Genomic DNA, 71,672 nt, shown 5'->3' on the forward strand with positions numbered 1-71,672 from the left:
TTGGCACACCGCATCCTATTTAAACAGAATGCCCTGTCAATTCATGGATATCAAGTCAAAGGCAAGTTGAGAGACAAATTCAGTGACTCCAGTCGACATGATTCCAAGTCATGTGACTCCGTTCTCCCATCTCTGCTGGCCATCACAGAGGGATGTCCATCAGGCTGTGACTATTTCCTTTACAGCAAATCGATCAAGGCCATACAAATAGCCCCTCTGGGATACATTTTCCACTCCGCTCCCTTGGAGGAACCTCTCACTGAGCGGGGAGAAACGACCATCACTCATAGCCTTAGCAAAGGCCACTACCAATATGTGTGACGTGAGCTACCTGGTTGTTTTTCAACATTTTAAATCCTCTATGGTGCTAATCGCCTCAGACAGTTGAGACGCTTCTTGGGATTATTTGTCTTGGGAGGTGTGAATAAGCCTCCGACTGTTTGAATAAACAGGACTGCAGGGGTTGTGGGAGGTTGGCTTTTGTTCGCAATGAATGAAAATTTTGTAACCTGCTGTGTGAAGTCATCATCTTCAAAGTGACTGTTGCAGTCAAATATGTGCAGTAGAGATAAAACTCAAGTGACTTGGACATGAATCACATCGAGAGGCTTTTGTTTCCACTTTCCACCATCAATGGTCTTATTCCTGCTCGGGTGACTTTTCTGGAAATGTACGTTTCTGTGCGTGTGCTAAGGAGAGCCACGTGCGAGCGTGCCCTCCCTCAGACCAGCTGATAATGGCTCACTGGCTCCTTCGGGCTCCGCATGGATCGATCACATGGCTAATGCTCATGAAGAGGGTCTTTGTAGGCACTAACTCACAGATCGAGTCTAAAGTTGTGCTGAAGAGCGACTAAAACTGTCTTAGAGCGACATCAAGTGGTGTTCTTTCAATAATGCTCACAACAGAGCAGATGAGAAACAGCTGTTCGGCTTTGTGACTCCTCCCTTAACATTACTGCACAGAGCCATGGCAGCAGTTCCACTGACCCATATTTCGATTGCCAGTCTCCTTGTTGTGACCCATTGTTTATCATCTTTTTTGGGCTTTGCTATTAAAGGGACCCTAAACTCACTTAGCAAATTTTAACAGGAGAACGTTCATGAGACTTTATTTGCATCCCTAATTTCATAGCTAATTATTTTCATGTAAAACAGCTTTAAAATACATCTTCCACTTGCTGTCAACTGAATGACACGTTCTTGAAGTTTAGGTAACCTCCTTTCTGAGTTTTCATCATGTTACTTTCACAGGGTGATTGATTGGTAGTTAACTGAGCTTTACGTTGTCAGTTTCAGTCAACAGAATGTGGAAAAAAATTTAATTATCATTTGATATGGACAAAATATTATCTTTTAATGCAGAAAATTGCTCAAGTTTAGTAATCTAACGAGGACACAAGATTGGTAACATAATACAAGTAGATTAAAGGGACATTTTTCTTATGACCTAGATTACATCTTTGATATTTAAAAAAAAACAAAAAAAAAACAGAAATCCCCTTTTTCATTTTTGTGTTCCTTTTGGTGATGGTCTGTAATCAAACTATAGCATAGTCACTTACTGCCATTTCTCAGTTTGATTTGCGTACACACGGGTGGATTTTGGCGCTCAAATCATATTCCACAAATGTGATCATGCTTGGACTAATTCGGCCGCGTAAAACGTATTATTGCAGGGAAACTGTTTGACTTGCCTTTGCCTTTAAGAGCCAAACAACAGCTGTTTATGGCAAGAGCTGGTCCCCAGAGACTGGACAGGAAGTGCCGGGGGCACCAAAGGTCAGAGGAAATTTGATGCAATGCGATGTGTGGGAGTGTCTCTGGAGGTAAGCGTGGAAAGAGGGAAGTGGGACAACAGGAGGAAAACCAGGTTGAGTCTGAAGGCCAGGAAGAGGCTGTGGGAGTGTTGTTGTGCATTGCCTGAGGCCCTCCACAGTTGGGAAGCTCTCCCGTGTATAGCGTCCATGTGGGAGTCCTCGAGCTACTTCTTGACACAGCTACTTTGGTTAACTCTGCAAATGCTGCTGTGGAGGAGCTACTGTATATACATGTACAAGCACGCACGCAAACACACACACAGAAAAAAAAAAAAAAAACACAGACACACACTGCGACTTAAGTCACATTTATTGATTTTAGCCAGCATGACTACCTTTACACAGTTTCAACCACATCCCAGCTGGAAAACAAACCAAACACTTTAACAGGGTTAGTTCAGCAGTAACACATCAGATAGATTCACAATCTTACTTAATTTATATCCTAATTTTTCTGCACCCTAAAAAGATTACCTGTTTGTTTTCGCCGCTGTGTAAAGGTCCCATAACTGTTAAACATGCATATGACATTGAGTTGTAATCAAGACCACTAATCATAATGCACATTATTGATAAGTATACAGTACTGCATGACAAGTCAAATAAATATGAAAAAAACAGGTGAAGTCATTATTTCATATAAGGATATCAAACTCTTAATATGAATCAATACTGAAAACACAATGTGACAATGTAAAGTTTGCACAGCTAGTTATCACAATGCCGAAGCTTCCAGCAAACAGAAAACTTTTGTTTTGTTTAAATCTTCAACAGAGTCAGAATTGCACTTTTTTTCTCATTAGTTTCTACGTTCATATTTTTAACTTTACGCCTCAACAAACGAGCACTGGCAATCATGGCACGATTCACGCTTGTTGATGCCAATTTAGTTTTCTGTTTCCTGAAAACAAATTGCTTAACGATATAGAAAAAAAAAGGGAAAGAAAAAAGACAAAAGTAAGATAAAATGCGCTCCCTGCACATTTTTTTTCCCCAATAATACTAGCCATACCCAATGACCTTCACCAAACAAAGCTTGTAGTTTCCAATAATACATTCAGCTACACAAACACACTAAGGATGCTTGGAGCCGTTTGTTCAACAACAGGAGGCCAAAGGGGAGTTTTGGTTCTCAAAAGTTTGATTTGAAAACAAAACAATGTTTATATACCCCTGAATTTATTGAGAGGATCACTGATCTGCAGAATTCAATACAATCTTGGAATTATTGAGCTAATTCTACAACTATCTTCTTCGTCATGCAGAAAAGGGCACAGTTCCCATTGCGCTTATTGCTGCTCATAGTCACTTTTGAGTCTCAAGCCTTTATAGTGAGACAAACACAAAACACTCGTCTAAATTCTCCCTTGAAACAATGAAAGGCACTACTGGTCAGAAAGAAATAACTAAACAAAGCAAACGTAACCTCAGCCCAACTGACACCATTTGCAGTTAGTGCTCATCTGTCAGACCTTAAACGGTGTACCAAGATTTGGCACGATAAACCAAGAGAGAATCAAACAATTCCAATTTGGAATTTAATGGTCGCTATCGTAAAGAATTCTGTAGGTCAGCGGTCCCCTTTCAGTGATACGCCCTCGGTAAGACGCTTGGAAAAGTCTGATCGCCAAAATCTTCCTCCTTACCGATTCAAATGAGAGCGTTGTCAAGTTTCATCGAGTTATTTTGAACTATTCCTAGGAATAATAAATACACAAAAAACCCCAGAATTAGATCACCCTGGATTTTTGTGGCGAATATGGCAGTAGAACGAACATAACAGATAAATAACAGCACAACATATGATGAAACAAAAAAATGTCTAACTGATGTGTAACTCCTTTAGGATTAGGCAAAAGTTGTAGCCCTGTGGTTTGTGGAGTAAACTTTAGTTGAGTACATATTTTGTGGGACACACATACAGTATTAACTTGAGCTTATAATATCCTATACTGAATATCTCACAAACCATAGCACTACCACACTTTCCTAAAGGTTGATCATAATCGGTAAAAATTCTATAATTATGAAAAGTGCACAGATTAAAAACAAACCAAAAAAAAAAAAGGAAAACAAAGCATCTGCCCCTGTCTTCTTACTGCTGGATGGCATTGGTCAATAATCAATTAACAGGACTTATCAAAGCCACAAGCAGCAGCCCAGACAAAAAGTGATGTTTTCTTGTACATAAATACACGAGTAATGCTTTTGACATGCAGGATGCTTGATATAGAATTACTGTATGTTAAGAGTAACAGAAAGATGAAGAGGTAGGAGCCGATGAGGTTACATGCTCTGATGACACCGTAAAATATGGATGCAAATTTAGGCAGGTACGAATCCGTAAGTAAAGATCACACATCCCGCAGTCTATTTAACGCTGAGCTTTTATCTGAGCCATGCGGGCGAACGAGCCCTCAAGTTTATTTGTTTTTTTTTTTTCTCTCCTTCAAAAATTAAATGAGCCTTTCCTTCGGGAAACCCCGTGGACTAGCTCTACGCTCTTGACTTTTCTCCATCATGTCATATATGTGAGATATGCGAACGGTCATCAGAAGTGTGCGACTTCCGAGGGGGTTGCTCATCTTCTCCCCCGTCTCCATAATGTGAGCGGTAACTTTAATGCTGCTCACTCAAGCAGGGTTGACGCGACGCTGACCATTGTGGCGCTCTCTCTACATACTTGAGAGGAACAAATACTGCAGCAGGATCCTGCAAGATCATTCACCTGACCAAGAAATGTGTTAGAAGAATATAGAATTTGTTATACTGTATATATAGGTAGAAAAAAATTGCAAAATTTGCTCAATCTTGCAGGAATCCTTTGCATCAACCCTGCTTTTAGAATCGTAAAGCTAATGTTTCTATGATCCACAAGCAATACATTGAGTATTAAACATAAGCCCCACTCGTTTTTGTTTTACTATTTGCGCAACACAAGTTCAGCAAGGAGTTAAAGCTTTTGTGGCTACTACGACAGTACTTTGCTTTGTCCTCCCATACCAAAGTAAAATCAGGAGGATAAGGTTCCATTTGAACACAAATCGGTAACACGCCCACACACAAGTTCTAAGGGGTTAAAAAAAGAAGGGAGGACGATACTTACTGACCTGACACAAATCCTCTATTGTACTTCAGTGACCTTGGGAGTGATGCTGGCAATCTACTGCTCCTCATGGCAAAATGGAGACAGGAGAAGCACATAGACAGAGTAAGGGAGAGTAGGACACAACCAGATAAAAATATCAAGCGTTTGTTTTCTCAGGCACTTTTGCCGCATCTGTTCGGAAACATTTCATCCAATTTGTGCTCTTTCAGGATTGAAAATAATCACTTTCTTCAATACGATATTGTGACTGTTCACAGTAATCAACGAATCCATTTTTGCCAAAAGGTTGAACCTGAGGCACCTATGCTGAAGCGCACTTGTTTCATTTTCGGAGATCGATTTGTCGGATATCCTGTCTCCCTCCTCGTATGGCTTTGAAAAAAATCCATCGCGACATGAAAAGGTCACAGTGGAATGACCCTTCCGCCTACAATTCACTGACTATGCAGTAAGTCAAGTTAATCTTGTACCTCAACAACAGAAGAAAGCACTTAAAAAGCTTATACAGCTGCAAAGCCATGCCTTTCTATTGTGCATGAGTCGTTTTGCTGCAAAAGCATCACAGTTTAAAACGTGGAAGCAATCCCGAAATAATAAACAGCCACGGTAACAGGTGCTCCTTTACTGCCCATCCGAAAAAGTTCCTGATTTTTATGTCTTGATTCAAACGGCACACCCCTGGTCACACTGCAGGGTGAGATTGCATATTTTTTTTTTCAATCGTCTCGTAAACATCTAACAGTGGTTGAGCTTTTACTGTTGCAAGGAGCACCCGTGTCACCGGATGTCGTCTTTAGACATCCTCCTCATCAACTCGCCTCCATGATGTACTGCTGCCGGGCAACAAGCACACTCAGGAGGCGGAAGACTGAAGCACAAAGCGCCAAACCCACTTTGTACTTCCTATGTACAGCACAAAGACTATGGAAAGAATAGACACGCCAGTATATCCACAAAGACCCCCGAACACGATCGGGGCCGAACATCCTACATGCCTTGTTTGTCTACCACAGTCCAAACGTCTAGTGCACGCTGTACATACACCTGCGCATCGCCAAGACTTTACACAAGCACACACAAGCAGATGGTTAGTCACACAGTCGTCCCGAGAGAAGCGCGGGTCGGCCGGGGAGCAAAGCGAGCGAGTGGGGCTCTTTAACACTATGGCAGGCAGGCCCTCGGGCCCCCCGCCCTTTGTACACAGCAGTCCATTGCAGACTCGGCAGCCTCAGCTTCAGTCGCAGTAGATCTTGTACTTCTCGCTACAGAAGACCGCCGGGCCTCCCAGGAGGCCGCTGGGCACGGCAACGCCATGCTCGACTTGCCCGGAGCCGACGCAGGTGAGAGCCTGACTTCCGTTGGGGTTGCCGGCAGTGCCTGCGGAGGCCCTGCCGCGGGTTTTGGATCGCGCGGCGGCCCCTGTGCGCCGCGTCTGCTCGTGGTCGAACTCCAGGTCCTCCAGGCGCTGCGTCAGGGCCAGCTTCTGCTGTATGGCCATCCTCAGCAGAGAGTTGAGGGTCTTCTTTTCATCTTCTGCTGCAGCCAGCTGTCTCTGCATGGCCTCCAACTGAGTGACATATTCGTCGCAACTGGAGGTGAAGCAAAAACATGGACAAATTCAGCTGGGAGCACATTACACTACATTCAGTTGATTATACACCTATTATACACACTGATGTTCATTCACATTGACAAAAAATCTAACAACGGCATACATGGAAAGCATACATGTTTTGTTTTACTGTACTTGTTATACATGCACAACAGTCAAGATGTAAAGAGTGAATATCCACTCATGCACAGTATACACACCATTGCCACACGCACGCACGAACGCACTCTTCCCAGAGTGTTTTCTTGCCCACCAGGTGGAGCTAGTCAGCTTCCAAGTCTACAAGGAGCTCTGCAGCAGCAACCTGTTTGGTTCTCACTATTTTGAGTTTGCCAGAGAGCTGGTTCCATAATGATAATTATAATAATAGTAATTAACATAAATTAATGGGATGAAAAAAGAAAAACCTCCCTACTTGAAAATCAAGAGCCACCAGCAAGAAAGTATAACACCTAAGCAATTGGGGGAATCATCAAGCTTCAAGAGGTATTGAATGAAATAAAGGGTGAGCTATCTAATTCCTGCCAATGCACCAAAACACCCAATTAGGCTTTTGATTAGGAATAAACTTTGATAGTCATTGAGGAACTGAGAGATCCCTCGATTAAAGACAAACTGGGAAGGAGATGAGCCGAAATAAAAACTTTTCATCACACTTTTCAAACATAAGTGTGACCATTACTGACATGCTTTTATCATCTATGTGCAAAGTAATGCACACAAACTGTCCCACATGACGGCATGCTTGCCGCACTCTGTTAATGTCCTCCATCAAATATTGCAATTTGATTCGTGCCACCGCTATGACAAAAAAGCGACAGTGGCTCTCTCAAAAAGTCGTCGACAAAGATTTCAAAGGGACGCTCGTTGGAAGACAACTCACCGCTGTTGAGGGAGGAGCCTTTTTTTTGTGTAAATTCTCCAATGGTGACATCACCCTTCTCCGATTTCTGCCTGTGACATATTGACGCTGTACTGTGTCTGTGTTTATTTAAATAAATACATTCTGATGCTATGGTTTGCAGATAGAGTAAAATGATGATGCTCAGTTTATTTTATGATTAAGCCATTTCTTTTTTAAAATTCATTCCCGGATCAAAGCTTTTTCCAAAATGTTTGCTAAATGCCATTTGGAGTTACTGTCCTGTTATGGAAAATAAATAAATAAATGTAGTCCCATGTACAAAGGCTACTAGAGTTTGAAATGATCTTGAGGGCTCAATCTCAAAACAGTGACACCATGTACAGATGTTTTGCTGCGTGTGTGTTGCACGTGCTCCTAGAGTTGTGAACCCGACTGACCACGGGCCAAACATAACCTTCACCCCTCCCTTGTGTGTGCAGTTTGATTCCCAGTGGGACACACACTCAGACAAAAGGGATCAGTCCTGCTACATTAAACCCACTATGATGAGGGTGGGAGGGCAGCGAGTCGACTTAGGGCTGGGTGGGGGCTAAGAGGGTTTTTCCCGGGAAAAAAAAAACTGATAAGTCTATTCTTGGACTGCGTGGATACAATAGGAGCGCTTCTGTGCTGGTGAAAGGGTGAAATGTACAATAGCAGAGGAAAAGGCTTTCACAACTTGAACAAACTGCAACTTCTCTGCATCATGTGACGACGATCAATTTGTCGCATGATCCCTCAACTATTGCATCATGCATGCAACCGTAAATCTGAATCACTAAAGAGCAGACACATAACAAACGCACAGCTGTTGTGGTGTCTGAGACCTGATTGGTCATGGGGGGGTGGCTATCCCTCAAAGAGAAGGGTGGAGGAGATTGAATTGAATGATGAAGAAGGAGACAACTAACAAAGGGGCAGCAGGTCCGACGAGAGTTAGGAGCAAAAGTGACTCGGCCGAATGGCTGGACTGCTTAAGAGAGGAAGCCTGCTTTGAGGACATGTCTTAGGAATGCGAAGAGGCAAGAGCTAACATGACACGAGAAACTGCCGCTGGAAGGACGCAATCACAGCAGCCCACATAAAAGGACATACCAGACCTTACTTTGAAATCTAAACTATGACTGCCGCAAAACAACACTACACATTTCTCCTTTTTGTTTCACTTGGGCACACGATAAAACCAACTGTTCACCCCTGAAATGGTGAACACCGAAGAGAAAAAAAAAACAGCATGTGAAGGACTCTTTCCTCCCTTTCTTCTTTAGGAGATGTGAGAATCGGGTTGGTGGTGAGGAAGGATAGAGGGCTGGGTACACAAAGGAAAGGGAGTGTGGGAAAACACCAGTCCCTCACATAGTCCCCCAAATGAACCTCCTGCTGTATGGGACAGAATTTACATACCAATACAAGAATCCCATAAACAGATTGTAATTCATGCTGAGGAAACAGAATGCTGACAACAACCAGAGATTGCCATATTGTTCGCAAACATGATGAACCTCAAAAAAACTGTGATTCAAAGTCTCCTTTCAGTATTACACAGCCAACTTGCAGCAATGTGGTTCTGCGTAGCACGTACCACAGGGCCATCAACCAATTTACACCGCGGACTAAGGAGTTGTTTATGTTGCACACTAAGGAGCCCAGCACTCAAGAATACCACCCCCATCTCTCATTGGACCTCTTCCTGAGCTGGGCTTTGGACGGAAAAGTAGTCATAAATGTATGTTGACAGAACTCGAGGTTCTTGAAGCCAACAAGCATCCCCTACAACCAATCATCGATACAAAACCAAGAGGGAGAACGTTTCAGCAAACTCAAAAGGTATGCGACAAACTTGGAGGACATATGAAACCATTTATGATGGGGAGGGGAAAAAAAAAAAAAAACAAGAGTAAGAGGGCATAGAATCAAGGGGTTGATGTGTAATCCAGACCACACTAAAGTGGGATTACACACAGAACCTTTGACCGGCTTCTCTTTGGAATAAGAAAAGATTAGTATGTGCCTGGGACCATCGAGCCCCTCCTTTGACAAACACAGATCAAAAACAACATCCCTCACACAACAATCACACGTAATGTACTCATGTGAGATGCTAAACATACAAGGTGTACAGTACCAGTCTAAAGTTTAGAAACAACAGTTAATTCTTTTTTTTTTGCATTATTTAAAAATTAATTTATTATTAATTAATACTTGAGTCATCAACATTATAAAGAATTATCTGGTGAACCAAAAAAAAAAAACATTGATATTTAAATACCTTCAGATTTTTCACAGTACCTTTATATACCACAAGGTTTGTACACCCTGGTAATTTTTCTTATGGCGCTATATGTCCTGGAATAACTTGTGTGCATTACAAGCGTTAAAAGCTTGAATATCTTGATCCTTTAAGTTTATTTGAGGCCTTGTTACTTTGAAGGTTGTTCCAAAATTTGGGACTGGTACTATAATATTGCTGGAAAATTCTAGTAAATTGTCCTACCGTGTGGCAAACATAGCGCGGAGGGAAGAAAAGGTGGCTGCGTCCTCCTTCAGGGTTTTCAGCTCATTCCTCAATTTCATCATGGTCTCCGTCACCATAGCCTTTTCGTTTTCGTACTTGCTCTTCAGGTTGGCGAGGGCAACCTCAGCTGTCTGTAGGCAGCAACAAGATTGAAGGACAGCCATGAACGTTTACCATTTACTGTAGATATACTTCTTTCTTCTATATTGTATGTTAAAACATATAGGTAGCTTGGTCCTTTGTAGTCTGCTCCTTTCCTTTTATTGTTAGTCAGTTGTTCGAAAATGAGGGGCTTTCATGTCTGTTATGACTCAAGCACACCATACAAGTATAAAGGGACAACAACTCCACGCACATTTCTTTGTGCAGCTGACACTAAAGGACTGCTGTCCCCAACTATGTTGGCTCCTGACCACAAACAACTTTGCTCAACAGCTGAAAAGGCTTAAACTAGCTTCCACTCCCATTTACTTTGTCTATTCTTCAAGACAAAGTGATGCATGCTTGGGATATGGAATTATCTGTGAAAGACATCCAAAGACAAACCCACCTGCTTATTAGCCTTGAGAACAGTCCTCAGAGTAGCAATCTGTTCTCTCTTTGTGCTGAGGAGGGATTTCAGTTTGAGGATCTCCTCCATGCAGGCCTCCTTGTCCTTGTCGGCCACGGTGCCGAGCTCCAGAGAGGCCACCCTCTGGCGCGACAGCTCTGTGGTGCGGTCCACGGCCAGCTGTAAGTGCTTGATCTGGTCCCTTATGATGGCCACCAGATTGTAGATGTTCATGGGCTCGCGGCGGTGGTCGGACACAGGAGACGGAAGGGAGGAGCCCGGAGACGGAGCGCCATCACTGAGCTCGGTCTTAACGGGCTCTGGGAAGAGGCCCTTGGTGAGCAGGATGGGAGAGCGGCGATCGCGGCCTTCGGGGCTGTTGCGCCCACCCTTGCCCTCCTTGTAGAAGTCGAGCATAACACGGTTGGGGGTCTCGTTGTTGCACATGCACACATGGTTGTAGAGGGTCGCCAGTTCTTCGCTGAACGTGACCAGCTCATCCTGAGCAACAGTCAGACTACCCTGAGATTCACCCGCGACGTCACTCAGCTGATAGCAAAGGGGCGGAAAAGAACAGCATGAATGAGTTTGGTGCTGACTTTTGACATCTGACTTTTAAGCGGCATGTCATATTAAACATACCTTACGCAGCTCCTTCTCCAGCTTGTTCTTCTCATCTTTCTCCAAACCTCTTGTCTTCTCCAGAGTGGACAGCTTTTCTCCGAGTGTAGTCACATCGTTTTCTAGCCGGCTGCGCTCCTCTTCATAGCGGGACTGACATGCCTGGTACTCGGCTTTTAAAGTCTTGAGTTCCTCCTTTAGCTCCCCAGCTTCCGAAACAGCAACCTGGAAAGGCAAAGATGATGGTAACCCATCTTAAGTTGGTTTTTGCTGATCTACGCAAATGCACAACACCCTCCTAACCTTGTACTTGCACTCCAGGATCTCTGGCCCATTGATGTCCACCTCATAGTAGTCTCCTTCTTCATTGCTGTCGCGTTCTTTCTCATTGTCCAAGGCTGACTGCCGCTCCTTGCTGGCCTGAAGCTTGCGGATGGCGTTAAGGTTCTCGGTCAGACGGTTCACTTTCTCCTGATGCTCTGATAGAGCGCCATTGGCCTGCTCAAGTTGTTTCTGGGAGTCTTGCAGGGTGGATAGCAGGTTGACCTTCTCACGCTCCATCTGTGAAGAGACAACCAGTTCATAGAACGTGATGAGATGTGTGGCAATTTCATTGTCCAGCTGTCAGCAACATGATCAGGGAACAGGGTTTTTCAGTGGCATGCGTTTTAAAATATAAAAGTCACGGGATCTATCAAACTCAAAAAATGCTACTTAAGTCATAAAAATACACGATTTGGTCTTGGCCAAAACACAAACCTGAATCAGTTGCTGCTTAAGCTTCTGGATCTCAGAGATGTTCAGCTCGCTCAGTAGGTCATCCACAAGACTAGGTGCTGGCTGGAACAGGTCATCCTTCTTGGATGTGCGGTTGTCTTCGGCGAGCAGCTTACTGAAGCCGTTCTCGTAACCATGAAGCGCGTCGTCATTGTTGGGTTCAGTGGTGGCATCGTCCACCGAGAATTTCAGGCCATCCAGGGAGATGCTAAGAGGATTGCAGGGGCAAACGGGAGGGTGATGTGAAAACAGCTAAAGGTATTGCGAGATGATGGTGAGATTCTGGTCCTGTTGAACACATACCTGTTGTAAAGTGTGTCCCCAATGTTCATGCAGTGGGACAACTCCTTCCTTAGAGAGGCCTTAAGCTCACGCTCAGTCTTGATGGTCTCTAGGGCTTCACCTAGCTGACGCTCAGCGATCTCTTTTAGACGGATGGCATCCTCCAGCTGGCTGTTCAGAAACTGCGTATCCTCCTCCAGACGACGGATTTCATGTTTTAAACCTTCAAACTCAACCTGGGCAGAGAAAATAAAATAAAAGCAGAGAGCAAAGGTTTGATGTGTTAAAAGGTTTAGAATAAATTGTAATGCTTTTGAGTGGCATGGGATAATATACACTGACCTGGAATGATTTGAAATTGTTCAAGTTGGACGGGTTTTGGTCGGTCAATGATAGGAGCAAAGCGAGGAGGAATATGTAAAGTTTGTGAATTTTGGCGGTCGAAATGTTAATTTTGTGAAGGGCAATAACAAATAAAATTGAATATTTGAATCATTCAAGAAATGCTTGAATGAGGAGAGAATGTGTTGTTTAACATGTTCTAAAAAGTATTTTCCTTGTCCTGAAAAATGTTTTTTTGTGGGGCTGAAACATTGGAAATGCGTGGATAAGGACTTTTCTTGTTGATTTTGTGGTATCGCTTTGTATTCAATTTGGGTCACTTCCTGTTCAATTGAGGTAACCTGCTGTTGATTTAGGGGAACTTTATAATCACTTCCTGTTTAATTTGTGTGACTTCCTGTTGATTTTGTCGCAGTTTCAGGTCAGGTCCTGTTCAATTGAAATCACTTCCTTTTGATTTTGCAGAACGTCCGGGCCACCCTCTTCAATCACTTCTTGTCACTTTATGTTGTTTTGGGGAAATTTCTGAGTCAGTTTCTTTTCATTTGGGGGCATTTCCTGTTGATTGTAGGGGACTTCAACATCAGTTTCTGTTCATTTTAGGTCATTTCCTAATGATTTTAGACCACTCCCAGCTACTTCCTCTTCAATTGGGTCACTTCCTGTTGATTTTGGGGCCTTTCCCACATCACTTCTTGTTGATTTTACGGCTCTTCCAATCAATTGCTGTTCAATTTGGGTTGCTTCCTGTTGATGTTGTGGCACTTATGGGTCACTGGTCACTTCCTGTTGATTTTGTCATTGCTTGGAAACTTGTTCTTTTAGTCACAACCGACTGCTGCTCCCATATCGAGTGTTCCTGGTCAAGGTCAGCAGCACTCCATGTGCACTATAAGCAGTACCCTGCTTCTGTCGCCTGACTCCTGAGACACTGGTTGGAGGAACAGAAATTTTCTCCAAAGACCTCACCAAACTCCTCCCATGCGTGAGATTTTACCTTAGCAACGACCCAAGGTCCATTCTCATTGGCCCGCCGGTTCCTATCGGTTGCTCCTGGCCCAAAAAAGCCAGATAGGACTATATTTTGAAAACATGCCCCACTGTCAGTTTCCACAATGTTCATGGTACAATGCTACACGCCAATGCAACACCATGGCATATGGAAAAATCTGAGTAATCGTGCAAAACCCTCCTGAAAAAAGGGCATCTTACCATCCTTTAATCGGAATTCAGAGGTTCTTTCGCGGTGTAGACATGAAAGCCTGAAAAAAACAGCAACTCACCTGGCTCTGCTTGAGCCCCGAGACCTGCTTCTGTAACGAGATGTTTTCTTCCTCCAGCTCGGTGTAGTCCTGCAGCAGACGAGCCTCGCGGAACTTGTACTCCTTGATGTCATCACGCAACTGATTCCTCTGGAGCTCCACTACCTGGCTGTTCTGTAGCATAAAAAAGAAGGCCCAGACGAGACATCCAAGAAGACAAAGAAAATTGTCAGTGAAGACCTTTCCAAACATTTTCAAATTACAACAGAGGAGGATCTGCGGAATGACAGGATAGCATCGCTTTAATGTAACTGTATGTGTCAGATTGTCTCATTAACTAATTCTAAATCTCCATCTGGTCGTATCCGATGTCTTTGCTGAAGACATTAGATGCCAGGTTTTTTCCGACTGTAAGGTCACAAAAATACACTTAAGTTTACCCGATGACATGTATTCAATGGCAAGATTGAAGACATCTTAATGGAATGAATGCATATTTTGAGAAGATGTGCACAGCACACTGTCATGCAGTGCAAAAAATCCTTCATGAATTATAAAAATGTAAGAAAGCCAAGAGAAATCCCCTTCCCCCACTTGTCCCCGCAAACCCAAATCTGTAACGATACCCTGAGTTCTACTGGCTCACCTGCTTGTTACAAACGTGTCATATGCTCTTGTTAACAAACCATATACTTTATAATGGCTGCATACGTTTAATGAATATTAAATAATGACATACACAAGCTCAACTGTGTGGTGGGTGATGTGAGAAAGAGGAATTAAAGCACATGCACTCACACATCGAGGAAGGTGTCATTGCTCAAAGCCGGGTGGGAAGCACGTGGGACTTTACATGTGTGTATGTGTGTGTGTGTGTGTGTGTCATTCTCTCAGAGAGGACCTAATAGCAGAGGCATAATTAGCCTGCCAATCCGTTTGCCAAGTGGCCGCTACCACTCACGCTGACACACCAATCACATTAGCTGGGGCATGCTAAATTATTCTATCAGATCAGAGCCATCACCTGACAAATTGACTGAACAAGGAACTTTGGTGGACATCAGTGATTTTGTTTCTCAATTACAACTGAACTTAATTTCCACTATAATGGACTTAAAAGACACACACACACACCGACAACATTACGACTTATATGCCCTAAGAGACATTTAATCTATGCAACACAACCTTGATCTAATTGGGAGTATTTTCTGCAAGTGAACACAACATGCTTTATGTTTGCCACATGAAACGAATAATCACCATGTGCAAAGCAGAGCTGCGGCAGCTTTGTAAAGTCTAATTCATATTCGGGAGGGGTTGCGCATATTTAATGAGTTTGGGTGTTTCTGAGACATTTTGAGATGTAACGATACGAGACACATCAAGTGTAATATAAAATAATGACCAACATACATTTACATACATCCTTGTTTTGTTTTTGTTTTTTTAACAGGAAAACTAAAATATCACTACGAGTGATTTGAAATTAATCAGAGCATCCTGATTTTCTCCTGTAGGGCTGCAGATATTGAGACTGGGTTTTAATCAAATGTTTGTTTTTATTTTGCTTTGGTGGACAAAGAAATATCAATACAGAAGAAGACAACATAATTCCACTTAATTATGACTGATCAACTTTAAAATATTTTTTGATAATCAATATTTTTTTGTTGTTGTATTTCATTCTCATGTGTTTTGGTCGAGATGAAATGACGTCACAACAATAGAACACACATTTAAGTCAGCCTGTTTAGTTTGAAAATTACGACCCTTAAGTGCAGTGCATTCTACTGTGTACTCCATTGCCGAAAAACAGCCAAAAGAAAAAGGATCTCATGCTGTGCAGGGACGAGAAATCTTATGGTTTCCAAATTATGGCACTCATCCCATCCCTAATCTATATAACTTGCATTGCCTATTTATTTATAATGCATTCAGTTGTGTGGAAGCAAAAGCAATTTTCAGTCATTTTACTTAGGCTGTGTTTATACTGCAGGTATATCTGATTCCAATTAGATCCACGCTCAAATCCGATTTTTAGGCCTGACTGTCCACACTATCTATAGGCGGGTTGTCCAAATGTAATCTGGCCCAGTACAGGCTGGGTGACATTTTTGACTCACCTGACAGGTGGCTTTAGCAACAACAACTAACAAAGGCAACAACAACATGGGACAGGGTAGAAAAAAATCACTCCCGACACACGTGCCCTTTTCTGAAAGCAATTGTTTGAGAGCAGAGTGCATTAATATTCGTAGGCAGCCTATGTTACCAATCGGCAGCTCATGCTTAAACTGCTTCGGTCGATAACACCGCTACACTGAAGCATGGCAAATTTGAGTTTCCAAACAGTCGGAGTGAACCAGGCGCACAGCAGAACTCTAGTCACTATGACTTTGGCATGAAAACGCATTTTTCAAAACACTCAAAGACAGTTTCATAGATTCAGAAATCCTAAAGATAATGTGTCAGCTGGTTGCTTCTGCATTTACTTGGTCAAATGACATTAGAATCAGCTGGACGCTATGTGCTGTTGATTTAACATGAATACAGGCCAGATGCAAACTTAATTAAAAGACCCCCTCCATCCAGTTGCATGGCATGCCAGAGCTTTGACCTTTCACTTCCATATCGAGCGCCACACGGTATGTTTCCGCACCGGAGGTGGGGTCAGATGGCCAGACTGCCTGACAGAAGCTTATTGGAGTAAAGGAAGACCTTGTGAACTAAACAAGGAATGGGACACTAACACCTCCTTGGCTGGTGGGAAAATCTGTGTGGCTGATTAGATAGTGAGGTCTCACCAACAGGGACAAAGAAAGAGCTTGCTCCTTCCCCCAACCAACCATAACAAGCGACGTCTGGACAGCTGCTCATGCACCACACACGAACTCACAAATGTGTTGCTTCCGTTCAAAGTGGGTGGGCACTTTTTGCTAAAAATACACTCAGGCAGCCATGTTTGAAAGAAGAATCCAGAGTACAGTGAATAATGTATGCATGATATAGCAGATGGGTCACTCATAATATTTCTAGGCCACTGTGCTGCAAAATGTCTCAAAAGCACATCACTACGCAAGGCTTTTAAAAGTCCCAGCTCAAAATGTCTGACGGACTGTCAACTGCACCAATAAAAGCTTAACGGCTTGCTGATGCTGAGCCTGCTTAAATCACCCCAGAGCTCGGAGTTATTTCCCAATGTGTTTAAGCTTCTATAGTCAAAACTTCAATGTGAAATAGCTCAGTCACAGTAGCAAAGTATCAGGATTACGCCAAATGTAGATTAGGATTTTCATGCTTTGTTTAAGGCTATTTTCTTAACACCAGAAAATCCAACTTGCCATTCCACAGTCAACATTGAAATGGATGACAGTTGGTGACAAATGGTGTTGTCCAGACTCGGGCAGACAGCACCAGCTAGAAGTATGACCAAATAAAAAATAATTCACATAAGAATCAAGATTTTATTTTATTTTTTTCATGATGATTTTTTGCACATTGTAGATTGAAGCAGAAATCATTGTCAATAAAATCATGTTGACTTAAAAATCGATTTTGAGAGCGCTAATCTGAATTGAATTGTGAGATGGTAAAACATTTTCACCCCTACTATCTCCATAGTAGGGGGTTTACATACTGGTTTACATACTGTTTATCTCATGTATAAAATATTCCTTTCAATTAATACACCCCATATGAGCACAACATTTTACAGTATCTGTTCACGTCTCAGTAAAACTGCAGTAGATTCAGAAAATGCTCACCAGACTTGAGTACCATCACATGACAATAGAGCAAGGAAATATTGATGCCATCAAACGATGGTAACAGAGTTCACGCATTCACGTGTCCGTCCACCGGCTCAGATTCTCCTGACTCCAATCAGGAAGACATACTTTCAAATTAACAGCCTCTGAGTTTGAATGCAAATTCAGGGACTTGTATATTTCCCACTGTTCAAGAATGGCCTGGATAAAAGTGTGCCTTCATGCACTTAACAGTTGTGAGAGGTGGAGAAACGCGACCCCATTAGTGAACATGTCAGACTGGGACAGTCTAATGCCCTGTTGATTTTTTTTCAAGTCAATTGATCCGATGCAGAAACATCCTCTTGACATTGGCACGTCAGGCTTAAATCAAAACCGGCACTTGGGTTGCTTTCTGCAGGCCGACAAAAGACGAGACATCTTCTGGAGTTAATACAGAGGCAACTCTGCCAGATATCGTCTCGTGACTTCAAAGGCTACACATAGACACAGTGGTCATACAGAAGGCAGATTTAGCAGAGTTGGATTAAATGTTGCTGGCTGCTTTGACCGGCTAACCCACATAACATCTGGAGGGTTTGGAGTAGTTGAGCTGTCGAGTCCCTCGAGCAGTCAGAAGCAGTTGAATAGTAACTCACTGTTTTTTGATTAACAGTTAATTACTCGGAATATTTAGTGAGCCTCGATATTAAGGTGGTCTCAACGCTTTGCTAACTCATCTATCAAAGAGTTTTCTGCAGTACCTTTTATTGTGTCTGTTGTAAACCTCAAAATGTGAAACCGTCACCCACTTTGACCTTCAACGACAAGAACAAGTCTTTACAGTCATTTGTTGTCATTTACAAACATTTTTTCAAATGGCAAAATTTAGGGATGTGAACTCGATGGAGGAATAGGATGGTGTGGTGATAAGATAGCATGACTGATAGTGGATTTTCAAATGAATGTTTTGTCTTATTCTGCTGATCGCCCAGAGTTACAAAACACACGGGTTGAGCTGTCTTAACTCAATGTTACAAGAAATAACGCTGCTGTCTTCTTAAGCTGCCAACCCTCAAAGAGTCCCTCTACATTTGCCTTACGTTACAGAATAATAAACCAAAGGATGACTTGTTTTACTATCATCTGAACCTTGCCACACCTTACATGCAGTGTGAAAATGAGTCCACATTCTTCTGTTCTTTTGATCAAGCCATTCTAATTATCCATCCAACATAGAGATTGAAAGAGCCTAATGTATACTCCAATCATGTTTGACATTTGAATGGCCTTCTTACTATGGTGAATGACATAAGGTTTGGAAGGAATAAAAAGGAATGCGCATCCCCATTTTGCACAAATAATGAAAGCCATCACTGTAGGCATATTCGTCTTTTGTCGTAAATTAATTGAATGATGTCATGCCTATTAGCATGCGCCTCCTCTACAACGTTCCCCCGCTTTTTGTGAAGGCTTAATCCCGTTGACTGCATCGCAGCAATGAAATGTGTCTGGGGGATACCCTGTTGTCATCAGAGATGGCCTGTGAGATTTAGCTGTGATGTGCGTAACATGCAGATCTAGGCTTGTTCAAGGTCTATTGATGCCATGAAGGCTCTTCCCCTTTGAGGAAACACAAAAAGCCCTACTGTCGCTTTCATTCAAATTTCATCTAACATTTAAATAATTCAGACAAATTCTGTCTCAGGAAAGAATCACTATTCCCCAAGTAAACAAATTCACCACCGCTAAGACTGTGATTTTTTGACTTTCCGTTTTATCATGCATTTTCTCATATTCCTGTGAAGAACCAAATGGTCCTGGTATCTCATTGAAAAGTGGTATAAAGTTATTAATGATCTATTGAAAGAAATCCAGTGAGGTGCATGTGGTTTCCGTGACATCCGACTTAGACCGACTTGGAAGCAGTGCTCTGCGGCTGTTGACCCAATTAAAAACAGGGGCTCAGAGATTTTCAGAACTTAAGTCGTTTTAGAGGCATGCCCATTTTTAAGTATTTCACTAATCTCAGTAAAGAAACACTGCTGACATCTGTTGCAAGCTATGCATGATAGAAAACAGCATTGGTCCCCCGCAGCTATACTACGGTTTTATTTTTTTTTTATATTGCTTTTTTACCACTAGCCTATGCTGTAGTTACAGTATTCATTTGAAATTAAGGCTTTGCTTGGATCATAGAAAGAATGATGACATGTTCAAAGTATCAGAAAGTATTGTAAAAGTTGGTTAAAAGCATCGTGAAATTGTCTGATGGACACATGAAATAAAGGCTCTGAAGATGACCAACAAATCCTGCTCTCCAATCAGTTTGTTCATCTCTTTTCACCCCTTTAGGTCTTTCCTGTCTTTCAATCAAAAAGCTTTCAAAGGTCTTCAAGCTTCTTCTCATCACTAGCTCCATCACACATCACATGCCCAAAGACACGCAAGGCACACTTTACTCTCTTGTCTCCCCTAATGAGGTCAGCTCTGAGTACAAGCAATGGATGCCATGCCGGGGTCAGACATTGTCCAATGTGGGGCAGAGACAATAAGGGTTTGCATTATCTATGTTTGGAACGCTGACAGGAGTACAAAGTGTTGGATTGGATAGATCAGGGGTGTCAAACTTATTTTTATAGTGGGCCACATTGTAGTTATAGTTTCTCTCAGAGGGCCGGAATAAATTTTAAATAGTCTAAAAAAGCATCCTTAACAGCCATTGCTTAAAATTTTACGAACCCCGGAATTTCTCTAAAATCCTGAAAATTTAGGACTTCAAAAAAGAAAAAAGTGTCAATTAAACGCCATTTTCACTTGTTTACATCCTTACCTAGTTTTGAAGTCAGAGGCCGGTAAAAAACTGTTCAAAAGATAGATCTGGAACAGATTTTTTTTTTTTTTTTAAGATAACCTGCAAGTTTAGCTAGAAACGTAAATCATATCAGCATTTGGTGGGCCACATAAAATGATGTGGCGGGCCGGTTCTGGCCCCCGGGTTTTGAGTTTGACACCTGTAGGATAGATTGTGTTAAATACAATTCCTTGGCAAGGGCTAGCATTAGGTCGTTTCAGATTGAGGTTCCCGTAGTGGCATTGTAAAAAGAAATACAGAGTAAAAGGAGGGAAACTTGCTAATCTCTAACATTGTAGTATTTCAGAAAACAATTGATTGCAGATGAAGCCATAATATTTACAATTCATTCAAATATACAGTATGTCCCTTTTTCTAGGTTTTTCCTGAAATATATAATGTGAACAACACCCAAGATGTATAACACAGGTGGAGAATATCATAATAGTCCAACGGCTAGTGTTATTTCAAGTCAGCTCCATCTCTAAAAATGATGATCAAGCAGGTGAAAATAGATCCACTGCACAAGCTACAATCAAATATGAATTCTTCAAGGCTTGGCCATATCTGAAAGAATCAGAGTTGACCGGATGCCACACTTACAGTATGTAGATGCCTTTCCATTGATGGTTTTACATTATCGAATGAATCCACAAATTTTCACAAAAAAAGAGTTTTCTTCATATGACACATTGTTACATTGGAAACACACTGCAAGAAACGCCATGATTCTTAAAAAGGGAGGCAGGAAGTAGTTCTTGTTCTGGTATGACGCAAACGTGAATGGGAAAGTCAAAAGGAAGGAATTAAATATTTAACATTCTTTTGTAGTCTATTTTTAGGTAATTACTTACTTCTCTCATTTCTTGGGATATTGTGCTCAGGCGTTCATTCTCTGACTGTGTGTTGGTCAGAATGTTGCGAGTTTGGCGGAGCTCATTCTGCAGTTCAAGGACCCTCTGTTCGTAGTAGGCCTCCTTACAGGCCGACTCCTGGATAAGAGACTCCTCTCGGCTCTCACCATCCGCTGCCACTTTCCGGTGATTGGAGTAGGCTTGTCCAAATGCCTAGAACATAGGATGAGCAATCTGAATTAGAACATACAGTCTGGAAGACAAAAAAAAAGTTCATTAACTAAGCAGGACTATTTTTATATACAGTAACTGGTCTACCAGTGAGGCTTAGCAGTGGACTGGGGCTCACTTCACCCTGGAAAAATAATCAGTTTAGCTCCATCTGGGCCACTCCACAAATTCCATCCCATCCCCCACAATCCTCACCACTGCACGTGCACCGCAGTAACTGAACTGAAGGGAAAAGTAGATCAATGGGTCTAAAGCGTGGGCGATCATGAGAGGTCTGTATCCTAATACTCTTAATACTGCAGGAGGGATATCATAAGAGAGTTGAGGAAGGTCACCAGCTCCGTATTTGAATTTTATACAGATTAAGTAACTAAGGAGGGCACGTTTGAAGATAATTCTACCTTCTGCAGGGATTTCATCTGCTATTGCGAGCCGGGACACAGTTGTTAAATTCACCTCACAAATGTTATACTTAGCATGTTCATGGGCTTTAAAAGAATTGGGGAAAAGTTGAGGTAGAGACGACCAACTAGGTAGAGAGTGAGAAATGTATTGGTCGCAGCAGAATCTAGGTTAGGTAATTCCCTCTCATCATAATCACCTGCCAGATTTAATTCTTCACTGTCATTAGCAGAATTCCACTGACAAATGCAGATTCTCAGCTCGCTTCGCACTGTCAAGTGCATCATGTAATCTAGAATCAACCTGCGGGATTAATCCGATCCTGTTTGGAGTGGCGTAGTTCTCTTATCTATGCACGTGAATGGTTGCTACCGGATCGTCTCCATTTATCAATGTCCGAGATTAAGATGTAAAATACTGTCAGAGAAAAAAATGTGTCCATTTTGACCTATTTTGATGAATTTCATAGACGAATAATAGAATGTATGCTAATAGTTTACCGGGTTTCAAAATAAAGATGATTTTGCTAAATAATATACCATTGGCTTCGGATGAAGAGATTTACCTCTTTCTGTCGATTATAAAACATAACATTGACACATTTTAGCTGCTTATTTCGGCATTTGACGGTCAAGCAGCAAGGGCTTGCAGGATTGGATACAAATAAAATGTATGTAATTGTTGGTCACATGTAGAAGACGTGTGTATTACTAATGTCTCTTCCAATAAATCAGTATGCTGATTTCTAAAGGAAAATATTAAATCACAATACAGATATTCTATAAAATATGTAAGTAATATGAAGTGGTAAGGGGATCACAACAGTCCCGATAGGTAAAACTGGTCTTGTGTAACAAAGTGCATTATATTGATTAAAGGATACTTCTTCAGGCCATGCTACATTCTTGCACCAAAATTTAAAGACACATGGTTTTTGTCTAATCCCACTAACAGACAGACAAACCAATGTTGGCAAAAACAACCTCCCGCCACCAATGAAAATAACGGATTAGTCTGAGACGGCTATTGAGAGGAAGAGATTTATTTCTTAAAGTCACACTGGTCTACCTGGCCAATGCAAATTTGAACAAAATAGCAACTGCCTCAGGACAGTTCTGAGATCATTGCACTTTTTCAGTCATTTCTGTATTTTTCCCATGATCATCAGACTCTCAACTTTCTCATCAGCTTTCAAGAGAGAGAGAGAAACAACAGATTTTGCAGTGCAGTTCAAAGTAAATGATGGGATTAATCCAACAATAAATCAGGCGGATACCCTCATTTTACAAAAGTCTGTCCTTTAAAACATGTGCACCCCAAGACAGCCTGCAGACTAAGGGACTCTAATCTCAAAACCCAAGCATGGATTTAGGGAGTGTAACTTTGGGACACACGCCACCAAGCCTCTAATCTCAGGGTGAGCCTCCACTGCCCACTCAATTTAATATTCATCTTTATCTTGCCATATGTTGCAGTTTTACATTGGATATGAGAGGACAGATTATTAATCTCTTGTAAAGCTAATCAAAAGGATGGTCTTTGGTCATTATCACAATGTATAGTCTGGATTGCCTGTCTGATTTTACTCGCTATAGAAACCCTCGCTCATTACAGCACTACTGAACAGACGGAAATTTTTCCCGACTTCTAGTTGAGTGCGTACGATATGGGGTGAGCCTTGACAAAAAGTATCACGTTCACGAGAGACAAATGCAGTATACCATGCCTTAGAAACAAAAAAGTCTGAACCCTATGAACACTCGTAAAACATTTATTGAACAATCAATAAGAAAAACCAAAGAATTGATTCCCTTTGAGAGAATTATGCAGTTTTTGCTCATCTACATCAGTCAAAATGTTTCATGTCATTATTTCTACATCCATTTAAAGTATTACACTATTAGTCTGGTCACGAAAATCACCTCAAGGGTGAGCGACTCTAAACTTTAAAGGCAATATGAAAGAGCAGGTTGCTATGCTTTGCATTGTTAGTAGATTAAATTCTACACCTGTGAATAGATTGCTCAGCAACTCAAAGGTTGCTAGTACACTGATGGTCACATCGTTGTTAAAAAACAATGCCCAGTGTTTAAAACATGTCAGAACAGGCTCTGAATGTGACCATAATTTAAGATCAATTGTTTTCATGTTGGATGTTTTAGACTGCATCTGCACATTTAATACCATGACATTTTAATTCATTCAGTTACTGCTTGACAAGTAAAAATGGATCTTTGGCAGTAAATTAATAAAATGAGACAGGTAAGAATAATTTCCTGATTCAATGCTCGACCAGTGAAGATGGATACCTATAGCCGTCAATGGCACTGAATGAGTTAAATTACCCATTGTTTCTAAGGTAGAGGAGGGAAGACAAGACTGAGAAAAAAAGGGTCACATATTCCACTGTCAGTCCACCCGTAATCAATCCGCTGCCCATAAAGAGCATCGGGGAAGTGGGCTTTGGTTCTCTCACAAGATCAATTCTTGTGGTTGAAAACCAACTCCAAACAAACAAGTGATTGCATGCGTGATCAAAAAAAATGCTGGGCTTGAAAAAACATGCAGAATTTCTATCCATACTATCTTATCATCTGGACAACTCTGCTTTAAAGCCAAAGCTCAACTCAAAATGTGAACAAATGGAGCTAATCAAAACAACCCTAACCCTAACCCTAACCCTAACCCTAACCTTACAACAGAGCCTATTTGATTCAAAGATGGCAAATCCAACGATGACTCACTTTTCATGACGTCAAGTGTCACAACAAAAGTCAGCATTTATTTATTACGGCACATCGCATCAATGTTCATGCTCGGAGAAGATGATCATTTTGGTTAACACCTCACAAAAAAAAAAAAAGAATCATGTACTTTTCCTTATATGAAATCCCCTAATGAAATATGAGGCAAAATATTGATGAGATAATGTCATGAGGGCAAAATGAAAGAGTATGAAATGTGATATTGCAGTACACATGACCAGACAAGAGTGTGCTGGTGCTAAAGTTTAGGCTTTCATGCAACATTCCTTTGCTATGTTCCTAAGGCATGTGAATAAAGCAAAATAACTCTTCAAATGTAGTTTAGACATTCAAACGTATACCACTGGGTGCTTCATAACAGTGGTTAGTCCAGAAAGTGCCAAGACACTGAATGTGGCTATAGAAGCTAAACAGTGGAACAGGAAGAGGGAAATCAGTCACACACACTGAATGGAATCTTGAAGTCTCCTGCCTCGTGAGTCATGGCTCACGTGCAGCAAGAGTTTTGCCACGATAAACAGGAATGTCATCCTCCCGCCTTCTTCCTGTGTCTCCATATTCAATCACGGGCCACTGAGCGGTCAGCTACATTGCTTCAAGATGTGCTGCCTTTTTTTAATTTATTTTTTTTTATTACAGCTCAAGACTACCAACTCTTCACAATATACTGTAGTTCTTATGGGGGCATGTGGTGAAAGGCGTCCTGAGAACGTCTCTATTATTGAAAAATATCCATGAGCTACCACTGCAGACTGAGCCCGTACAATGCACACACACACAAGAACGCTCTTATTTTTGTAACAACATGCTTCTGTGAGGAATGCACACCATGTCACATGCCGTGGTGCCGGCGGGAGTTAAATCAATTTGCAGTCAGTTACTAATTGGCGGATGCAATGCCAAACACCAATGACATCACTCTAACGAGTAACCGAGACACGAATGATTGCTTTGGATTTGAGATTCCCTCCCCACTGGTTTGAGTTCTCCCTCCTCTTGATTGACTCACAGTTTCATCATCAAGTGTGAATTTGAAACTAGGCGTTTTTGCGCACAAGGAATTATAATTCCAGAGGCTTCACCCAGAAATCTCACGAACAGCATAGAAAGGGAGTAACGGGGAGGGAGCTTGATATATTAGTTTCTTCGTGGCACTGCACCACAATGAATTCAGTGTGCCCACTAGTCATTGATAATGCAGGACCTGGTGCTCAGCGCTTGTGAAGAGACAAGATGGACAAATGTTTTTTGTTGTTGTTGTTTTTTTTCCAGGGTCGAGCCAATATTCAATTTGGTGTTAAAATGCATTAAAATTCAAACTCCAATTTGGTGAAATGTCTTCAAGCTTATTTTATGTTCAGATCTGCATAAAAGTTATCAGCATGTCTTAAATAGATAGTTTCAAGACAATAAAAACATAAAAAAGTAAATAGCTTCCTATGGTTGTCTGCACCATTGTTGAGAAAAGCTCTCCAAAATTTCAAGATCACAGAAATGTTTGAATTCCATGCAGCCATCCATTGTCATAATCACTGATCCCCTCAAGGGTTGCGGGCATGTGGGGCCATGACGTTACCACGCAGCCCTTTCTGTAAAGTCAAGTCTGTGAAGCAGGATGAACAAAAACAAACAATGGAAGAAATTCAACCGCCCTGTCCTCATTGAAAACAGTCTCTTGCAAACCTGTGTGACGCATGCAAGCCACACGACTGCCAATGTAAATGCAACGTTTCACTCCAAATGTAGTTTGACTGTCGTGGATCTGCTGGTTGTGTAAGCATTAAAAGTGGCTTTCCCCTATTGCGGGTACCAATCATGATGAAGCCATGACAAGTATATCTACCGCTTTCCTTCTAAATGAAATCTATACAGTAGGAAGGTGGCATTGTGGGTGGATCGGTGGAAAAGTGGGTAGCGCGTCTGCCACTGTGTGGAGTTTGCATATTCTCCCCAGGCCCTCGTGGGTTCTCCTTGTGGACTCTGGCTTCTTTCCGCATTCCAAAAACATGCATGCTAGTTGTATTGGACACTCTAAATTGTCATTTGGTCTGATTGGGTGCATGAATGGTTGTTTGCCCTGCTATTGGCTGGCAACCAATTCAGGGTGTCCCCCGCCTACTGCCCGAAGAACGCTGGGATAGACACCAGCGAGCCAGCGACCCTAGTGAGGATACGTGGCTGCAGATGATTGACGGATGGATGGATGAATGGATGGATGGAAGCTGAGTTGTTGATCATTACAACTATCCTCTCTCTCTTAGCTAACCAAGAACATATAACATACAGCACAGAAAACAAAGAGTGCATAATCAACACACCACAAATCTTCAACAAGTCCACAAAATAATATACAGCAAACAATCCAAATTACAAAACAATGTATGGGAGCTGAATTAATTCACAAACACATGTTACTCACATACATGTAAATGAATGGTGATGCGCGAAGCAGTGAGGGAAAACTGTATGAATGTAATCTTACTTCCTTAAAAATAAATACATTTTGCCTAAAGTACAAACGCTATTCACCAGGATGTACAACACTGGAAGAAATGTCTTACAATTTGTGAATCACAAGTGGTTTTGATTGAGAAAGGCTTAAAGCTTGAAACAAAGGAATAGTTTGGAGTATCTGAACAAAAGTAAGCCAACTTATGATCATTAATGCAAGAATTTAAAATAAAAATCCAATACATATACAAAGTGCCTCGGATTGATGTAACAGCATGACGCTGAAAAAGTGTTATAGAAAATGAACACTCTAGTTCAGCCATACTCAACAAAACTTCCAGGCAACAAAGACATGTGCAGAAGAGCAAATTATCACTTCACTGATGATACATAAACGTTTGAAGAGGGATGATGTGACATTAAGGGCGTGCATACAAATTGCCTCCAACATATGCTATTACGGAGTTAAAAAAAAAAAAAAAAAAAAAGTACTTATGCCCTAAGGTCTGAGGAGTTTAATTACCTTCTACCTTAGATGTAAATTATTGACTTAGGTGTTAAGTAGAATGTAATGAGAGAAGGTATGTTTTGATCTATGGATACTTATAGAAGAAGTACAAGTTACACCCAGAAAAACAAGTGTTTAAGTGCAATTGTTTTTTTGTGCCGGTCGAGAAAATGAGCCACACCCTTTTTAAAATCTCAATTATTTAATCCCCCAGGACGGGGTGCCTCAATTTGCAATGCAAAAAGTGCCTTATCTCGCCTCGTTCATGCTGTTGGATTGGAAAGCCCAGGATCACGCACCCACACCCCAGGCAAATGGCGCAGTTGCTCCACTAATTACCGTGGCTGAACAAGAAGCCTTCGGAACGGCGTAAATCTGCACAGATGGTCGTATTAGGGCTCAGCTCACAAAGCTTGCGCTCCTCAATGCTGCCCTGTCAACCATCACTATCCATCTCTTTTGTCTCTCCAAACTGAGGTTTTAAAAAGACCCTATTTACAATGTACATCAATTTTGTTCTTTAAATTAACCCATCTCTTGAGAACACTGCGGAGCAACTGTCTTGCCCTACAAAGAGTCTACTGGTCGACTGTACATATATGTATTGAATGTTTGGAATCCGCCAAACAATCATACCAAACCTACTGTAGTCTCTATGGTTTTTTGGTCTGCCCTGCCCTTGCTCCCAGGCATAAAAGGAAGAATGAAGTGTGTGGCAGCTTGTGCAAGGCCCTTCTTCCAAGTGGGTTTTCAGCTATTGGTCCCATTAATAGCAGCCCATAACAACCAGAAAAGGGCTGGTAAAGTATTTTTCACAACAGACCATCAGAGTGAAGCCTTATGACCTGAAGGATTGCTGGGGAAAAGCTTGTCAAAGACAAAAAAAAAGTCACAGTGGCATTACACTGATGATGTAATCATACGGAAGTTCAGAAAAAATAGTGTTGAGTTCCTCCATATTTTTGGCTGAGATGATTTCACTGCTGGGCCACATGTGATCATTTCCTGTGATCCATTTCAAGATGTCCGGCGTATTGTGAGCCAAAACTCACATGCTTCCCAAGACAGCAATTTAAAAAAATAAAAGATACATTTCATACAAACAGGATGTATGCTGACTACATTTCAGTTCAAGGAAGATTTGCCAGACAAGTCCAAAAAGCAGTAAATTTCCACAACCATTGTTGCGAACAAATAATAATAATAATAGAAATTCATGTAATAAATCGAAACTGATTGAACCTCAATTAATTCGTTGATCATGGTAAACCATTCGGTAATCCCCGTAGGGCTGTGTTTCCACGTATATCGATCATGTTGCTTAAGTCTTGTGGGAAAGCAGATGAGGATAACTTAAAGATAACCCGCCCCCCGAGTTTAATCTGCTGAGGTGTACAATTTAAAAGAGATGCAATGAGCTGGCATCCAGTCCAAGGCATCTCGGTCTACTGCTCAAAGACAGCTGGGATAGGCACCAGCAAGCCAGCAATCATAGTGAGGATAAGAAGCTCTACAAAATGGATGGATGGATGGATGGATGGATGGATGGATGGATGGATGGATGGATGGATGGAATTGAAAAATGTACAAGTTAAACACAGTCACAAACTCACGCTTTCCCACATTCAGGACTGATTGCTCTAAGATGCCACTGAGTCAGCACAGCTATATGCCTTCACATGACTGATTAAAAAAAAAAAAGTGTTGATAAGCATAGAGGGGAAAAAAAGAATTCTCAAAATGTCTGTTATGCAATAATGTAATATGTACAAATCCTGATAATTTAATGACCATGACAAATTGTTGACAAAGGGCCTTTGTTTCTGTAGTGTGGTCACATGTCTGACAGAAGGGATATCCAAATAAAGGAAATATTGTATTGTATTGTCATCTTGTTGGTGACCTCATCATCTGCTTGTGGACCTCAATAGTCTCTTGTATAACTGAATTACATATACTGTAATCTCCTACATAATCCCCTGACTACTGCAAAGATTTCCTTAAATTAGTTAAATTAAAAAAAAAAACTATGTGGGGTTAGCTTTACCCATTTTTAAAAAACACAATTTGCTCAGTTACATTTTGAACTAGAATAACCAAAACCATAAAGTGTTAACTTAAGCTTGCCATCCCATGGCCACACTCAGAAAACAGGTGAGCCATGATTGGATGTTGCCTGAGCCCTGATGTCATTTTCAGGCAAGAGCAAGTGGCAAAATGGCAGCCACCTGAGATACATAAAAACAGGTGGATTTTGCGGCTTAATTCAAATACAATTTCAAGCAAAATATTAGGTTTGGTCTAGTGGGGGGAAATACAATATATTATTGTCAAAAAAAAAAAAAGGATTGAAAAAAAGTTACCTGTCTGTCATTGGCAAGCCAAGAATGGGTGGTCCTGGCATATGCCCTGTCCCCTCTAAACCCTGCATATTGGTAGGGATTCATCCTCTTATGTGCAGAGGGAAGGGGATTTGGGTCTTTATTTAGGGCCATTTAAAAAAGATTACCTTCAAATGCAGACTCGCGGCCGAGAATGGATAAAAGGAATAATCACAATACCTCCACAATTCTGAATGTTTTTACACTTCCTAGGTCTCTTGATTGAACCTTTTGCGGCAGTGCAGGATGAAAATGTACACCATCAACTATCATTAGTGACCCCTGTTGGACCAGGGAAGTGTAGAGAAGCCTGTAGCACCCGCAATACTGTCCCTCAGAACCTAATCATGCAACAATGTAAAGACAAGGATTCCGTGTTGAAACAAAACATTAGCAGTCATTTGAGGCTCATAGAACCGAAGTTACATACTGTAGTGCATTGTTTTATTTCACCCCTCCAGACAGCAAGAAGCGAAGGTTAAAGCATTTTGTATTTTTTTATTTTATTTACTTAGATTGAATTTACTAACATTGAACAACAGCTGAAATGAGACAATATAAACACTCATTGTTCATTTTCTTCTAAACGTGAATCATTTTACACCAACAAAGTTTGCCTGTGCTAAAGGGTTAGCAGTTGTGATTACAATCAAATTAGCACATCAGTGATTACCATTTCAGGTCAACAAACATAAAAACTTCAAATTAGTTCACACCTACATAATGTTATATGTAAATTACACGTCATAGTGTCTTTAAAGTCACTTAGAGACGATAAGTCAATAACACTGCAGGAATGGAGCTCCCTGTTAGCTACAACAAGGTCAAATCATTTCCTGATTTTGTGCTGCTGCTTCTTCTTCTTAGCAAGCAGAATGGACACAATTTGGTTATACTCTACAGGCCTAGTGCTTTTTGGGAAGTTAGCCTAGGCCTGTCTCTTATATATATATATATATATATATATATATATATATATATATATATATATATATATATATATATATATATATATATATATTGCTTTCCTAACATATGTGAGCAGAATTATTACGTTTGACTACAATGACACTGTGACAGGAGCTACAGCTTCTCTCACACGTGCATTAACAGTTGAAGGTGTGGCACATGATGTCATCTGTGACTGGCTTAGGATAAGAATATCTACAACAGCTGAGGGAACATAAGTCTTGTACCTACCTCAGCGTAGTGCAGTATGCCATCATTAGTGCCTTCACCTGACTGCAACAGCAAACCACACTCAACTTTATTGTCAGCCGATACATGCATTTTATTTCACTATGTAAAAAATGAGAAGCTTTGGCCTTGTTTCTGCTGTGCACAACAGGTTCAGTATGGTCTGTGCCTTTTGCATTGTTCCAAGGGTTGCATCTTTGATTTGCTCCAGCAAGCTCACGTTTACCAAAACATTGCAGCATATGGCCTTTGGCACCTTAGTGCTCCCAGTAGATACGAGGAAATGGCAGTCCACATGTTTAAGCTTTTGTTTAGTTTTACCCCATTCTTTCGCCTAGGAGATGTCCACATAAGACGAAATAACATAATGGATTGCATTGTGTCTCAGGAGAGATGCAAATAATGGAAGGAGGGAATAACATGGTTGAAAGAGAAGCGATTGGAAAACCCAGCTGCCTGAGATGGTGGCAGATGTCTGACAATGCCATCAACTGACAATATAAAGAGTGTATTTATATTAAAAATAAATATAAGTATGACCACTAAATATCAGAAGTAAGTCCATCTGGCTACGAGAGTGTCCCTCGACACACAAAAATCAAAAACCTCAAACAACAGCACCTACTGTGAGAGCAGAGTGGCTGCTTGCATTCAGATATTGAAGTATGTTGTTACTAAGCAACGCCATGGCACAGAATTCCTCTATCACACTGCCTGGAGAGTAGTGTGAATGTGTGGGTGGAAATATTAGTAGCCTGTCCTACAGAGGATAAGAATGCCAGAACTGACATGATGGAAATGGATATTTATTTACACATTGCCAGTGGTTTCTGTCCAATATTGAAACAAAAGGCTAATCTTGCTAGTTATTCGACACTACATTCTGTACACTGTATATATAAAAATCAAAATAAGTACATTTTATTTGTATTCATCCTTCGAGTGAGAAAGGTTTTTAGGATCACTGAGTACAATCACATGTTAAGTTACTTGGTAAAATCTCAAAGACATTTTATTCCGGGTTATCTCAGACTAGACACAGCAAGTGGTAGTCAAACATCAGTGCCATCAGTACCATCAGTGGATATAAACAGCAGCAATGTTGACCTCAGCATCTTGTTTTTTTTTTTTTGCTGAAAAGACTTGGAAATTGTTTGTAAGAAAATGACTCAGACTATGCATTTTTCTCAAGTTACAGAGAAATAAGTAACAGTTTAGTTTTGTTCAACATGTACCATAGAACAAGTCAAGAGAAAGATGTGTTTGTTTTTCATTTATGATAACATCACCTTCATCCCTACTTCAGTCTGCCGTTAGATGGATTTTGAAGTGATAAAGCAACATGGCCCCACTTGTCCGTGGATAATTAATAATCCCAACCATCTTTGACAAGGAGATAACGATCAACTTCAAGCTTGTATCAACACTGAGGAGGAAGGATATTAGAAGAGAACACAACTATCTTTCTTAAGTGACCCGTTGACCGAATTTCTAATGAAACATGGAGAGTAAGCCTTTGTTAAGGGTGTTGATACCTATGCCCTCTCAAACAAGTCAAGGAAATTTTGCAGAACTCCTTTATTCATCCAACCAAAACTAGCTTTAGGAGATCATAAAGTGGGACATATCCAGGTGATAGTACAAGTCATTAGGGTCAGGTTTATTTTGTTCTTTGATTGTGATCCTCTAATACCAACGCTCCACCGCTTTGAGAAAGAAATGTATGGGAGAACACAAGTCTTGTTGACCGAAAAAGCACTTAAGGGGAGGCCACTGGAAAAAGAAAGCAAGCCAGAGAATGCAAGAGCACATTCAGTATTTCGCTCCACATAAAAAAAAAAAAAAAACATGCTAAGGAAGTGTGGCCAGATTTTTTTTTTCTTCCACCATTTACGGTAACCAGTTGTTGCCTGGTAAACTGCAGTGGACTTGATCCTACATGATCTGAAAAAAGGATGTCCTAAACCACAAACTAGGCAGTGCCAGGGCTGGAATCTTGTAATTCTTCGTAGCATTTCCCTCTGTCCACAATCTAACAACAAAGTGCAGCTCTAGCGCAAACAATTGGGCACAGTGTCTGAGAAGGGTGGGAGTTACTCTGGCCACTGTTGAGAAACCGGCACCTCCTTTATGTGACTCTCTATCTCAACTTCAGCTGCTACATTCTTTCCATTCCCAAAGGATTGGAACAAGCCTGCTTTCCTCTGACGGTTGTTCATCGTCCTCTCTTCTGCGCGGGAAGGTTTCAAAATTCAAACCTACACCGCCCCTTCCAACGGAAACTGGCCATTTTTGTTAGTGAAACGCTTCAGACCAGAGAGGAAATGCAAATGAGTGTCATTTCTGATATATTTTGATTGTAATTGCTTTGATGTGACAAACCTGACAATTTTGTCAAGTAGTTTGAATGTGAAAAGGGTGCTTGTGTCTTATAAACCTCTAATAAGACAAGCAGACGTTCAACGGTGAAAAGGTGGCTCAAAAGACACGTAAAACCAACATTAATTAATAAAGGTTGAAATGTAACACAGGGATACCCTGAGCAAAGAGGGGGTTGAGTGTACAGCAGCGCATCCTCATCTTGACCTTGCTCCGAGACAACTAACTACATTAGGGTGGAAGCTTTTTCTAATAACAAACTAATCAACATCAAAAAGTACAACATTTAAAAAGAGTAGTTAATGGTTATGACGCATGAAATTAGCTGGCAAAAAAATGCAAATAGTTCAAAGCCATTTTAGCGCTTGAAATCAAACATAGGCACGCTATTGGATTTTACCTCTTTCAGCAAGTCGAGCTCCTGTCTAACGCCTTCATACTCAATCTCTAAGTCGTCGTATTGCTGTTTTAGCTGCTGCTTCTCTTCCAGCACCGCCAGTCCGTATTCAGCTGCTTGGATTTTCTCGTTGGTGGTTTCGCTCAGTTCCCGGCACAGGCGCTGGATCTCGGCCCGCATCCACTCCGGACCGGCCTGGAGCAACAGCAAAGGGTCGGAGTAGGCTTGCTCTTCAACCGACATTCTTGTGACCGATGACGACGAGTCTCAAACAAGAAAGATGCGGTGCCTCTTCAGGCGACGTAACCTTGAAGAACTGTAGGTTGTTTAAATCCGTCTGTATTTGAATTGCATGATTGCTGTGTTTGCGTCTTTCGTTGCTGGTGGAGCGTATTTAGTCATGTAGATGACTCCGGTCAATACCGTCTAAGGATATACGTTGCAACGCCTCTGGAAAGTAGCATCGTTGCTGCCCTGGGGTTTCCTCGCTCGTCCATCAACTTGGTCAGGCTCTACCGCAGAAGTGGGAGTGTACGCATTGTGACGACAGGGGAACAGATGGACTCATTCTGTTTACAACTTTCAGCCTAAAATATTAACTGATTATTAGAACATACCATTATGTTAGTGTGACCAGATTTCATGTATTTCGTATTTATGAACTCTATTGATAAGCAACAATTATCAATTAAGCGGATATCTGTTAAGTTGCACCCAAATGTAAAATATTTTCGTTTTCTTTTGAAAGTAGTCAATCAACATCCGGTTTGTCATGCGAGTAGTTGCTGCTTCAATGAAACAGCTGAGCGCGCTGTTTGAGAAATCTGCGCAGCCGGTTGGGGAAGGGCCTAAATCTTTCGAGATGCATTTTGGGAAATGTAGTGCTTTGTCAAGGAAAGGACAATGGTGATAGAGCAAAAAAGGACTACATTTTCCACTATGCTTTACAATTTGCTTATGTGGAACCCGGAAATGTATGTAGGTGCCGGTTGTTGTCAAGCAACAGGCGATTAACGTCTCTTAAGATCATGTTGGCTACCTGCTGCCATCTATTGGAAATTACTTGAAACTGGTGAACACAATATGAGGATAATGAAATATTCAAGACGTATAAACAAGGCGTTGCCTTGAGTGGGCTGGTGCGTTGCTACGATATTCGGCAACGCTAAACAAATACATCAGATGTGAAAACTAATTCGGTCCTCAGTTGTTTCAAAGTTAATAATCAACATTAACGATGAAATGTCAACAGAGAGCTTCTAACTAATGTTCAAATATAGACGTGCTCATTATAGTTGCGATGTTGATGTACTGTACTTGTTTAATCATGTATGTAGTTCTCCCTGGCCACAAGACAAATTTCTCGTCAGGGACATGAGTAAAAGGAAATCTTGAACCTACGTCAGTGCTCGACCATATTTGATGTGGCAGATCTGCTCATAAACTGATGCAAGTAAACGCACCGTGCTTTAAATTAATATATCTCATTTAACCCATTGTGGAAACCAATACACACCACAAACGGAGGTCCCCTTTTCATATGGTTGGCATAAACATTTACACATACAGCCCCATTAGGATGTCGGTAAGCATCAAACCAATGTTTTTTTTAAGGTTGGCATTAGTTAACTGCTATCAATATATGTAACGCTGTTATACTGATGTTAAAGATTGATTGATTGATAGATAGATAGATAGATAGATAGATAGATAGATAGATAGATAGATAGATAGATAGATAGATAGATAGATAGATAGATAGAAAGTGAAAGCTTGAAGAAAACGAAGCACGACTAAAATCAGTGCAAAAAAAATGACACGTAGCTCTCGCAATAAAATTTTGCGAAAAGAAAAACACGTATTTTCAAGTACAGCATCCTGTCTTAAAAATGTTGCTCATATTTGAATACATTTAATCCCCCACGAATGATACAGCATAATATGAGCCGTTTGGTGCCTCAACCATGGAAACGATCGAGCGGTTTTGGTCCTAAAGCGTTACGTCATCTTTAATCGACGTCTACATGAAATGACGACATCGAGAAGAGAACGTCTTCACCTAACGGGTCTCTCTCCGTTGCAGTCTCCTTCGATGGTTTCGTCGATCCTTAAATGGGATCCCTGAATGGAAGATCCAATATGTAAACAGATGAGCGAGAACCAAGGATCGAGGACCGAGGAGGATGCAAATCAAGAAATGGGATTTAGCAGTTATCTCCGTTCTCTCCACTTTGCCACATGCAATATGGCGGTGAGGTTGACGTACGATTCAGCGCGTATTGTTGCTAGGTAGGTGGGTAGGTAGGTAGGTAGGTAGATAGGCAGGTAGATAAATAGGTAGGTAGATAGAGGAGATGTCTGTTTTCTCATTGATATATGAGAACCCAATATAAGTTTTTATTTTTGACTATAATACAGGTAGGGAAAATGTCGAAATACACCTTTAACATGATAGAATATGTCATCACGTTAAAGAGTAAGTTTCCTTGATGTGAAAAAAACCCAACTACTGTTATGTCATGGAGTACCGTATAAAACTTAAGACAGTGCAGCCAATGTAACATTTTTAGATTGTTTTAAATGAGATGATATGCAGTCTTTTATTTGCATTGATTTTATACGCAATGGGGATTATCCCAAATGGTAGACATCATATACTAATCTCTTTGGGCTAAACATAAACATAACAAGATTTAGTAAGACATAGACTAAACCGGTCAAAATTTATCTTCTGGGTATGTCACTAACATAGCATTTTTATTTTTATTTTTTGGGGGGGACTTTAGTTTATTGGCAACAGAAGTTTCCTAAACCCTTCCATGACATGACCTAGCTAAATGACTTGGTTATATGTTTACAAATGATGTACCTTTTTATAATTTATTAAATAAAATATAGTGGCAAATGATTGCAGATCCAAACCAAACTGGGTGCTTTATTTTATACTGGTATAGTAATGAGATTAGAAGTCTAATCCCAGAAGAGACAGGAATAGCCCAACACCATCCCACTCTTGACTCAGAATAAGACGAAGAACCCGAGCAACCTGTGTCTTTACACAGCCGTCATCTTTCATACTTTTCCGAACTGTTTTTAATTCCCTTTGTTCTGGGACTGTACTTGCCATCCTGATGAGGTAGATAGAGGTCTTGAGAAACCACATTATCCGAGTGGGAGGCCCCACCCTGACACACCGAGATAATCTGAGGCAAATGAAATCAAGCGAAGCCAAAGGATTGACTTTCCACAGATCCAAAGAGACAGCGACAACGTCAGAGCTGGGGAGGCTGATGTCATATATTTTGGCAGCTGTGGGTTGTTTGAGCCCTAAAATGGTGCTCACCTGAGAGTCACGCACAGGTAAATACATTTTCATTTGTATCTGTTTATAGATTTATGTTTCGCATAATTATCTTGAATAGATTAGAACTAGATTTGTCTGTTCAGACTCTGCTATGCCTGTGGACATCATCCAAAGGGGAGATTCTTATGGCGCACCATGAAAGGTCCCATGGGGGTGCTCTGATGGAATTCAGTAAGTTACTGAAATTGCTACCAAGGCGGTTTGGATGTTAGCTAAAGGCTAAATTGTAATGTATGGTACTACGCTATATATGCATAGCTATTTTAACTGATAACACACGTAATGCCAGACAAAGATCAGACTCCACTAAATGAGCATTTGCTACTCATGATCTTAATTATTCAGGTGTTAAACTCTTCTGCTCTACTTCTGGAAATGGCACAATTTAAACTACGTTATTTAAAGAGTGCTGATAACTACTGCGATGTCTACTTCTCTGTTGTGACTTGTTTGATGTAATTACTTCTGCAGTCAGAGCTCCCAGGGCAAATTACACTATAATTGGAGAGGCGATTCGCTATGTTATTCCGGCACATATGCAATGTTCTATCGGCTGTGGAGGTCAAGGCTGCAAGTATGACAACCCGACTTTCTGGCGAGACGACCAGCAGGCGATTAAAGGCCTCTACTCATCATGGTACAGTCACTGTCATTGTACTGCCGAGCGACTTATTTAGTGTCAAGGTATTGACTACATGCATATTATTTTAGGGTGACCGATCATCTTCTTGCAATGTCCAGACCCTCGACTGAAGTAATTGAAAAATACAACATTATCGAGCAATTCAGGAGGTATTTACAAAGTTTACTCCGAGGTCTCTCTGCGGCCCGTTTGAGCTCACGCCACTTTTTGATCTGGGGTCTGTGTTCAAGGAACGGCATTAAAACGGTGATCAACCTACAGATACCCGGTGAGCACGCAAGCTGTGGAAACCCTCTTGAGCCAGAGAGTGGTTTCTCCTACCATCCAGAGGCCTTTATGGAGAATAACAGTAAGCGCTTGGTTGGTTTCGGTGAGCCTGAAACGCTACTCAAGTCTTGCCGCGTATGATTTCAGTTTATTTCTACAACTTTGGTTGGAGCGACTATGGAGTGGCGAACCTTACTACTGTTCTGGACATTGTGAAAGTAATGGCTTTTGCACTGCAAGAGGGGAAGATAGCCGTGCACTGTCACGCAGGTCTCGGTAGAACAGGTAGAGCTGCACCCGGAATGTTCACAAGTGTTTGACCTTCCACAGTGGCACAGTGTGACAACAAAGTGTTCCTTCCCTTTCTTAGGTGTGTTGATGGCATGCTTTTTGGCCTACGCCACCAGGATGACAGCCAATCAAGCTATCTTATACGTTAGGGCTAAACGCCCCGGTTCCATCCAGACACGCAGTCAGCTGAGCTGCGTCCGTGAGTTTGTCCAGTTCCTCGCCCCTTTAAGGAGCGTGTTTTCTTGTTCTGAGCCTCGATCCCAACCTGTCACCTTGACCCAGTACCTCAATCGCCAGAGACACATCCTGCACGGCCCTGAGCGTAAAGAATTGAGGTACCTGCCAAAGATTGTCCAACTCGTGTCCCGACTGCTGTTGGACATTGCGGAGAATCGACAAGTGATCGAGGAAGACATTTTGGAGGCGCCGGACATCCATGATATCGAGATGACCTTGAGCATCATTGAGAAGCTCGGACCGCAGTTATGCACAAAGGAGCCCCGTTTGCCGGGTTCCCCAACCTTGCCGAGACATTTTCATGAACCCCCCATCTTCTACCACCGTAAGAGTCTTAGTTACAGTGAGTCCGATCTAAGGCGCCTGGGCTCGCAGCTCAACCTCCTTACGCAACCCATGGGATCTCTGTCCCAGGGTAATGTGGCTAGGGCCTTTTCCCCATCTGAATCCGGCATACCTGCTGCCCATTGGAAAAGTTGGAATAGTAATACATCTGACATCTCCCAAAGCTCCACGGGATCACTCTGGCAAGTCAAGAATGGTGAAAGGGACGGGTCCATATTGTTGAAGAAAGTAAAGCAGATACCCATTCAACGCAGCGGATCTGTCGGACACAATAGCCCGCTCCAAAAGGGCAGCATGCTCTCCCGACTGAAGGCCGAGCAGAGGGAGGAGTTGTTAGAAAACGGAAAGAAGTCCCAGTGCAAAGATGAGGAGCAGTCAGAGGTGCCGTACATCACCCTGCAGTCTGAGTTGTCTCTGGAGGCCAGGAGGCTGCTGGTGGCGCAGGCACTAGCAGTGGACCTTTTCTTGGATGGGGCTGAAGACCACAGGAGCAAAGTTTTAACGTGGCAGGTAAGGGACTTAGACTTAGATCAGAAATATTGCAGTTGCAGCATAACTGGATTTTTTTTTTGAAGAAGAAGAAAGTGTCAAAATGCAAGTTGGCTTTGGAGAGGCCACTTTGACCCTAGTACATTGCAGAAAGAAATTTGCAAATTGGATTTACAGTTCTAGAGAAAATGAGCCCTTGTGCCCTTAAAGAGGCTTTTTTGAGAAACATTTTTATGTGATATTGCCTGTAGAAATGTTGGTTAAACTCTTCAAACCAGAGTAAACCAATGAACGTCATTATTTCTAAACCTTCTCTTCACGTCTTCCGGTTTGTCTTCTACTCAGGGAACCCCCTTCTCGGATCGGCTGACAAGTGTCAGTTCAAAATATCCGCCAATTTTTCCAGCGGACAAATATTCTGAGATGTCAACCGATCATAATGAGTGTCAACGCCAACACTTAAAACTAGACTTAACCAGCACAGATGGAACATTATTGGTGAAATCAGAGTGGGCGTCAGAATAGGTTATGCACAAAAGCAGTCAATTTTGGGGTGAATTTCTTTCTTAATGGGTATTGCAGAAGCATTTGAAGCGCTCAGTCCATGAAATGGCCCCTTTTTACTGTGCTAATCACAGTTATTGGGTGTTAAAACAATGATATTTTAGATCTGCAATGTTATCATGGCAAATAAAAATGACATTTCTTTACCTCGTTCTCCCCAACTTACGTGCTGCGAAAAGAAAGAAAAAAAGAAAGACTGGCGTCTAAGTAACTTCAAAGAGCTGGCTTGTTGAACCAACGCTGCAAGTGGCCAATTATATTGTGCCTCATTTGACGTTCCCTTAAAAACAATGAAAACAGCTCGTTACGGGTGACGGACAGCTTTAGTGGTTATTGAAAGCTTGACTTTTTAAAACCACGGTATAAGGTCTCTATGGAATGCATCAGCTTGTTTTTTTTGCATCCCATAGTCAATCTCCAGTGTCATGTCACGCATACAAGGTGTCTGAAAGTGAATATTTTCACATAAGCAGATCATAGTGTTTGGAAATCAGTAGCTGGCTTGTCACTGAACAGCTCCTGCCAGAGCTGAGATCAGTTGAGCAAGTGTGAGCGCTGACACAAATTAGGATTACACAACAAGTGTGCATCAATACGCGCGCTTACAGACTGAGCTGAATCAAGGCGGCGCGTGGGAAAGGCTGTGCATGGAGCGAGATCCCTTCATCCTCACAGGTCTGATGTGGGCATGGTTAGAGCAGCTTAAGGAGCCAGTCATCAGCGTGCAGGATGCCATGGCCATGCAGTCGGAAAACGCAGATGCTCAAACTGCCCTCGATACACTTGGCCAGGTAAAACCTTGTTCAATGGCAGTTGAAAAGCAAACTAAACGTATGCGCACATTTCAGCCTGTTGTCTTTAGCCACCACCTACAGTGCATCCAGAAAATATTCACGGCGCCTCCCTTTTTCATCTTTGTCATCTTATAGCCTCAAAATTGTAATATTCTCCCACCTCAAAGTTCTACACGCCAACAATACCGCATTATGGCAATGTGAACAAAGTTTGCATTTTTTTTTTTTTTTTTTACTTTGATTTAAAAATAGAAAACCCAAGAAATCGGAGCCATTGCCATGGTTTGAATGCACCAACCCGAAGCACACAACCAATACCTCAAAGTTTTGATATGCTCCCATTTGACCTGATGGAGCTTGAGATTTACTGCAAAGACGAATGGACAGAGCTGCCTAACAAAGTTGCTAAGGTTGTGGCTAAGCATGTTCCAAAAGAATAGCTGCAAAGGTGGATCAACAAAGTATTAAGCAAAGACTGTGAATACTTATGTAAATGTGATTTGTTAGTTTTCTATTTTGAATAATTAAAAACTTTTTCCAGATTGTCATAATGCTGTATGTAGAATTTTGAGTTAAGGGATTCGTTTAATTGTCATAATGGGGTACCGTGCATAGAATGTTGAGGCAAAAGATTAATATAGTTTGGAAGGAGGCCAATATAGTTTGGAAGGAGGCCATTAGATGACAAAAGCGAAAAAGTGAATGGCTGCGAATACTTCAAATGCACTGTAAATTTGCTTCATGTTCACACAGGCGCCCAAAGAAACAATAATGTGCATACTGGACTGTATGGCTCAGTTACTGACAGTACCACAAGAGGTTGAGCATGCGTTTGTGAATCGAGCCATCAAGGCTTTTACTTGGGTAAGAATACCTGACCATTCAACAATACAGTCCAAATTGTCAACAACGTCCTATTAAATTCACCTTTCAACAGGTGGAAAGCAGTTCGAGCAATGGAAGCCAGGTGTACGAGTCCATGACCAGAGTGCTACGCAGCGTCCTTGAAGACGTGAGATCTGTTGCCACCAAAGCAGAAGAGTCTACAAAGTCTCCTTTACCTTTAGTGTAGATGCTAAATACGGAAACATGGAGGGGACACTTTGTGCCTTATTATGAGACTATTTATTCTGTCGTTATAATGTGATGTTGTGAGATGAATACAAGTAGTGATATGTACTTTTGTAGAAATTCTTCCACCCCACACTGAGGTAACACAGCGAAGACGTATTTTTATGCAATGTACTGCCTTAAGACTGGTCAGATTCCGCTCCAGAACTAGTAAAGTACCAAGATACCTGCACAGGTTTGTGATGCGCACACTCGAGTACATCAATGCCTTTAGGATAACAATGTTATCCTTTTGTATGTAACCAAAAAAGCATAAATAAAGCATACATAACTCACAGTGAATGATAACCTTTTATTGAAGGCTCTGCAAAAATCTCCTTGCTGCTTTTACGTGAGTTCAGGATGTGAATGTATAAGCTTTTAATACATCTTTGCCATCTTTCCCTTCAACTGAACCAACAATGCTGGAGTAGTCACAGGAAACGTGGCTAAACCCTCTAAAAGCACAGCAAAAAAAGCAGACACGACATTAGATCCAAACACACATTCTGGCTCCTTTTCAATGGCGTACGTCAAAATGTTGGTACACACCTGGACACGGTGTGAGAACCTCCCAGTAAGTGGTATCGACTCTCCAAGGTCAGCTCGCAATTTCTGTCATGTTTCCAGGTTAGCACACGCAAGGATAGGTCCTGAGACGCTGTTACCGCACGAAAGCTGTCCTGTAAAATGACACCATTCTTAGCAGGTGTGGGAATATATTTATCATGCTTTGGGTCGATGGTTAGGATCATTTTAGAGCTCCTGCAGAGCTTGCTGACAAGCTAAGAATTTGAATCAGGTGAAAAACCTGTTGCATAATGCAGAATGTCGCATAATGAAAACGATGAGTTTCTCAGTACGTTTATGACAAGTTATGAAAATAAACGCTTTCATTCTGTTGGAAAACCACTTGATGTCAAGTCCAATGTTTCATGTACTTTCTTCTATGCTAAAAAAGGTTTATAGCAACAGGGGTGTGTGCATTTTTCAGATTTGGTCTCAGGACAAGTCAACTAGTGAACTACATGTTTTAGTGTTTACATGGATTATTTAAAAATTTGATGGGTTGGATGTAAAATGTCCTCCAATTATCCAATGTGCCATATTAAAAAAAAAAGTCATCGAAACCATTGAGTACAATATTGCAAATAAAAAATGTTAAATAATTATTCATTTTAAAAATAACCTCTTACCACACAAATAGAAGTAATGGGCAGTATGTGCTCTTTAAAGCTTGCGAGCAAGGCGCCTTTCAGAGAATAGAGCCAGAGATGACAATCATTTGCCATCACAATGGAGTTACTGTCCTTCGCCTCAAGAAGAATGTTGGAGGAGGATGTGCCTTTCAGTGTCAAGGGAAAGGACACTATCTGTTGGACTTGAGAAAAACATTTTTTTTTCCAATGCAGTGATTTATTCAAGTACCAGATATATTTAAAATGAAAGAAGCTAGACACTTGTTAAAAAAAAAAAAAAAAATTGTGAATGACTGCTATCCAGAAAGATGCACGTAATCTTTGTACGACACAAAACCGTGACCTCTAAGGATTGGTACCTTGTCTTACACAGTTTGTCCCTTCTCACCTTGGATCCGGGACGTGTACTTTGACTTTTGAATGCGGAGATCGTAGACAGAGAGTGCTTTGTTGTCAGTCTGCTCGTTGCAGTGGACCATGGCCAGTCTGGCAGACTGTGTGGGGATGAAGACGGCGGCCTGGCACCCAGTGACCGGCACTAATTGGCACAGTGGGTCTTCGTCCTCACACGGGGAGGTCAAACTTTCAGCATAAATCACCTGTCAATGACCCACATGTACAGTACAACAACAACAACAAAAAACATAAATATTTATTCATTGCGATTTCTGAAGATTTATTGAAGTCACTGTCCAACAAAACAAGGCATACCTTTGGACTTATATCAACATGGTCCTTGGAGCCAGCTGCAATCCATTTCTTGTCAGGTGAAATCAGGAGTATGTTGACGTTAAAGCTGTCACATACCATTATGCTGGATTTTTTTGTCAAAGCTGTTCCAGCTAGTGTACACAGTGAACCCTGACCTGTTCCAACCTTGATGAAAAGACCAGCAAGGTTATAACTACTACTACTGTAGTGCGAGTAAAAACAGGAGTGTTCATTTTAAACATGCTGAACACTGAGGCTACTTACAGATAGAAACCAATCATCGTTCCTACTGTACTGCAGCAATGTACAGTGTGTGGATGCAGCAGAATGGGACGCCACCTCCTGGCCGGTCTGACCTTGCCAGACCTTGATCAGGCCAGCAGAATCAGCTGTGATGACGAAGTCGCGCTGCTCGTCACATACTAGACTCGATAAAGGACTCTGCTTGGTAGTACACCACAGGAGTTGACCCTGTGATTAAATAAATTCACATGAGGTAACCAGTTTCAGGTTTAGCAACTCTGTTGAGGTGTTGATGGAACCTGGAATTGCTAGTAGCAGAACATATATCATTTTTGACATTTTTTTTTTCATTTGCAAAATTTGGACAATCGTTCTGCATTTAATTGCTTTATATGTAAATACCTTCGTATTTTAGCAAAATTATAATTTACTCATATGTGGTAGTATTTTCTTATTTGTGTGCGTGTTTCATGATGTATTGCGATTACATTTGTTCTTCTTTTTAGCTTGATTACTTTGTTTGAAAGCCAACAAAAGTGGCTGAGATGCCTAACCACAGAGGTACATGCCCAGCTTTTTTGAGTATCAGCCACAGAGCCTGTAGCGATGACTTTTGCGTGGTAACTCTTGACTGTCTCGGCATCAATTTTACCATGGTTTCCTTTAATGGTCCCCCAAACGCTTTGCACTTGAACAATGTTAGCTGTTAGCTGAGCATAATCCTGTTGGGTCAGATGTCCAGCCACTAATGTACGCTGTTTAATTTCAAACAAAATAATTGATCTGAACAGAACAGGCTAAGTTTAATTGCCATACTTCATGGAACACACAAATAAGAAAATACTACTATATACAACAAAGTTCATAGATGTTATTTCCAATTCATCACAGAACACACACACGCAAGAAAAATATGTAGTATTTTTTTTAAGTTATTTTTCTACAACCATGTTGATGTTTATTTTAAATGCAAATATTTGGTTTGTTAATCAGCAGCATGATCTGACTACAAATTCAGGTTGTAAAGCTTTTGAAGGAACATCAAATAAATACTGCTTACAATGTACATTGTCCATTGGCTATAGGGATCTGTGGATCACATGAAAGAACTACAAACCACAAAAAAAGTAAACAAGACTGACAAATAGCTCTTGAGTGACAAGAAACCTTCCAAAACAATACTGCTTGAGCATTCATTCCCCTTTTCTCTGAGAACACGTGCTAAATTATGTTTGATTGATGTTCAAGGATATTAGAGTAGACTTGTTTCTATTCAAATCTGGCATAGGGAAAATAAATGCATGTTATTATTAGTCATTTTTGTGTGGTGCAATTCTGAAGATTTTTTACTGACATTCTGGATGTTCCATGCCCGGACTGTACCATCGGTCGAAGCACTGCAGACAGTGGTCGGGGTGTCCCAAAGGTCAGGACCCACAGGTGAACTCCCCCGCAGGTAGACCAAGTCCACAATCCGGCCTAATGGAAGAATCACACTTGAGTGTTGAAAACCACGGGTGGAAAGTAATGAAGTACAAACACTTTGTTACTGTACTTTGGACATTTTCAGACATTTGCACTAGAGATTTTTTTTCTCATTACTTATATTTGAAAACAGATGTTTTCTTTCTAATCCGGACTTTGTCAAGATAGGTGTTACTTTCACAAACCTGTGTGCCCTCGGAGACTTCTGCAAGTATAGCCCCCAGTTCGGCCTTCCTTCATCTTGGTCTCCAAAAGGGATCGTCGCAGGAAGTAAGTCTTCCATGAGCGATTGACTTGAGGGCTCTCCAACACAGCCTGGCTACAAAAGCCCCATCGCTGCAAGCACATCCTCCTTATAAAGAGGAAGCGTTGATTTGACGCGTCTGCGGTTACTGCAAATGTATGTACTCAAAAACAAGCTCACCTCCACAACCACGGAGTCTCGGCAGCTTTGTGCCAGTCCTAGAAAACAGAAAACGTCATTTGATTTAGTTGTCAAAGTTACTTCCGCATATTTTTTTCTCCCCCGAACATTTCTTACCGTACACACGATCGAGGCGCTGATTAAATCTTCCTCGGATAAAAATGTAAATATATGAATGAGACAATCGCTTATCAAGTGTTGAGGGTCCATACTGGCGTTCTGCTATCGCATGCGAAGCAGAAGCAGGAGCAGGAAGAAATCAGTAAGGTTGTATGCAACCTGCAAGATTAATATCCTGCCGCTAGATGACGCCATCGTAAAGCGAAATCGTCCAAAAGAAAGCCTCGGTTGCCTTCCACACTAACGGAGTCATACTGTGGACCAAATAATACATGCACTTTGAAATGAAAGCTAAACAGGGATACAGTAAACATACCTGAGTTTACAGTTAAGATTAGAAATTGCAAAATAGTCTGGCCATGTTTGGGTAAAATCTGGTGTTTTTTGATGAATGCTTTTGCAGGTTTGAGAAATTGAAGAAACATCCCGAATGCAATATTCGTCACCAAAACCCCCACCCCACACTCAACCCCACATCCCGCACCCCAGAAAAAAGAATAAAGTCAGTTGATTACTAAATACTTCGAATCCTGCAGGCGTGAAGTGTCAAAAAACAGCCAATTTTACAAGTGAAATTGAGACTATCATTTGTAAGAGAGCAGCATGTGACCACGACAGTAAAGCATATTAAAGCGTTAAATGTTAAGCATACAGTCATTTCGAATCTGTGTCATCAATGCAAAGGTCGGCCTAGTCACGGACTCCCTGACTGTGGTGTAAAACCAACAGATATCCAACTACGAAGCGACGTGAAGTTCACACTGTTGCAAGAAACAAATAGATGACTGGGAGAGAAAGTTGTTTGCTGTATGCTGGCATTAAGCATGTCATAATTGAATGAGCACAATAAAAATGAGAAGGAAAAGGAGCTTATGGGGCGGCTCGGTGGAAGAGTGGCTAGCACGTCCACCTCATAGGTCGAAGGTCCCAAGTTCAGTTCAGAGTTCAGCAAGCTCCAGCCTTCCTGTGAGGAGTTTGTATGTTGTCCCCATGCCTGTGTGGGCTCTCCCACGCCTACTTCCTCCCACATTCCAAAACATGCTCGGTAGGTATACCGGACGCTCTAAATTGTCTTTAGCTGTGATGAGGAGTGTGATTGGTTGTTTGTCCCTTACTGTATGTACCCTGCAATTGGCTGGCAACCAGTTCAGAGTGTTTGCTGCCTACTGCCCTGTGAGCCGAGGAGTTAGCAGACACTGTTGTACTCCAGTAAACGTTTGACCAACTACTGCAGTGGAGAACGAGAGCCAGAAAAAAATAATTATAACTCACAAATCATCAAAACGCTCCATTGATTCCATTATTAAGGAAATGAAGAATCACACAGTTGTGTAAACGAGGGATTTAAGATTCTGTCTTCTTTTTGATATTACACATGAAAGAACAAAAGAACCTTGAATTGCAGCTAGTGTTGATTTTTACATTTTGATTATGGGCACGGTGCAAGTGGTCGAGATTTTTTGGAGAAAAATAAGATTGTTACAATTTTCTCAGCAGCAATTCAATTGGGAAATCGATGTGTATGATGAAACCTGACATGACAAATAATTGACTCTCCATATCCAACTTTGCTCCTATATTTATTTCCTTGCACAGCACGGGGAGTTCTATGCAACCCCGTTTGTCTAAACAAAGCATTCTGATGAATATTGTGTTTGTGGAATTTGAATTAAGCAGCAATATCCACCCGTTTTTATCCATCGCATCTTTCCTTGTCGTCACCTGAAAATTACAACACAGCTGATGACTACTGCTCAGGTGACGTCCATCACAGCTCATCTCTTTTCTGTGTTTGGTCGTGTGACATTTGTAAGTCTACAATGATTGAGTTGCGCGTCGTAGGCATTGATAGCATAATACTCGAATTGAAGCAGTATTTAAGTCCAGTGATAAATTGCATAATACAATGGCACAATATATATCATTTACGTGCTTATTGCTTATTTCTTATCTTATACAGTATGTTTTATCATTTACTGTATCTGTTTCAAAAGAATATGTGTTAAGGAATGAGAGGGAGGGAGAGAGAGAGCGAGAGAGAGAGAGAGAGAGAGAGAGAGAGAGAGAGAGAGAGAGAGATTCTTCCGTGGGGCCCCATCCAAGTCCCCAGCGGCCACGCCCACAGAGATGAGCGCGATAAAAAGCAGAGACCTGCTGGTAGCACAGGAGCTGTGAGAAATAGACCGTCACACTTATTTCCCACCTGAGGTTTACCTGTGGTGACATCATCATCGTCGCAATGACAACAGGGCTCGACGACAAGGGAGCCACCTAAAAGGATTTGGGCTCCTTTTTCTTTCTTTCTTTCTTTTGTTGTATTTTTTCTTTTTATTTGGGCGATGCTTTCCCCGCTTGTGGACTTCCCTGTGGAGTTACCTGTGCCGTGATCGAGCGAAGACTTAAGTGAATCGAGTCCCCCTCTCCTCACTCCAGCAAGTCATTGCATGACAGCGAGGTCGCAATGAGTCGGAGAACTCGACGCTGGATTTTAAGAGTTTTACTTTGTCTGGGAATTGTTTACCTGAAAATTGGGTGAGCTGCGCTTTTTTTTTTTTTTACCGGTTACCACCTGTGCGTTTTCAAAAGCACTGCGTTGTGCCACTTTCTCGCAATTAACCTGAATGAGCAACTGTTTAAAATATTGAAAAAGTAATGGCGTTCCCCTCACCCGTTAAGCAGTATGCAATATTTGAAACTATTTGAAGTCTTATTTACGCACCTGCCGCTTAACTTCCTTCAAACTAAGGCGTCTCAACCCAATCCCTCTCCTTTTTTTCCCTCGACAGCGGCTTTTCGTCGGTGGTGGCCCTTGGAGCGAGCATAATCTGTAACAAAATTCCCGGTTTGGCCCCGAGACAGCGGATTATTTGCCAGAGTCGTCCCGATGCCATTATCGTCATCGGAGAGGGCGCGCAAATGGGCATCAACGAGTGTCAGTTCCAATTCAAAAACGGCCGATGGAACTGCTCGGCCCTGGGCGAGAGGACCGTCTTCGGAAAAGAGTTGAAAGTGGGTATGTTGCTGTCTGTTTATGTTTGTTCAGAATAAGTAGGTTACAAAAGAGAGTCCTCTCTTCCGTGCGCAATTACGCGCCGCTTGCGTAAAAGTTGTTTTCCTTGCGAGTGTGTGCATGCACATTATCGGATTGAAGTGTAAACAAATTATGTTTAAAATGTCTCTCGATGAAAGTGAATAATGTTACAAATTGAAGCGAATGCCACCAAGATGCAGTTTGTGAATCGTGCTCTTGATCTGTGCAACCAACCTTTAGAAATATCCTTGTGAATTTATCTCTACCACAAAAATGTACAATTATTTTTGTGGTTTAATTCATTCTTGTTTCTCCTCTCAATTGTTAAAATAGAACGGAAGGGCCATTAACAATTTAGGACACAAAAGCTTTGCTTGCTTAGGAACACTAACACGATTGGGGTCAAAAATAAAGGGACTTCAAAAAAGAAAGGAGCCCACTTGGCTGAATTGGACCCAACTCTTTGGGTTAGTCATCCATTTATTAGGTATGATTATATTTCTTTTTGGCATTTCTGATCCAAACATGGCAACTATTTAGGTTGTGTTGTAATGACTTTTGGGATTATAAATTTTACTGCTAAAATTGTGTCAAATGAATATCCCACAAATCAAGTCAATTTTGGTGGTAATTTTTTGGCTTGGTCATTTACATAACTTTATGGGTGAAACGAAAACCCCCAAAATGATGAATTCACTAGGGGGGAGATGAACGACGCAGAAAATGGATCAGTTTGACCAGAATGATCCAATTTGTGTGTGTGTGTGTGTGTGTGTGTGTTGTTTTTCTCTACTCCAGACTTTTTACCCAGCATATATAAGAGGTTCTTGGAGCCAACACTGTAACAAAGCTTTTGTGAATAGTCGCAGGCTTTCTTTTCATCCCAGGCAGAGTCTCACGAGACACAGTTTCAGTGGTCTTTATCCCGTTTACTGATGGGTGCTGTAGCTCCCACTGTAAGGGACGTAGATGTTACCACGGGTATAAGTTACAGTGAGGAAAGTACCATATTGGAGAAACTTGTCGAGGCGGATGTGTCCAACACAGATTGGATAATTGCTGTCGTCTTTATGAGTACGCCGCTTGTTTCCAATTTATTGTAGCTCAAGTTCCCTACAGTTATGTGCCTCGCTAGAAAGTGAATGTAAAAATATTGCGCAACTGCAATGAAACAAAAACTTTAGATCAGTTTTTGCACAATGCGTCTCGGCTTGCACCAGCTGTGTGACGCCATCTTGCCTCCTCCCACTGGAAAGAAAAGCTTATCCCGGTCATGCTGTCAGTGGCGTTTGACAAGCTGTCCTTTTATGAATGAGTTGTTTTGGCCCATTAAGAATGTCGCTGTTGGCATCGCGGCCGCGGCTTGGACAGGCATAGCTAATTGGTTTCACCGATCAGATTAGCCCAGAAGCCAAGTACTTGCAAATGGATGCCATTGTTGGCGCACTGCCTAGCAAGGCTGTGCGGTTTGCAATTGTTCTCTTGGGGAGTGCGGCGACTGCAAGGTGCATCCCTTTGCTATGATTGGCTCCTAAAGGCTTGAGAGTGACCTTCTTGACAAGAGGTGTAAGTAGAAAGAAACGGGACTTCTTCAATGCTAGAATTTAGTTGACCCTTCAAAATATCTTCCATCACTCAGTACAATCTTATGAAGTGCTCCTTTTGGAAGACTCGGGCGCAAGAATTGCAGAGAAAAAAATGAACAGCGCTGCACTCAGATGTGACTGAGTGCACCGGCACACCTTGTTTTTTGGCCTGGAGCCCATTTCGTCTGTAAAAATGTCAACATAATTTATGCCTCGATATGAGGTTGTTTTTTGTTTTTTTTTCTCTCTCTTTCTTTCAAAGAGAGAAAAGGCACACAGCCAAGACATGCCAGCTGTATGTGGTGCTTCAGATGAACTCAGTTGCAGGGGGCCACCAAGAAAGTGATGATATGAACAAACAGCGACAAAAGGAGCTTGTTTATACAAACGCTGACGGATATAATCTTCTGGTTCCGGTTAGCATTTCAGACATTCAAAGACTCATATTTTTAATTTCCCATTGAAGCAATTTTTTAAGGACTCCTTCTCTTTGCAGCCTTTCATATTTGACCCAAAAATGATATTGTCATACTCTGTCGGATTAACCTTTAGTTAATTGTCAATATTTCCGCGTGTGTAAATGATTTTTCTCACTTGACTCGGTGGAGATAACGCAAGGACGGAGATGCTTGTGTCATATGAGTTTACACAGAATGTGCCATTTCTGAATGGATCAATAGCTGTTCCCATTCCTGACAGCCCTCTTATTCATGCTGCTTTGTTGACTAAACTGCCAGCAGCCATTTTGGTTCACGGGCAGGACGGGTCCCAGGTCAGATTTCAAAACACTGTAGCCCTTCAGTAATATGTCACTGAGGCGATGATGTCAACGAACGTACTGTTAATTGGTAATCTCGTATCATTCTTTTAAAACTAACGTCTAGTAATTTGAGGCTGAAAAGAAATTGTAATCATTCGACAATAATCAGTAGCTTTTTTTCACTGTCATCTGCCTTAGTGGTCAACGATATCGGTGGTTAGATACATTGATGCGCACTGAAACGTGTATTTCAAGGTGCAATTTCATGAGACTTTATGTGATAGTCCTCTGAATTTAATTTTTGACGTCTTACATATAGGAAAACCGCACAAACAAGCGCAAGTAGGCATACAATGCACATTGATTGGCTTGACTTTCCCTTTCCGACCATGTTTTTGTCCGTTCCTTTTCCTTCTGCTGGAAATTGACTGGACATTTAAAACATATCGTCCCAAACTCCAGTTATTAATGAAATAAACTCTAATATGTACAGTATTTCAAAGACACCAGATGTCTGTTTCTCAAGCTTTAGGAAGTCAATATAAAATAGGCTTAAAGGGGATGTCGACTCTATTTTCTTTCCTAATAATATTGCTCTATGTGGTGCCACTAGTTGAAACACAATACTCTGATTGATATTGAGTCAATAGAATATGAATTATTGCAAAATCCAACTGTTTTGATCTATCCCAAGGGCCGGTTTGCCATTTGACTGAAAAATGACAACACAGTTACATATTACTGTAAAATAAAAAAAATTGGTATTGACTTCCCCTTTACTCTGTTGCATTTACTCCAAGGTGATCTACACTAAAAGGACCCAGGGAGCAGAATCAACATTAAAAAACATAGATTCCTTACTCTGATGCATTTACTTTTGTGCTTTGTTAAGGGAGTAAAGAAGCGGCCTTTACATACGCCATCATCGCAGCCGGGGTGGCCCACGCCATCACCGCCGCCTGTACGCAGGGTAACCTGAGTGACTGCAGCTGCGACAAAGAGAAGCAGGGTTTCTACAGCCGTGACCAAGGATGGAAGTGGGGAGGCTGCTCTGCGGACATCAGCTACGGCCTGGGCTTTTCCAAAGTGTTCATTGATGCTCGGGAGGTCAAACAGAACGCAAGGACGCTCATGAACCTTCATAACAACGAGGTGGGGCGCAAGGTAAGCTGCACCCCTCTTCAAAATTATTGCTCTGCATAATCACAGCGACTTGGAAAGCTCTGCCGAGTATTGGTGGAGGTGAGCGTCGCCAAAGCGGAGCAACGGAATGACATTGGCTTTTGGGGCAAAAAACTGTCAAACTGGGAAGGATTGATTGCAACCCAGATGCCTGTCCGTAATTTAGGTGCCTCGCCAGTACTCTCTTTATTTCTAATTAAGCTCAAATATGATAAATCTGCTGCTCTTTGCTTTTCATGCATTCCAGAACTACAGCGATGAGTGATATTCAATGGTCTCTTTCAATTCACTTTCAGTCAATGGGTGTAATTTAATTCAGTGCCATTGGTTGATCCTTGTTCGTAGACGTGACTAAAATAATGATGCACTTACATTTTCTGCGAGGAGCAAACAGAATTTGCAGAGCACCAAGACAGACAACAATTGTGCGACAGGATACAAAGAGGACAAACATAGTGTTCCCCTGCTCTTTTCAGCAGGCCGGCACAGGGTGACAATGAGACTCCATTCGGTCTTAAGAGGTTAAAGACCGAGTGGATTGACGTGCCAAACAGCCACGGAGGACCTGATGGAGAATAAAAAGTAGCTCTGGCCAAGTTAACTCATATCCCCTTCTTCCTTTGGCTATGCCAGAGATGCTGGATTCCCACAACCGCCACGCACATCGCCTTCGCCGTCTGAAAGCCCTCGCGCACAATTGCCTTGAGCGGATTGTTTTCTATGCGCCCGTCAGGACCCTGAATCCAAATTGGCTTTTCTGGACAGCAAATTTGTCTTCCAGGAAACGTTGAGCAGCAGTTTTTGTTCTTTTTGCCAATAAAGGGACTCTCTGTTTTGATAGCGACCCCCCCTCCTTTATTTATGCTAATCAAAGGCAGTGACGCTGAGCAGGAGCTCCCTTGGTCCAATCATCCGGACAAAGGCTGTCACAAGTTTTAGTCACACAACAACTGATGGATTAAGGCGGCTGAAGCCGACAACTTCACGAAGTACTTTTGAGTTTTGAAGTTACCGAGCGCTTGCATGCAAACAACATTGATATGCCACGTCAAACACAAAATTCACATCACTCGATGAAACTCACATTTCACTTCGTTGAGAAAAACCCTATTCCCGCCAATCGCGCTCTTCATTGTCATCAGGCCGGGCTTTAGAAGTAATCCCAGTCACTCTGCGCCTCCAATGCTCACTCTTGACATTTGTGTGTTGTGTGGTGACTACACACACAGGGGCTGACATCTGATACTTTATTTTGGCTTCTGCGTGTACGCTATAATGCACCAATATGATGGGCTTCCTTTTCATCTCCAACTGTACGCGCTTCGCTTGTCATGTTGTCACTGACTTGCTCGTTATCGACTAGGGGTGGCCAAATCATTGTGGTCGCGGCGAGTCACAGTGGAGTCATGGGTTGTTATGAGACATTTCATTGGATCGCTGTACTGTTACATATACTTAACAAATTTAGGGATTCCTTCATTGGTTTTGAAATCAGATGTCAAGGATAAGCATTTGTTCAAGTTATACAAGTTCTTGTTTAAAAAAAAGGAGTTGGCGAAGGAACCAATGCTTGCAATAGCAACGTTAGTATTCATTTAATTCATGTAATGTGCATTTTTGTAAATATTTCAGCGGAAATCATGAACAGTGACACACATGATTTTCTTTCGCAAGTCACATAAAATGTTGTGGCAAGCCAGATGTGGCCCCTGTGCCTTGAGTTTGACACCTGTGTTATAGACCAGAAGTCCTCAACCGCCGGTCCGAGGCCCGGTACCGGTCCGTGGATCAACCGGTACAGGCCTGCAGGGGGCCACACCGGAAATAATGATGTTAAAAAACTGATTTGTTTGGCTTGATTTTTGTTTGCTGACGCCGCCTCTGTCCACTTTTGATATTACATTTTTTTGTGTGGAAAGACCGCATTGCTTAGGTTCAGAGCAGCCACTGTCATGAAATCTGGCCCACAAGTGTAAGTTGCACTTAATTTGTAAGAATGTTGTCATTTGTGACGTGGAAGTGAACAGAAAAATAATTTCTTTGTAATATGACAATTCTTTCTTGTATTATGACAATATTTTACATATGACAGTAAAACTCTTGAATCTTAATATGCCCAAAAGTAGTTTGTTTGTTGATCCAACAACTTGGAGCTGTGGATAAAGCGCTAGCTAATGTTAGTTCATATTTTGAGCATGTTATACAGTGCTGCCTTGTCTGTGTTTAGCTCATTAGCATTTTCGTTTGTGGCAGGTATTTTCCAGTGGCATATATTAGCATATGCAAAGGTTTTGCACACTCGTTTGCATCTAATTAACATTTTATATTGATATGAATAGCATTTGTTTCATTTAAATAATTGATTTAATCAATGTAATTTGTGTAGTTTTTTTTTTTTAAATATACTATAATTCTTGCAGATGGGACTTACCTGAGTAACTTACCTGAGTTGTTATGTTTTATATTGGAGAGACACCGACAGCCTTTATTTGGTGTATTATCTTTTCATTTCATCAGAGTCACACTCATTTGCTGCTTGTTGTCTGTCTTTCTGTGTAGAAGCTATTCTAACGTTTAGAAAGAAAAGAACAAATGAACTATTTCCATTTTATGTATATTCCAGTCTGAAAGCTATTTCATTTTGAAAAATCTTGTCTAGGATTTATTTCGGTCACTTGAGCGCCAAAATATCACTCACAATTAAGTTAAATAAGTAAGAAACAGACATGTCAAGAGACAGGTGACGAGCCTACAGCTTTTAAACGGCAATACCAAAAGTCCTAATTGAAATAGCCAAAAAGACAAAAAGGAATCACAAAGTGACACAGGACGGAATCTCTCTGTTATTTTTACTGAACCAGATGAGCGGAAACGGCGACGACCCTGATCCACAATAGAAATCTCAGGTGTTGACCGTTGTCCGTGGTGACAAAATGATTGGGGACCCCTGTCATGGACGATTCATAATTCTGTTTGAAAATCCTGAGAAACATTATTTTTGTTGAGTTAGGTCTGTCGACTGTTTTTAACTGATTTTTGGTGCAGAATCCAAAACCGATCTCTATCCTTCGTTATCATGTCAAGTCGTTGTGTTTTTTTTTTTACATGTAGGTTCCATATTTTCTTTAAAAAAATCTGTTAAGTATATGAAAAGATCTGTTAAGTATATAAATGAAACACTCAGATTGAATCGTTATAAATTTTGAAATCTAAGATAAAACATTCAAACTTATATACTTACCTACATACTTGCAAGCTTGCATACTTATTTACAACAATATGTTTTCTCTTCATTCATCCCTGTGGAGAAAACAATCTACCAGAACTAGAAAATAAACAAACTGCAATTTTGAAGTTAGCATCCCAATTTTAGTTTTAATCATTTAAAAAATCTAACAACATTTGTTTGTTCTCTCGTGTGCGTGTGTGTGTGTGTGTGTGTGCGTGTGTGTGCGTGTGTGTGTGTGGGTAAAGCCGACTACCCTAGTTTTTATGGTGGTATTGTCTTGGTTGCTAAGCAGTTTCTGTGTTCCCAGGTCCTGGAGAAGAACATGCGGCTGGAATGCAAGTGTCATGGAGTGTCGGGCTCCTGCACCACCAAAACCTGCTGGACTACACTTCCCAAGTTCCGCGAGCTTGGCTACATTCTCAAGGAGAAATATGCCCACGCTGTGCACGTGGAACCGGTCAAAGCCAGCCGCAACAAGCGTCCTAAATTCCTGAAGATCAAGAAGCCATATTCTTACCGGAAGCCCATGGATACAGACCTGGTGTACATCGACAAGTCGCCTAACTACTGCGAGGCGGACACGGTGACGGGCAGCCTGGGAACGCAAGGGCGGGTGTGCAACAAGACTATGATGCAACACATCAGCGGCTGCGACTTGATGTGCTGCGGCCGCGGCTACAACACGCACCAGTACTCCAGAGTGTGGCAGTGCAACTGCAAGTTCTTGTGGTGCTGCTACGTGAAGTGCAACACGTGCAGCGAGAGGACAGAGGTGTACACGTGCAAATGAGAATAATTATTGGAGGGCGCTGGCGTGCATGTGGCGGCGGACGTGCGTCTTTTCATTTCGGTGCACTTAATGGATCTTGTTGCTGCACAAAGAGCTGCCACTGGGCTGCGGCCATTGGGTTTTTTTGAGGTGCGGAGTGGCGCAAAGCTGTCAAGGGGGCGGGAAAAACGCACATTGCGTACACATATTGTGTGCAAGTGAAGCACAAAAACTTGAAGCTACACGGACACTAAGTGGCGACAGGTAATGGGATACGACGCTCGTGATGGCTGAGCCGAGCACACCGCTGTCTTTCACGCAGCCATGTGGAGTATTTAACATACTGTGTTTTATAGAATGGAGATGATTAATATTAATTTATTGCATAAGAACTACTGATTTTGTCCGTTATGGGTCCACAAATAACTAAATGTTGGGAGGGCTTAGGTGAATAAAAGGAACAGAAACTGTTAACACACTGGAAATGAATCCACCTGGGATCAGTCAGTCATATTAACTTGTGACCCACTTCTGTCTTCCCTGTGTTTGCTGCTAGTCCCGGGAATCCCGTTTTTGTTTTGTTTTGTTTTGTGTTTTTTGTTGTGTGTTTTTTGTTTGGTTTTAGGTTTTGTTTTGTTTTGTTTGTTTGGTTGGAGCTTCCAAAACACGGGCACATTTTCCACTTTTGGTAAATACTGGTTCATAGAGTATATTTTGTAAGAGCCTATTTTTGTATGGATGTGTTATTTATATCTGTCGCATAATATCCAACATTAAGCTCGGACACCTGTCTGTAAAAAGCTGATCTATGTAATTTTGCCCCCTTTTGTCACTGCCATGGTTGCGTAGCGTGAGTTATAGAAGCTGTTTCTGTGTGTATGTTGTTTACTGCATTTCAGATCGACTACTGATGGAATACAGGAACATAATAACACCAAGAGGCATGATTTCATTTTTGCTTCCTTTGACTACCACTTTCCCGATGACATGCTTTGCTTTCAAGCCGTGTAATAATCTTACCATCAAATTTTAGCTTCAAGTCAATGTTGCCATGCGCTGGACTGAAATAATAAGAATATGGTAATATCAGTCTCATGTTATAGCAGTGGTTCACAAATGGAGGTTCTTCTTATGAAAGCACTCCAGGTGTATGTGAAACTTTGACGGGGTTTCTGAAGGTAGCAGCAAATCTAATTTGTTTTTTTTTCATGAAGTGAGAGGAACAGTACAATTTTCTTCTTCTAATTAACAGCGAATTAATTGGAACATGAAGCAACTTATGTCTATATCGCGTTATAGTGACCTCTTTCCCAAACGTTGCATGCCTTTAAGTCGTCAGTAAGTTGTCCAGCCAGAAATAAAACAGATGACCTTACATGAGCTATCTTCTTTGCTGAATTGAATACATCTAGAGATACCACTACAGATTTAGTTCCAAAGTTGAATAAGCCAGACAGGCATTGCACAGCACTCTGCTTTAGGTGTGTGTTTTTTGTTTGTTCGCTTGCTTTTCACTGGTTTGTGGGAATTTACTGAAAAAATATTTCCCAGGGTGTAGATCACTGGAAAAAAAGATTGTAAACCACTCATACTTATACCAGTATTTAAAGTCCTTTTATAGACTATGCAACTCAATATAACAGTTTCCCCCTTCTTCATAAAGGGCCAAGAAAACATCCTGCACCCTACTTTAAGAAGAGCCCTATTGATTACCTGCAATTTTCTACCAATTCAATTTTCATCTCAAACATCACCAATTACTCATTAAATAGTGATCAATTGAGCTTCAATCATTAGTTAAGATCTCGGATGGACGCAGCAGTTAATTATTAATCCTCCTCACTCACTCAGATTTCACCACGATGATAAATCACCGCATCCTGCCATGTCTGCGTGTACAATGGAGACGGAAGAAAGAGATGTCCTGCGAGAGGCGAAAGTTATTCAGTCTTAATTGAGGGCCCATTCGGCAGACTGGGAAGTGGTTGAACATGTCGGAGGAGAAGAAGTGTTTGTGCTCTAATAACAGGCTACCGGTGAAATTGATGAGACAAGTTTGGCCAACTGTCACGGTGATGGCTTGCTCAGTTGGGGGAGTGGGAGCTGTCAGGTGATAGATGACTAGCACATCTGCTTCATTCACTTCTGAGCGACTCGTTGCTACAACAACCTCAGCGCTGCGCAGAAAATGCGGGGCAGTCTCCAAGAGAGGCTGGCCAAAGCGCCAGGGAAATGTTAACGATGCCGGAGCCCACGGTCGTTACAGATTCCACTCTCATCGGCATGGGAGTGGAACAGAGACGAACTTAAGGTCTTGATGGAAAACCTGCTCCCGCTCATCTTCTTGGACAGATAAACGGGCATGTAAAGGTTTCACCTTTGTTGCATTTCTCAGCAATTTCCCCGGGTTAATTTAGAGTATTTTAGCCGTATAATGTGTCGCTGCCAGCGCTAATCCGCCCCGGAGAGAGACAGATGGAAACAATAACGACGGCTTGTCACTTTTGACAAAAGCCATTCATGATATTCATACAAAAGGCCCGGGTAAGGTTAGGAATCTACTCAAACAGCTCAGGTTAAGAGTGAAGTTAAAGTTTTGCTTGCATCACATTACTTATATCAGTTTTTTTTTTTTTTTTTTTGTATGTCCTCACCATTGCTTGAATGAAAATGAATGAATATGAACATAAAGAATGTTTATTGTGGAATGGTTTAATTATAATAATGTACTTTAATTTAGTCAGGATAAGGGGTTCAGGTTCATTGGCTGGGTTATGGATGGATAAGAGCTTCCAAAAGATTTCGCTCTCACTTGGTGTGCGTACAAGCTACAAAGATGACATTATTTTGATGGTTTAACTGGGACTCGTGTGTTTGCAACTTAACGCTAGAGTTATATTTCAGGGGTGTGTGCACTCGAAAACTATGCCAAATGAGAAACTTAACACCTATGTTATCGAACTACATATTCGGCGGCTTGTTTGAAGAAAAAAGTTTCTACACCTTATGCTGCGTTCAGACCGAATACGAAATATCGCCTCTCTACGATCATTCGGTAGGCTTTCGGTCGCCGGTGTTAACTGCCGGCATTTAGCCTGTTCAAATATTCACGCGAGAGGTGGGTGTGAGCACGTTGTGCATTTTATAGTGGATCGGGAAAGGAGAGCCCCGCTCAGAGCTTTCACTTTTCTGGGATGTAGCAGAGACAATGGTTTGTCCTACAGCACCTTTCTTCTTTTTTTCTTTTTTTTTTTTGCTGCATGTCCCTCGCTTTGCGGCAATACTCGGCCGACAGAAAAAAAATATATTCAACATTGCAATGAAGTGGCCGATACTGTGCTGTCAATGCTGCACTATTACTATCTTGTCACAGTAACTACAGTTCAATAGGTGTTAAAAAAGGAAGTAAATGCTGCACATACCAGTTTTTCCAAGTTCCCCCTCCCTCATTCTACAAGCCAGGTGAGTGCTCTTGCTTGATTGTTTTTGTACTGAAAGCTCAGCTGGCCGTGTGGGGAAGCTCCGCAAACCCGCTGCCATGATGCATTCCTGCCCATAAGCTGCTGTGACGAGATGCGTGACAGTTAAATTTTTTTTAACTTCTTGCAACACCCGAAATGAGGCGGAATATGGCGTCGTGTAATGCCTCACGTCGCTCCATACGCATCCTTCGCGTCACCCGACGCTCCTTGGCGCGAACTACATTGACTGCAAGACAAAACGGTCTACTTTTTCGCCATGTTTGCGTTTAGTGTGAACACGTTACAATCATTCATTTTGATAGTGTGCTGCTAGCTATAGGCAGTACTGAAGTTGTCTTGGTATTAACTATTCAACGTTGTACATGGTGTTGTTTAAAAATGATTTTCAATCCTGTTAACCAATGAATCCAACTAACAGCACCTGGGTTAACACATCAGCACTCTGTACTCTTTGATGATTGAAAATATTTCGCTGCTTACTTTATCTTGAATGCGCTGCTGTCAAGTAACAGAGCACTTTTGAAGTCGTTTAAATTCTTGAAATCCCTAATAATCCCAATAGATTCCGCCATCAAACCCTCAATAGTAATCTTGCCATAAATAAAAACCCTGTGGTTAGCCTCCAATGATCCACCTGCTGTGTATTCCAGTTGCATAGAACAGAAACCAGACAAAGGCCTCAGTGGCTTGATCCTCACAAAATACCACCTCCTTTGATATTACATGCCCCGCGCAATCACTGACACGCTAATTATACTGCGAACACTGTATTTCCCAAAACAGGATCGGGTCCGTGCCATATGCCCAGGGGTGCAATATGCACGTCGCTGTGAAGTTTGCCTGCGTTTCCCTTTGGAGTTGCGTTTGTCAAAACACGTTCACCTTTGGAAGTGGTCTGCAAAGTTATGCCATGATCTCATGCTAGTGGTTAACATCAGAGCTGCTAAATAATAAAACACACAATGAAGCTGCCCTGACATTATGAGAATGCATCTGTGATTTGATTTAATTGAACGCTCGTGTGTCAACATCCGCCAACGCTTCAATGGAACAAGTGGAGGGCATTTAAGACAATGATTTGAAGAAGGCGGAGGCAGAGCGAAAACTTCGCGCTCTTTCTTTCTCCGCTTTGCTCTCTCGGCTCATAAATCTTGTGACACATGATTATGTCAGTCATACTTTTGTCTTGCCTCTGGTTGAGACATGCATAAGCACCTGAGCACGGCACAGTAAATTGCAGAGCACAAAGTTGTCTTTATGTGATTCCAGAGATACTGTGAGGAGCTGCAGGAGCTCATTCATGCACTCTCTTAACAGTGCGGTGTTTGAGGCTCGGAGATGCAAGTCCAAGATAGGAGACAATCTGCACTCCCAACAAGAGAGATGCACAAGGCCTGGCGAGGTCTATCTGACTTCCCATGCTCTATCTGATTCTTGCATGTAAACACAGTGGTCAAATAGCTTCAAGGTATTGTCAGTGGCATTAAGGCACCTACAAAGAGCTCTGTGGGGGGATTGTGTACGGGCTTTTCATAATGATTTCAAGCAACATACCAACCCCGAAAGCTCTGAGAACAAACTTAACTGCGCGTCCAAGAAATGAGACGAGAACTTGCACTGTTAAAACTGTACTCTGTTCTCTTATGGATTAAGCGAGCAGAGTTAAGTGAAGAAGGGCCCTCATACCTGCTCTCGCTCCACGGGACGTCACCTGAGCTGAGCTTACAGTAATCCTCCAGTGTCTTTGGCGTCATGACACGGGATGTTTAGGATCAAAACACCAAACTCACTACAGACCTCTGCAGATGCTTATAGGCAACATCGCCCATCGTCATTAGACGCCATACTCAGTCAGCCACCCACATTCCTATGATCAACGGCTACTTCCTACTGCCTGACAGAGATATACCGATCCTCTTTATCAGCTGCTCAAAATGGTAGCTCTGGCCGAGGGATCCTAAGTCAGAAGAATCTACAATATAGCGGAACCTTTGAGCTCGCACCATCATGAACGACGGGATACTGATTGACCTCCATTTCTTTCACATGCCAAAACATGTTTTTTTCCCAAAGAAACACTGATGTTGGAAAAATCTGCAACATAACAAGAAGCTTTAAAGGAATTGACACTTGCAGTATTATGTGCTTTTTCAGAAAGGCAAAAAGAAAGAATCAACAATAAAAAGGCACACAAACAAGTCGCTTGGAAGTAAAACACTTGACATACGTGTAATTTCCTGGTGGTGTCAAAGCATGCGGTCTGCAGTTCCTGGCTGAGCAGTTCAGAAGGAGTTGCAATGAATTCTCTCCTCATGCATCTTGCAACCTGTCCAGACATGCTCCAAATGTATCATTGCAGAAACCCATGAAACAATTTGAGCTGGTGCTGCCAGTTTAAATAACTAAACCATGTGGTCAGAGCTATTATATCATTAATCTTCTGCCTTTGCTCCACTCATGCCTTGCCAAGATGAGGGAACACCCTCACTTTCAACCCAGAGACGTAAAGAGATACCTGAAAGTGCTCCTTTTGATATGTATCCCGCAATGCTGGTGACCAAAGTGTTTTGAAGTCAGTGCCACAAACCTTATCAAGCATGTTGTTACCCTTTCATTTACTGAGGCTGAATCAAGAGGCCACTACACCAAGAACCTGTGCTCTGTCCAAGCAGCTGGGGACATAAAATTGGGGTCCTGTATGGGCATGATTAAAAACAAAAAACATTTGAAAAAGTTTTATATCTTAGAGTGCCTGTAAATAAGAGTCAGTGTCGGCTGTAAACAAAAACTTCCGGCACGTAATCTGGTCAATCCCAAAGAAATTTCCATTGAGCAGTCTTCACTCTAATTTGCTGCCAATAATTCAGCAATCATAATTTTACAAACAAGTAGCCATGCGATGCGCCCTGTATGGCCTCCAGGTCACGGGGGTCATTCGGTGACAGTTGCAGATGAGTCTGTGACAGTGCTAGATGATCCTGCAGTTCAGAACAGGGGCAAAGGTTTGTCTGTAGGGCAGGGGCGCACAGCTGGATGCTCTGCTCGGAGGTCATCTTCAGTGATGCTAATGAGATAAAGAATAGCACAAAAGGGAAACGGCATAAAGAAAGCAACACAATCAAGACACTCACTTTCACTCTGTCTTGAATGATATTGCGGGGTCTCCACACCTACAGTATGTTGATTTATGGTTATTGTTTGTTATATTGCCGTGAAGACAGACAAATGACATTATGGTACCTATTCATTATCAAGAGTCTGCCCTTCGCTGTGTCGAATCTTAGGAGAAAGATTGTTTTTTGTTTTTTTATTTTATTTTGGAAGTAACAAAGTGCATTATTCCTGGAGACACAACAAAGGTAATTGCGTAATTGATACCTCTCACCCACTAAGGACTCAAGTCTAGAGTGTGGCAAGCTAAAAGGAGTAGGTACTGTCTGTCAAGGACAGCCCTGTGCGGAATTTAGAATAGAATCGAGAACGACCCCTACATTCAAAGAATTTGAATTTATTGTGGTGACAAACAAGAAGCAGAATTGATATTGAGAAATTTATGATGTAAAATTAGAGTGTGTTTAATATTGAAGCTTCACATTATATCAGCTTTTTTTACAACATGAATGCCATACAAACATTATGTATATGTAAGGACTAAATTGCAAAACATTTGAAGACCTATTGACCATGAGATACAACAACCTTACCATTGTAAAGTCACTTTAAAAACATTTGGGTCAAAAATAACTCAATTTTGGGTCAAAAAAGGACTGACACAATATTTGGCTCAAATTGACCCAAATATTGAGTTTTTAGTTGTTTAATTGAAAATTAAAAACCAAAAACTGTTTTTGGAGCGGTTTTCCTGCAAAAAAGACCCTCAGAAACTGACCAAACTAACTCAGGAGGCAATTTTATCAGGTCGCCGTTTTTTTAATGCATTTTTTTTTATAACACAGCTGTTTTTAGAATGCACTTTCAAAAATGATAACTAGCAAAACATTGTTTCATTTCATTACTTTTACATAAAAACATATTGCTAAATTTCCAATATCAAAGAAATGTATTCTTCATATTAGTCTGTACAGTACTAATTCTGTTTTGAAGAAAAATGTACATTGCACACCTTATTCTATCTGCTTTGTGATGTGAACGGTTGCCTCTGAATTGCATAGAAGGTAATGAAACTTCCTGTAATTAAAATTCTATTCAACTGCATCTATTAAATGTAATTTACTGCTGAATTGTCAAGACCAAAACCACACATCTAATCAGGGGGCTCGATGTCAAACCAGCATCAGGTGATGTCCGTCCCCACCTACAGTTAGCAAGCGGTACTAATAGAAGATTTGTCGCTTTCAATTCTGTACATGAGCAAAACGATTTCTCCTGAAAAAAACTTTTGTGATGGGCTGCCTCGCTGATTGAGAAATAAAATGGGAAAACAGAGTGAGAACGTGACAGGGTTGTCAGTAGGCTAATGACAGGTTTATCTTGAAGGGAGCCAGAGACAAACATTACCTCAGACTTGCTGTACACCTCAAAGGCAGTGTCAGCTCATCAAGTCTGTACTGATTCGTCCTCGGGGAAATTCCTTTCGACTAATGTCCCTCCGTAGTTGTCAATGTTGGGTCACGCCATCATCATTAGTATTTGTATGTTGAAAATATGAAAAGAATTCCACGCTGCAGAAAAGTAAATATGTCTGAACTCCGTATGGTCTGCAACGACAATATTAAAAGAAAGAATAAACATTTAAAAAGTTGCTCACGGGCACTCGTGAGTTACAGTACTCTGAATATTATAGGAAAGACTCGCCCATCCTTTCAAAGGCTCAGAGCCAGTCGGGCAGGTTTTCTCTAGTTATGGGAGGGGGGGGTCTTCACCACATGAGGAACAGAAATTGTCGGTGGGTGTGCAAACAGTCAAAAACACAGTCAAGATTAGACTATGTTGGAAAATTCTTAATCACCAGTTAATTATTCTTGAGTGTCAACATTTTGAATGAGAACAGGTGTCTTGCTAAATCCAAAGTGTCTTTGTCATCAGTGGCGAGCATCTTTCATGATTTCTTTAAAATTGTGTGGGATTACACCCTAAACCCTTGTGATCAATCAAAGACTTTCCAAAACAAGCCCCGGGCGACACATGCAGGAAAAACCCTGATGTTTTCGTGCTAGGGAGCAGATGTTCTGTAGGGCCATCCTTCTCTCTACGAACGGATCCAGGTTCGGTCAACAACATACAGAGTTTGTGCCTCACACATTCAACAAGCTAACCGAATTCCGCGATATGCACCAAATCGGCTCATCGAGGCATGAGCCGGCGCTGTCGGGCCTTTGACAGACTCGGTGAGGGCGCAATCTGTCGAGATCCCAAAAGCATGCCAGATGCGGCTGTATCAACACCTCTTTTATCACATGAAGAGAGTCATCAAGGCAGCCATGACAGTAATTCAATCGGAGAGGGCCACACTGACAGAGAACTGTCATCCCAGCATGGATGAGTGCGATTGACTGTCTGACTGCACACGCTACTATTTTGGTATTGTGCGCTTTCTTAACAGATTTCTCTCGGGTACCCCCGACTTGAAAGGCAAAGTGCACATTCCTTCATAAGTGCCTGCCATTGGGCGTAAAATTCATGCGGAGGGTAAATAGGCCGCCACGGTCAGTGATGATACCTCCCACATTAGCACCCAGCAAAGTGATGATTTAACATCCAAACTGCAGATGTTCACTCTCTGGCTGGCTTGGGCAAACAATAGCTTAGTCTGATTAAACACATCAAGAGTTGACACTGATGTCTCATCAAATGCTGAAATACAGCTCTGCGATTTCAGTCTTATGGTGTCTGATTTTCTTTTTTTTTTTTTTTGGGGGGAGTATTAGTGCCCTCGCATTTTCGCTCAATTAAATGAAGTGTTAATTATGATAAGACCCGCTAATTAAATGGTAGAAAATATAGTTACTTGCTGATTCTATATTGTTTGTACAGGCAAATCTGTTTTTTTAAATAATGAAAAAAAAACAGTAACATTTTAAATTAGAACATTTCACATCAGTAGCTGAGAATATTTATAGTTTAGCATGGTCTAGTTTGTTTGGGGGGGGGGGGACCCAAGTGGAGAGAAGCCAGGACTCGGCAAGCACTTCCAAATGAAGTTTAAAGAAACACAAAACAAAAAAAAAAAATGAAACATGGGAATCAGAAAAACAATAACACTAGAATACCAAAGTTCTAAACAACAGGGTACAAAAGTAATAAACACTAACACTGTGAAAATACTGGAAATGGAGAGGAACAATAATGTGACCAGGACAAATACAGCAAACCAGCAGCGAACAAAAGCAGGGACCTCAACGAACGAGACAACGAGGAACATCAGGACAGGCCGCTTACAGTTAGAGGAAGCTGACTAGGTGACAAGAGTTAACAAGCACTGGTGGATGCAATCAAACAAGACACTGACAAGAAGTACAAGAAACATCATCAAACTCAAAATCTAAACAAAACCAACCCAAACCCAGAAGACGTACAACTACTTACAAACCCCCAAATGTCATCATAGTTAGTAAGGGCTCAGGGAACACGCTCATGGCTCGCATGATGAATGTCCAAAACCAAAAAACAGGTGAATCCTGATCGGTCCTTACCTGTGTGCATTTAGCAGTTGATCTCAATCCCAGTCGACTGGCGAAAATGTGTTTTTACGGGTATCAACTTATTTTTCCATTGTCAGCAGTAAAATGTTTTTTCTAAAATTAATTTGACAACTAAAATGATTTTTCGTGTCTACAATATTCACAATTTTATAGGCATGTTTTTTTTTTCATTTGCTATCACCCGAAACTGACATCAGAGTTGCACTAGTAACAACCAATCACAAGTCAGCTTGGGAATGTCACATGACCAAACCCAAACAACAGGCGAGCTGTTCAATTATTATCAGACCTTTGAGTACAGTGGTGGCATTTTTGTTCAACAAAAAGTTGAAGAATGTGTTTTGAAGCTATCTATTGTAGTATGATAAATGTAGTGACTAATAATGAATATTAAATAAGTGACCAATAAGAAAAGAGTTTTACAAGTAAATAAGTGCTTGTTATAGTCCAGTGTATTACAGCACCTGCCGTTCATTTTCAGGAGGCTGTGGAACGTGGACAAAAGCCATTCAGTTGCAAAAACTACATGCAAACTCACGGCGTGCTATCCAATAAAAGAATCAATTGAAAAATGATAAATGAAAGAGAGAAAAAAATAGTTTCAAAATAAAAACGGCTGCATGCAACAACGCAGAGCGAGCACAGACGTGATTGGAACGCTTTCACAACATCTGAGCGGCAGCCAGCAAAAATAGTTAATTCAAAGTAGTGACCGTACAGTATATTCACTTCAATCGTTAAAGAAAAGGATAGACACTGTAAGATATCAATATGTGTTGTACGGCAATGAGGACTTAATATACTGTGTTGTGATTAAGAAATGCTGTGTAAATAAAGAAAATACATTCATCCGATGTTAAGGTTCCCAGTCATCCTACAATTAATGCCACAGAGGTAAACGCATACCACCGCCACAACAGAATATGAAGGTATGCCTTGACTCGATTGATTGCAAAGATTTTGTGGACTCTCGGGTTGTGGCCGGCGAATCTTCAAGCCTGTTACTCGAATTGCCTTTGAATGGATTTGAAACAACCCAAGTGATTTGTTCGGAATTGATATTCGTGAAGGAAACGTAGAAGCTTCGTGAACTGGTCTGAGCAATCACATGACACGCAGTTGGCACAAGCCAATGTCCAGATAGACTTGTCACAAATGTAGATTTATGTCCACTTGCTCCATTGTAGGATAGTCGTGCTTCTCGGAGACTGACGGCCTTGTGGGAATCCTTACACATATCCCAAACATGCCACAGCAAAGTCTCAAGCCACTTCACGATCACACCGTGAAGAGAAAAAATGTGTTTCGAAATAACAAGCACTTGAAGCCAACTCATTACCTCGGTGACATTGCTTCTTCCACAGCAAGCCCCAACTCTTTATTCTCCGACGCAATGCTCACCCACATCAAATTTATTGCCCTCATTTATATTCTCTTGTATAGTCAGTAAGCATTACATAGCTGCTGAACCGTTTGAGGCAAATAGTTGGAGTGGAATGCAATGCACCGGCTGAGGAGATGTCAATGCAGAAACAGTGCCAAATACTTCTGACCACAAATATTGAAGCGTAAAAAGCGCAGCCCTCAATAACATGATAGAACTTATATGCTTCTTCAACTAAAAGCTAGATGCCATTGATACACATTAACACACGTATAATGGCATATACGCTTTGTCAGGATGTTTAAAGCAGCATGAAAGGCTTGTTTTGGTTTTTTTTAAAATCATATTTCTGGGGCATAATTACCCTTCACCTGTGTGCGGCATTTTGTCCAACCAATCTTTACATCAAAGACATGTCACATCAAAGCGAAAGCATTGAAAGGAGCCAGCAGGAAACTGAAATTTCACCCAGATGGCAAGGACATGGAAAACTTCAACATGGCACATCAACTTAGTTATCACACTGGTGTGACATCCCTTGGCTAAAATACTGCGACGATGATGTGGAATTGATATCTCATAGTGGTGAGTCAATATTGATCTCATTTCCTGCTCATCACTACCTGACCGTTTACTGTTGTTTGAGGTTTAATTGAAAGCATAGGCTTTAACATGTTTAACATGTTTGCATTTGCCAGTTGGCAGGGGACACAATGTAAAACAGGCCTATGGGCATTATGACAAATTGAGGTATTTAGCCATAAAAATAAAAAAATTAAAGTTGATATTTTGCCTGCAAGAATGAAAAAAATCCTGTGTTAACGACTTCTGTCTATCAGCCGTTATTTCAGAAGTGGCGGTGGGAGGAATGGGGTGGGGGGGGAAAGTCCCTGTCTATACACGTTGGTGCATTACCAAACATTACGTGACACTATAGTTAATGACCACAGAGTAATGGAAGCACGAAGGGGCAAATCTGCGGAACTTTTGGTGATTCGAGGACCATTCCCTAAAAAGCAATGATATGTAGTATTTCATCCTGGAACAAGCCAGCGTGAAAGCAACTCAGGAGATTGCATAATTAATAAGAATGATAATGTCCCTGTCATTGTCGTGGTAATCCAGGATTGCTATTTATATTGGTGGAACAACCAGGACACGTTTTATTTTACGACACATTGTGGTATTTTTGATATCTTTCTCATCTGATCTTCCTCCGGTTAGATATTGGCGATTTCAAATATTTTGGTTATATCAGATGCCAAGTATTGCTGTTTATTGTTGATTACAGGACTCCAGAAGGCACATGCAAAGAGTCCCCTATGACTGAATGATTGAGAGGGAGAGACATATTCAGCCACCTCCATGGAGACCTTAATTGTCCATGTTTGCAACACTGATGTTTGCAAGAAATTCAAATCAAATGCAGCTGGTTGAGAACACAAATATCTACGCTCCCATCTTGAGCATCTTAATAATTTGAAGTCATCAGCTCCTGTGGGAACAAGTCTGAAGATAACCCTTCCAGGAAGCCCATGTTAGAGTCAATGAGGCATAAGGGAAGAAAAACAGAGAAAAGTCATCTCGGCGGGTAAAATTCAAATGGGTGCTGGACAAATAAGGCACGTGAAAAAGAAAATGTACTGTCATTAAATGGAACGGGACAAAAATGCAAATGCTTCTTACCTATGATCAAAAACTATATAGCAGCTGGAACATGAGTCATGATTGACGATGCGCTTATGGAGACTTGACACAGAACGACAGTCAGGAGCTAGTTATATCTGCGCAACCACTTTCCTTCCTTTTCCACACTCAACTAAACATAAGCGCACAGGAAACAAACACCCGCCGGGTACAAGCATAATCCCCCCCCCCCCCCCCCCCCCCCCCCCCACACACACACACACACACACACACACGCACACACGCACACGCACACGCACGCACCCGCACCAGCAGCACCACTTTCCCTTGGAGTGCACTACTTATCCACCAGGAGGAGCTGTTTCCTCTTACCCTATGATGAGTCATCAAAATAACATGCCTTCTCTAGGAAAGCATGCAAAAAGAGTTCATGCCTGTTGATGTTGATTTGACACGTTCCATTTAAACAGGTTCCATATATTTTGCATTGATTTCAACAACTCCACAACTGATTGCATCCGATGACTGGAAGCTCACCTTATTGTATATGACTCCAGGAAATGGCCAAAGTATAATACACAGCTGCCATTACAATGCCAGTCCAGGGATGGACTGTCCATTTGGTATACAGGGCAGATGCCCAGTGAGTCGGCTTCTTTTAGGGCTGATGCAGTGCTATTCCTCCGTTTAACCCCAAAAGGTCAGGCCATTATGGACAGTGAACTGAACGAATCGACATCAGTGGTAGAGCTTTACTGGTAAACAAAGGTGGGCAGGGGCCGGGCCAGGTGGCTTGAGTCAAAATGCCAGGGATGAGTTATTTTTTGTTTGTGTGTGTGTGTGTGTGTGTGTGCCAGTCCAGCCCTGTGCAAGTCCAATTCTACATTACATAAATAAATAAACTGAACATGAGTACCTTTGTTAGGCATTATATTTAAATCAGATTTTCCTCCGTGTTTTTTATCTAGGAAAAGTCGTCGTAATGTTCTGACTGTTCAGCGTATAGTCACAGTGGATACAAATGATGTGACGGCAAGAATTTATTATTTTTTTAATTTATTATTTTAGCTGCTAACACTGGTACTGTATTTATTTTTTGCTTTTGCACAATGTTCTTCTACTGTATTTTGAAATAACAGTCACATATCATATCGCAAATCGATTTGCCAACAAATTACTGTATATTCTACATTAACTGAACTGTTGTTGTCAGCTGCATTCCAAGCCATCAGATACATTTTGGTCACATGCACTTCTTAGCCATACAGTTAAGTTTTGATTAACAAATGCCTCCTGCTCATCTCTGATTAACTCAATGCATGAAGAAAAAAAAAAGATGACACCTTTTGATTAGACTCTTTTAAATCAGGCAGAAAGGAATGCACATTGACTCTCAGCTCGCCTTGGGGCCTCAGCCTGCACTAAACATGTTTTTTTTGGTGTTTTTTTAGTGTTGAGCAGAGGTGTTGTACTCAGTGGCCTTGGGTGGATCATAAACAGTTATTATGGCATAATTTCAATTCCATAAGAGTGCATTTCTATTTCATAATGTCACAAACAAATGAGTAACGGCTTGATAACATGAGTAGGGCCTCGGACATGCTAACAATAAGACAAAATGAACTGCACTTATTTTAGGCTTTCAAATATCTTCTGGAGAAGATCAAGCTTAAAGATATTAAAAATATTTAAG

General features: G+C 41.4%; 4 protein-coding genes across 5 annotated transcripts; 2 read left to right on the forward strand and 2 right to left on the reverse strand.

Annotated features, from left to right (window-relative positions):
* Window positions 1-2,111: 2,111 nt before the first annotated feature.
* LOC148427718 (protein bicaudal D homolog 2-like) lies at window positions 2,112-34,465 on the reverse strand. Its single transcript, XM_088407695.1, has 10 exons — window positions 33,965-34,465; window positions 21,251-21,463; window positions 13,815-13,967; window positions 12,211-12,425; window positions 11,890-12,115; window positions 11,434-11,691; window positions 11,152-11,355; window positions 10,510-11,058; window positions 9,939-10,090; window positions 2,112-6,517 (listed from the first exon to the last, which is right to left on the reverse strand). Exons 1-10 carry the CDS (start codon window positions 34,202-34,204, stop codon window positions 6,163-6,165), a joined length of 2,565 nt encoding a protein of 854 aa, XP_088263821.1. The 5' UTR covers window positions 34,205-34,465; the 3' UTR covers window positions 2,112-6,162.
* A 1,514-nt stretch (window positions 34,466-35,979) lies between these two features.
* On the forward strand, window positions 35,980-42,368 carry ptpdc1b (protein tyrosine phosphatase domain containing 1b). The gene is made up of 10 exons (XM_088408262.1): window positions 35,980-37,321; window positions 37,409-37,496; window positions 37,797-37,962; window positions 38,037-38,117; window positions 38,199-38,317; window positions 38,383-38,520; window positions 38,606-39,618; window positions 40,770-40,952; window positions 41,709-41,819; window positions 41,893-42,368. The coding sequence occupies exons 2-10, from the start codon at window positions 37,451-37,453 to the stop codon at window positions 42,025-42,027; spliced, it is 1,992 nt and encodes a 663-aa protein (XP_088264388.1). The 5' UTR covers window positions 35,980-37,321; window positions 37,409-37,450; the 3' UTR covers window positions 42,028-42,368.
* fbxw12 (F-box and WD repeat domain containing 12) lies at window positions 42,359-46,398 on the reverse strand. Of its 2 annotated transcripts, none has more exons than XM_088408264.1 (10): window positions 46,245-46,398; window positions 46,128-46,165; window positions 45,889-46,055; window positions 45,573-45,697; window positions 44,240-44,446; window positions 43,976-44,140; window positions 43,653-43,863; window positions 43,262-43,410; window positions 42,618-42,748; window positions 42,359-42,523 (listed from the first exon to the last, which is right to left on the reverse strand). In XM_088408264.1, exons 1-10 carry the CDS (start codon window positions 46,335-46,337, stop codon window positions 42,424-42,426), a joined length of 1,386 nt encoding a protein of 461 aa, XP_088264390.1. In that variant the 5' UTR covers window positions 46,338-46,398; the 3' UTR covers window positions 42,359-42,423. The 2 variants fall into 2 exon arrangements, with proteins under 2 accessions (XP_088264390.1, XP_088264389.1); XM_088408263.1 differs by having other exon boundaries at window positions 43,262-43,446.
* Window positions 46,399-48,431: 2,033 nt separating this feature from the next.
* Window positions 48,432-57,742, forward strand: wnt7ab (wingless-type MMTV integration site family, member 7Ab). The gene is made up of 4 exons (XM_088407673.1): window positions 48,432-48,779; window positions 49,034-49,260; window positions 52,517-52,788; window positions 56,343-57,742. Exons 1-4 carry the CDS (start codon window positions 48,709-48,711, stop codon window positions 56,823-56,825), a joined length of 1,053 nt encoding a protein of 350 aa, XP_088263799.1. The 5' UTR covers window positions 48,432-48,708; the 3' UTR covers window positions 56,826-57,742.
* Window positions 57,743-71,672: the final 13,930 nt, after the last annotated feature.

This window comes from Hippichthys cyanospilos, chromosome 2 (assembly GCF_059441005.1).
Source record: "Hippichthys cyanospilos isolate Australia breed blue-spotted pipefish chromosome 2, RoL_Hcya_1.0, whole genome shotgun sequence".
In the NCBI taxonomy this organism is placed as follows: domain Eukaryota; kingdom Metazoa; phylum Chordata; class Actinopteri; order Syngnathiformes; family Syngnathidae; genus Hippichthys; species Hippichthys cyanospilos.

Excerpts from the sequence above, each read along its gene's own strand:
- LOC148427718 (XM_088407695.1), bottom strand. The coding sequence starts at position 34,204 with ATGTCGGTTGAAGAGCAAGCCTACTCCGACCCTTTGCTGTTGCTCCAG. Across the intron at positions 13,968-21,250 it reads TATCCCAAGAAATGAGAGAA|AACAGCCAGGTAGTGGAGCT; the intron begins GTAAGTAATTAC and ends TTTATGCTACAG. Across the intron at positions 11,692-11,889 it reads TTAAGCAGCAACTGATTCAG|ATGGAGCGTGAGAAGGTCAA; the intron begins GTTTGTGTTTTG and ends GTCTCTTCACAG.
- wnt7ab (XM_088407673.1), top strand. The coding sequence starts at position 48,709 with ATGAGTCGGAGAACTCGACGCTGGATTTTAAGAGTTTTACTTTGTCTG. Across the intron at positions 48,780-49,033 it reads ATTGTTTACCTGAAAATTGG|CGGCTTTTCGTCGGTGGTGG; the intron begins GTGAGCTGCGCT and ends TTCCCTCGACAG. Across the intron at positions 52,789-56,342 it reads ACAACGAGGTGGGGCGCAAG|GTCCTGGAGAAGAACATGCG; the intron begins GTAAGCTGCACC and ends CTGTGTTCCCAG.
- ptpdc1b (XM_088408262.1), top strand. The coding sequence starts at position 37,451 with ATGGCGCACCATGAAAGGTCCCATGGGGGTGCTCTGATGGAATTCA. Across the intron at positions 38,118-38,198 it reads ATTATCGAGCAATTCAGGAG|GAACGGCATTAAAACGGTGA; the intron begins GTATTTACAAAG and ends TCTGTGTTCAAG. Across the intron at positions 38,521-38,605 it reads CGCAGGTCTCGGTAGAACAG|GTGTGTTGATGGCATGCTTT; the intron begins GTAGAGCTGCAC and ends TCCCTTTCTTAG.
- fbxw12 (XM_088408263.1), bottom strand. The coding sequence starts at position 46,337 with ATGGACCCTCAACACTTGATAAGCGATTGTCTCATTCATATATTTACA. Across the intron at positions 43,447-43,652 it reads GTACACGTCCCGGATCCAAG|TCCAACAGATAGTGTCCTTT; the intron begins GTGAGAAGGGAC and ends GTTTTTCTCAAG. Across the intron at positions 42,524-42,617 it reads GGTTCTCACACCGTGTCCAG|AGGGTTTAGCCACGTTTCCT; the intron begins GTGTGTACCAAC and ends CTGTGCTTTTAG.